General features: G+C 49.9%; 3 protein-coding genes and 1 pseudogene across 3 annotated transcripts; 2 read left to right on the top strand and 2 right to left on the bottom strand.

Moving 5' to 3' along the window:
* The first annotated feature begins 13,601 nt into the window (after window positions 1-13,601).
* On the top strand, window positions 13,602-14,537 carry LOC137846873 (olfactory receptor 14C36-like). Its single transcript, XM_068664981.1, has one exon. It carries the CDS (start codon window positions 13,602-13,604, stop codon window positions 14,535-14,537), a length of 936 nt encoding a protein of 311 aa, XP_068521082.1.
* Window positions 14,538-25,082: 10,545 nt separating this feature from the next.
* Window positions 25,083-25,992, bottom strand: LOC137846874 (olfactory receptor 14J1-like; annotated as a pseudogene).
* A 19,603-nt stretch (window positions 25,993-45,595) lies between these two features.
* Window positions 45,596-46,531, bottom strand: LOC137846875 (olfactory receptor 14A16-like). Its single transcript, XM_068664982.1, has one exon. The coding sequence runs from the start codon at window positions 46,529-46,531 to the stop codon at window positions 45,596-45,598; it is 936 nt and encodes a 311-aa protein (XP_068521083.1).
* A 12,700-nt stretch (window positions 46,532-59,231) lies between these two features.
* On the top strand, window positions 59,232-60,218 carry LOC137846876 (olfactory receptor 14C36-like). The gene has a single exon (XM_068664983.1). It carries the CDS (start codon window positions 59,394-59,396, stop codon window positions 60,216-60,218), a length of 825 nt encoding a protein of 274 aa, XP_068521084.1. The 5' UTR covers window positions 59,232-59,393.
* Window positions 60,219-65,946: the final 5,728 nt, after the last annotated feature.

Genomic DNA, 65,946 nt, shown 5'->3' on the forward strand with positions numbered 1-65,946 from the left:
CTGTATGCCTCTTCTAAATCTGGTGTCAGAAATACACCCAAGGAGATTTTCCCTGGACAGCCCTCTTGTTTTTCTGGGCTTCAGGATGGATCAGAGTCCCATAGTGATCACTGAAGGACAAAGGGCTGGACTGGGATCTGACTTCTCAGAAGCACAAGGCCCAGCAAACAATAATAACTGGGCTTGACTGGCCTGGGCATTTCCTGCAGTTGCTGGGTCTGATGGCAAATGGCATCGTGGAGAGGACTCTGGAGCTGCTCTGTGGCTGGGCCAGGCCTCTTGTGCTGGCCTGGGGAGCGGGGCTGGCCCTGCGGGGCACAGGCACTCTGCTGGGGATCTCCCAGGCAAGAGAAGAGGGCTCCTGCAGCTTCACGGACCTCCATCTCCTGAACTGTGGCTGGCCCCATCTGGGGGCTGCTCGTGAGGCATGAATTGTGAGACTTCTCTGCAGTCACATGGCATTCAAAGATGGATGTGAGGGGCCATGGATCTGATGAGCTTGTCGGCCACAAGGAGGAGATGGGTGGGAATGCTCTGATGAGCTCAGCTCTGCCTCAGGATCTCCTGCCCCAGCAGCAGGAATGTGACTGTGGCATGGACTATGAGGTCACTTCTGTCTGTAGCTGACATGTCAGCCTTGACTTCTCCCTGGGATCTGGACTTTTGGGCTGACATCTGGCAGTGGCCCTGCTAGGCCAGCAGAAGGCACCTGCTTGGCATGCTGACTGGGGGATTCCCTCTGCCTCCAGAGCCAAAAGGACCCAGACAGAAAGAAGGCCCCCAGATGGGTTGTCCTGTCCCTTCTGCTTGAGTCCATGACTGGAGAGCAGGAGGCACAAGGCTTGGCTGTGTCTAGCCAAGAAGCTGCAAGGTCAGCAGCAGACCCATGGCTTGGGAGATGCTGCTGAGTGTCTATGATCGGACCCAGCTTCTTTTTTCAAGGAACAGCTGGTGAGGGTTGATGAGACTTTGGTGAAATGATGGAAATGCTGGGATGAGAGCAGGTGGTGAACAGAGATGGCTGTCTGCAGACTTCCAGGAAGTAGGAAAAGGTGTGGGACAGCATTTTAAATCATGCAGAGGAGAAGGCAGAGTGCTGGCAAGAATGGAAGGCCCCAACAGCCCTGTCCCTTTGGCTAGAGCTTATGAGAAGATGACATATAGTCATTGCAGTGCAGCCTCTTTGCTTCCCTGCAACCCTGTGCAGAGGCAGGGTGGTGTCATACTAGTGTTCTTCTCATGGCATCACACTGCCCATCGCATTCCTCAGACCCCCAACAAAAGTCCTGAGGCAGACAGGGGGATGCAAGATCTCTCCTCGCAGTGGCTGGGGTCAGGCCTTGGCCCTTCTGCATCACCAAAACCAACCAAGACTTTTCTCAGCACAGTGCTTTGTTTGTCTGTAATCATGGCCTCCAATTATCTGCCCTAACAAAGCCCTGGGGAAGCTTTGTTAGTAACAGCCCTCAGTGGGGCCCATTAAGACTCCAAGTCACTTCAGCTTTTCCTTTTGCATTTGCTTTTTCGCACAGTTGCATCATTCTCCGCTCAGTACCCAAGTTTCATTGACTCAGCACCAAAATACTCCATGGAACTCAATAAAACACAGAAACTCCTAAGCAGCCATATCTCTCCCACCATTTTCTTCAAGTCTTCAACACTTGTTCAGCTAATTGTAGAGTTTTCATGTTCTAATTAAGGGGGAAGATTTCAAAGAGCATCTAATAAAAATCTTTCTTCATTTTAAAGGCTGAATTTTGTTGTGTTTCAGTTGAGAGCATCATTCTCCTGTAGGTATTGGTCTAGGGTTTCTCCTCTGAAGCCCTGCATAGGTGGGAAGAACAGGGGTTTTCCTGTTTCAAAACAAGCAACAGGAAATCATGCTGCAATTAAAAAAAAAAGTTCCTTTTTTTGTTGCCTCCAGTGATGTTTACCTTCCCAAAAGGATGACTGTACATGATGTATTTTACAGTGATTAATAGGAAATTTTAAATAATTGTGTTAATATTAATCCATATCATGCTATTTCAATGATAAATGACAAGGGTCTTACTAAGGAAACCATTAGGCAGACTGCTGAGAGATGGGCAAGTTTGAACTCACTGAAACTCAAAGCAGCAACTGGGTTGGTGAGAGCGATCTGAATGGTCAGAGTAAGGGGAGGGCAAACCAGGAGAGCAATGGGAAGTCCAGGTCCAGACAGGCAGGTGGAAAGGGGACATTCAGCATGTTCTGTGTAATCAAGATGGGTTTTGTGTCTGGAAGATGAGGGAGCACACCATGATAGACAAAGTGATGAGGATGCAAGTACAGGAGAACATCACTATTTCTTCTCCTGCCATTAATATAGAGCATGGAAATTAGCATTTCTTCATGAAAGAAATGACACTTCACGTGAGAGGTTTCACAGAAGAGATTGAATCATTTGAGCTGATGAGTAGTCGCTTTATCATTTGAGTAGTAAAGAAATAACTGGGTGTTCAGGCCGAGCGTTGCTGTCTGACCATAAGCATAACCAGGGAAAACCTCCAGTGGCCCCGTTGTGTTTGAGGCACTTCCCTGCACTGGCAGGTGTCAGAAAAGACCTGCAGGAGGCCAGAGCCCTTTGGGAAAATCAGATGGAGCCACGTGGAGTTCCCAGGGCACCTCCACTGCCAGCAGTGGTCTTTGTCCCTGCAACTGCAACCCAGTGCAGCACAGGAAACCCCTTCAAAGACAAACCTCTTCTTCAGTGGGTTCCTTGGACTGACCTAGTTTTGAAATGGCCATTGGAAACCTGAGATACTCTCCCTTATTCCTACTAGACAGGTGAACATCCGTTTACCTTCCTGGGTCATCTTTAGCAAACTCAGGCTGATAAACTCAAGTACAGCATGATTCAAATGGCTGAGGCAGAACCCATCAGCTTGCCCCACTTTGGAAATGGCCCCCATCCAACTAAGGTTTTGAAAGTGAAAAATGTGAAATGACCCATGAGGTCAAAGTGCAGAGTAAGGGAAGGTCTCTCATATTGTGCTCGAGTAGTGTGGTGGTTTTCCGTAATGGGCAGCTAAACACCAGAAACACTCTCTCACTCCCCCTCCTTAGATGAGGAAGGGAAGAAGTAAAGTAAAGAACAACTTACGGGTTGAGATATGGATAATTTAATTAAAGGGAAATAATAATTATAATTATTATTATTAAAGAAAGATTATTATGAACTAAACTATTTATCTAAAGGGAAAAAAGGGGAAAGGGGAAAAGGGAGGGGGAAAGGGAAAGAAGGAAAACAAACAAGACAAATAAAGGCTACGTGGAAGTGCAGAGGAAATAAATTACTCTCTACTTCCCACAAGTGAGCGATGCTTGACCACGTCCTTGAAGCAGGACCTTAACGCACGTAGCCAGTGTTCGGTAGGAGGACCAAAGTTTTCCCAACAAGAGCCCACCCCTCCTCTCTGCTTCCTGTTTCCACCTTTTATTGCTGAACCCAGTGCAAGTAGCAGAAGGCAAAAGCATTGCATTGGGCCTCAGAATAATCAAGGAGACCTAATCCAGTTCATCCATGAGAAAAAGCAGAGTGAAGGACGTTGAGTTGTGTCCTAACATGAAGAAGGATTACATCACTGGTAAAGGAACTCTCTTTTTGTGCCACCATCAAAGCAAATTACACAAGAACTCTATCAAATAAAGGTAACCTGTTCCACAGTGGCGCTGTCACACCACAGGACAGAGGAGGGACATTTTTCAGTTTCAGCCTCTTTTTCAGACAGGCTTTGCCCTCTTCCTGTTCACCATGGCACAGATCCTGGCCCTGGATGCTCCATGAGCACCTTGCAAGTCCTGGCAGGCTGTGGGGAGGGGACAAATGCCCTTGGCCCCCTTCCTGCTCTGCCCAGACCAGCAAAGGACTTGGTGGCTCCCTATACCTCCTTGATGCCACCACTCCTGTCACGATTCAAACCCAGGAAGCTGCTTCTCGACCGGTCAGGGTCTCCAGGGGCACTGGGCATCCACCAGTGGTGACTCAGTGAAGCCCTGACACCCTCACCCTGGGGGGACTCTGTGCCCCCATGCCCCTCTGTCCAGATGGAACCCCAGTACAACACTAAGACCTTGACCCTGATATTCCCTTAGCGTCTTCTGCATTCCAGTTTGGGAAGAAGAGCCCTGAGTACTGTGCAAGTTCCTTTTACTAACAGGATGCCAAAACAGAGACCAGGTGTCATTCAGGAATAAACACATTCCAAGAAAGCCTCTGGGTCACACAGAGGGCTGGTCATCTGGAAAAGAGGAATGAAAGCAGACATCTAACTGGAAATATTTTATTTATTAAATTTTATTAAACATTTGTTCTATTACATTTTAAAGAATGCTCTACCTAATCATCACAAATTGCCTGAGATTAACTTGAGTAAAACCAGAAAAGTGAGATAGCCAATTTATTGCTACGTAAGTATTACCACTTGAATCAGTTTCTTCAGTGTGGCTTTCAGGTCCTGGTTCCTCAAGCTGTAGATGAGGGGGTTCATTTTGGAGGCACCACCGAGTACAGAAATGAAACCACCGTGTCCAAGGATGTGGAGGAAATGGAGGAGGGCTTCAGGTAGGCAAACAGGACAGTGCTGACAAACAGGGAGACCACGGCCAGGTGAGGGAGGCACGTGGAAAAGGCTTTGTGCTAGCCTTACTATAGAGACGAGAGGACTGTCACCTAGATCCACACGGTCTAATCCAAATCGACTGCTCCTCCCTGTGGCAGCTGGGCTCTTGGCCCTGAGCCCCTCCTGGATGCTGGGACTGCTCCCGTAGCTCCAGAGGGGATGGGAAGAGAAGGAAACTGAGACCAATGAATTTCCGCTGACATCTTTATTGTCTTTAACTACCAAGGAATCCTGGTTCTGTATGTACATTAGATGATATAGTAAAAACTAACACAAAACGTAACATTCAGAATGTTAAGAATTAGATTATTAAAAATGAAATAAAATATTGTTCAAATATTAACAGAGAAAAATAATTTTTAAAACGTTGTCTCATTTTCCCAAATACCCTTTGTTTTCTGTTAGGATTGTTATTAATGACAATGTTATGATAACACTAGTAACGATAAAAATGATATGATATAATATGAATCAAAATATTTGCATATTATTTAGAATACATCCTCTGAACACATCACGGATGCTTAAGAAGCATGTATGGAAACAGTTTCCTCACTGCATCCTTGAGCTCCTGGTTCCTCATGCTGTAGATGAGGGGGTTCACTGCTGGAGGCACCACTGAGTAGAGAAGTGAGACCACCAGGTCCAGGGATGGCAAGGAAATGGAGGGGGGCTTCAGGTAGGCAAATATGGCAGTGCTGAGAAAGAGGGAGACCATGGCCAGGTGAGGGAGGCACGTGGAAAAGGCTTTGTGCCAGCCCTGACAAGAGGGCATCCTCAGCACTGCCCTGAAGATCTGCACATATGAGAAAACAATGAAAACAAAACAACCAAAGGCCAAGAAAATACTAAACATGAGTGCCCCAACTTCCCTGAGGTAGGCATCTGAGCAGGAGAGCTTGAGGATCTGGGGGATCTCACAGAAGAACTGGTCCAGAGCATTGCCTTGGCAGAGGGGCAGGGAAAATGTATTGGCCGTGTGCAGGACAGCATTGAGAAAGCCACTGCCCCAGGCAGCTGCTGCCATCTGGGCACAAGCTCTGCTGCCCAGGAGGCTCCCGTAGTGCAGGGGCTTGCAGATGGCAACGTAGCGGTCATAGGCCATGACGGTGAGAAGATAAAATTCTGATACAATCAAGAAGACAAACAGAAAGACCTGTGCAGCACATCCTTGATAGGAGATGGCCCTGGTGTCCCACAGGGCATTGGCCATGGCTTTGGGGACAGTGGTGGAGATGCAGCCCAGGTCGAGGAGGGCGAGGTTGAGGAGGAAGAAGTACATGGGGGTGTGGAGGCGGTGGTGGCAGGCTACGGCACTGAGGATGAGGCCGTTGCCCAGGAGGGCAGCCAGGTAGATGCCCAGGAGGAGTGTGAAGTGCAGGAGCTGCAGCTCGCGTGTGTCTGCGAATGCCAGCAGGAAAAACTCTCTCACAGAGCTGCTGTTGGGCATTTGCTTGTTTTGTGTATGTTGTCCTACTAAAGGAAAAGAAATAGAGTGATAATATGTCAGGATTATCTGAGAAAAAACATTTCCATTTTTCAATTAAACCTCTCAAAGCCTTTGCTGAACTGCACTTAGACAGTTGGCAGATCCCTTTCCTTCATTGGTTTCAGTTGTTCTCTCCAGTACAATCCACACAATTCATTGTCATGAACCCTGCCTCCGCTCCACACCAAGAATCTAAGAGCACAGAATCCAAGAAAGTCTTCTGTTTCAGATAAACCAAGCCTCGGTCTTCCTGTTAAAATGCCCCCTCAAAAATACCATTCTCTAAAACATCTTCTATGCCACATTACAGGTAGAATAAGACCCATCCTGACAGATGCTATCAGCCATCAGATGTGCCAGCTGTAGAAGACCCCTCTAGCAACCCCACCTGCATGGCCCTGCTGCCAGAGCCTCACGGTGCCAAGAGCCTGCAGATGTGTCCTGCCACACGCTGCCCTCTGTTGTTGTGCTCCTCAGTGCCTCCAAGCCCTCTCTCCTTCTCTCCTCTCTGTGTGCCAGCTGCGGTCAGAGCCCCCAGCCCTGCTGCGCTGTGCAGAGGAGCTGCTCCTGGACACAGCTGTCTCTCTGCAGCGCTGCCAGCTTACCAGGAGCTCCCCTTGGGCCCAGGAGCCCGGCCCAGCTCAGCAGCACAGCAGCCGACCATGGCATCGCTTGCTCTGTGCCCTTGGGCTCCCTCGAGGTGTCCCCAAGGCCTCAGGGCTGACAGCTCCCCAAGGCAGCAGGGTCTCTGCTGGGGTGTGGTGTTTGAAGCAGCCTGAAGTCATCACCAACTTCTCTCTGTAGATGTCAGGGAATGATTGTTTAAAGTGTGATTTGTGCTGTTGGACTGTGGTTGTTAAACATGTTGTGCTTGAACTTGTCAGGAACCTCAGCACCACACAGATGTTAGCTCACACCCAACACCCAAAATATAATTGGTTGAAACAAAGGTAGTTAAAAGGACAGAAAATGAAGAGACAGTAATAACAGTAAAAATACTAATAATAAATAATTATAAACCTTATTTTTATTATTGTTATATGTATAAAGCAAGTGATGCACAGTGCAATTGCTCATCACGCACTGACCAATGCCCAATCTTTCCCGACGCAGGGGTCCCACAGAACCTGGACAGCCTGCATGCGGCTCTTTACCTTACCTTGACTTACTTTGTTTTAGGGCAATACAAGATTTCAGAAGGATTTGCAACATTTGCTTCCCTTCTTTGAGCAAGTTTGCTGATGACACCAAACTTGAAGGAGTTGTGGACTCGAATGAGGGTGGAAAGGCCTTGCAGAGGGATCTGGATAGGTTGGAGAGCTGGGCGATCGCCAACCGCATGAAGTTCAATAAGAACAAGTGCCGGGTCCTGCACCTGGGACGGGGAAACCCTGGCTGCACGTACAGACTGGGCGATGAGACGCTGGAGAGCAGCCTAGAAGAGAGGGATCTGGGGGTGGTGGTAGACAGCAAGTTGAATATGAGCCAGCAGTGTGCCCTGGCAGCCAGGAGGGCCAACCGTGTCCTAGGGTGCATCAAGCACGGCATCGCTAGTAGGTCGAGGGAGGTGATTGTCCCGCTCTACTCTGCACTGGTGCAGCCTCACCTCGAGTACTGTGTGCAGTTCTGGGCACCACAGCATAAAAAGGACATGAAACTGTTGGAGAGTGTCCAGAGGAGGGCTACGAAAATGGTGAAAGGCCTGGAGGGGAAGACGTACGAGGAACGGCTGAGGGCACTGGGCCTGTTCAGCCTGGAGAAGAGGAGGCTGAGGGGAGACCTCATCGCAGTCTACAACTTCCTCGTAAGGGGGTGTCGAGAGGCAGGAGACCTTTTCTCCATTAACACCAGCGACAGGACCTGCGGGAACGGGGTTAAGCTGAGGCAGGGGAAATTTAGGCTTGACATCAGGAGGGGGTTCTTCACAGAGAAGGTGGTTGCACACTGGAACAGGCTCCCCAGGGAAGTGGTCACTGCACCGAGCCTGTCTGAATTTCAGAAGAGATTGGACTGTGCACTTAGTCACATGGTCTGAACTTTTGGGTAGACCTGTGCGGTGTCAAGAGTTGGACTTGATGATCCTTAAGGGTCCCTTCCAACTCAGGATATTCTATGATTCTATGATTCTTTGATTATGCTGTGATGACGCTATGATGACTCTCTGATGACGCTGTGATGATGCTGTTATGATGCTGTGATGACGCTCTCATGATGCTGTGATGACACTATGAAGATGCTGTGAAGACGCTGTTATGATGCTTTGATTACGCTGCGATGATGCTGTAATGATGCTCTTGTGACGGTGTTATGATGTTCTGGTGACACTGATTATACTGCAATGATGCCGTGATGATGCTGTCATGATGCTGTGATTACACTACGATGATGTTCTGATGACACTGTGATGATTCTGTTATTATTCTGTGATGACACTCTGATGACGCTGTGATGATGGTGTTTTTACACTGTGATGATGCTGTGATTACGCTGTGATGATGCTCTGATGATGCTGTGATAATGCTGTGATGATGCTATGACGATGCTGTGCTGACACTGTGATGATTCTTTGCTTCCGCTGTGATGATGCTGTGATGACCGTGTGATGAGGCTGTGATGATGCTGTTATGATGATGCGATGACGCTTTGATGACATTGGGATGATGCTGTGATGATGCTGTGATGATGCTGTGATGATGCTGTTATGACGCTGTTATGATGCTGTGTTGATGCTATAATGATGCTGTGATGACACTGATATGACGCTGTTATGATGCTGTGATAATGCTGTGATAACGCTCTGATTGTGCTGTTAGGATGCTGTAATGATGCTGTGATGATGGTATGATGATGCTGTTATAACGCTGTGACGACACTGCAAAGACACTGTGATGATGCTATGAGGATGCCGTGATGACGCTGTGATGACACTGTTATGATGCTGCGATGACGCAGCAAGGAAACCGCAATGAAATAATGATGACACTGTGATGACGCTGTGATGATGCTGCGATCACGCTGTTATGATGCTGTGATAATGCTGTGATGACTCTCTGATTGTGCTCTTAGGACGCTGTAATGATACTGTGATGACGCTATGATGATGCTATAATGACACTATCACGATGCTTTTATGATGCTATGATAACACTGTGATGATGCTGTCATGAGGCTGTTATGGTTCTGTGATGACGCTGTGATGCCGCTGTGATGATGCTGTGATTATACTGTGATGACGCTGTTATGACGCTGTGAGGATGCTGCGGTGATGCTATGATAATGCTGTGATGACACTATGATGATGCTGGGATGACGCTATGATAATGCGGTGATGATGCTGGGATGACGCTGTGATGACGCTGTGATAATGCTGTTATTACGCTGTGATGACACTGTAATGACGCTGTGATGACGCTGCGATGACGCTGTGATCATGCTGTCATGATGCTCTTGTGACGCTGTGATGATGCTTTGATGACGCTGTGATGACGCTGTAATGACGCTGTGATCATGCTGTCATGATGCTCTTGTGATGCTGTGATGATGCTTTGATGATGCTGTGATGATGCTGTGTTGACGCTGTCTTTATGCTGTGATGACGCTGCGATGACGCTGTGATGACACTGTTATGACGCTACTATGATGATATGATGACGCAATGATTATACTGTGATGACGCTGTGATGACGCTATGAAGACGCTATCTGATGATACGATGACACTGTGATGACATTGCGATCCTGCTGTGATGATGCTGTTATGGTGCTGTGATTACGCTATGATGATGTTCTGATGATGCTGTGATGATGCTGTGCTGACTCTGATGACGCTGTGATGACTCCGTGATGATGTATTGATGATGCTCTTATGCACCAGCGATGAAGCTGTGATGATTCTGTGATGACACTGTGATGAGTCCGTGATGATATTGTTATTAAGTGAGATGATGCTGTAATGACGCTGTGATGACGCAGTGATAATGCTGTGAAGATTCTATTTTGACACTGCGATGACGCTGTGATGATGTTGTGATGATACTCTTGTGACGCTGTTATGATGCTGCGATGACGCTGTGATGATGGTGTGATTATGCTGTGATGATGCTGTGATGACGTTATGAAGATGCTGTTATTACACTGTTATGAAGCTTTGATTACGCTGCGATGATGCTGTAATGATGCTCTTGTGATGCTGTTATGACGCTCTGATGACACTGATTATACTGTGATGACGCTGTGATGATTCTGTGATGATGCTGTGTTGATGGTGTTATTACACTGTGATGACGCTGTGATAACGCTGTGATGATTCTGTGATGACTCTGTGATGATGCTGCGATCAAGCTCTTATGATACTTTGATGATGCTCTTGTGATGCTTTGATGACTCTGTCATGACTCTTTGATGATGCTGTGATGATGCTATGAAGATGCTGTGATGACGCTGTGATGACGCTGCGATGACGCTGCGATGACGCTGTGATGATGCTGTGATGACGCTCTGATAATACTGTGATGATGCTCTTGTGACGCTGTGATTATGCTTTGATGATGCTGTGATGATGCTGTGATGACGCTGTGATAACGCTGTGATGATGCTATTATGATGCTGCAATTACGCTGTGATGACACTGCGATGACGCTCTAATGACGCTCTGATGATGGTCTTCTGACACTGTGATGACGCTTTGATGATGCTGTGATGACGCTATGACAATGCTGTGATGACGCTGTGATGAATCTGTGCTGAAGCTGTGCTGACACTATTATGACACTCTGATGATGCTGTTATGACACTGTGATCACGCTGTGATGACGCTGTTATGAAGCTGTGATAATGCTGTGATGATGCTGTGATGACGCTACAATGATGCTGTGATGACGCTGTGATGATGCCATTTGCCGAGGCGATCAAATCCGGGGCAGACGCGTTCTGCAGCGGAGCGGGGGATCGGGACAGGCAGGTCTAATTTTCCGGCATCGAGCCTACTTCAGGGAGCCGCCAGGACCCGGCAGCCCTCGTGAGGGAGGCTGACGAGGCGAAGGCGGAGCCAGCAGCGCCCCCTCCCCGGCCGTTCAAAAGCAGCCCCTAGGGAGCGTGAGCGACCCGGAGCACGGCGAACAGTGCGGGGGAAACAGGGCATGGCGCGTCAGAGGGGAGTAGCGCAGCAGTTAGCGCGGCAGTTAGTGCAGGCAGGGCAAGCAGGAAGGGCGTAGAGCAACCCCCGCCCACACGAACACCTCTTAATGACAGCCGTTAGCTGGGTGATAATGGTCTCCACCAGGAACGGTGCAGTCTCCAGGAAGTCGGTACACACCCAGACCGACTGCCCGTTAAAGAATGCAGTGGTTCAGGTCACCGGATGCAGGGAGTGTCAGAGCCTGCTGCTGCCATCAGCGGGAGGCAGAGACACTGCGTGAGTGAGGTGCGAGCAGGTGGATGACCTGGTCCGCATGGTGGTAGAGCTCAAGGAGGAGGTGGAGAGGTTGAGGGACATCAGGGAGTGTGGACTTGATGATCCTTAAGGGTCCCTTCCAACTCAGGATATTCTATGATGCTATGATTCTATGACATGAATGGATTGATTAAGCTCCAGCTGGGCTTTGGACCTTCTAACATTGTCCTGCACAGCCCCATAACTTTTAGGACACAGCTGCAGAGAAACTGACAGCATGCATGAGAATGAAGAACAGAAAAAGTAGAATCTGGCAGCCTTCCACCCACTACCTTTCTGTGACTGTGTTGCAGTTCCATTGAACTGGTTACTCCTGTATTATCCAAACGCTGGTTTAGTGGAGGACTTGTTAGTGTTAGGTCAGAGGTTGGACTCAATGATCTTGAGGTCTCTTCTAACCAAGAGAATTCTGTGTGGTTCTGTGTGTGATTCTGTGTCCCCTGTACCTCCCAATGCTGCTGTCTTGTCAGAGACAGCACAATCACACAAAGGCTGAACAGTCTGACTGCAGACAGGAACAGCTGACAGAACGGTGCATCAGTGTGGTGGGAGCTTGAGAAACTGCAGGATTTTGTCTAAAGAAACCTCTAGACATTTACAAGGAGAAGAGCACTAGTCCTGAACGAGAGGGAGAGTAACCCCACACATCAGTGGAAACTGGGACACTGCTGAGTACACAGGAGAAGGAGGGCCTGGGCACCACGAGGGATGCCATACGAGCAGTGGTGCCTGCTCACTAGGAACCAGGGCAGGTTCCTACAGAGCTGCCTCATGAGGAGCATGGTCACCAAGAAGATCTGAGTTAGACTCAGCTTAGGTCTGCTGAGATACCACACGGACAAGTGTCTACAACTAACCACTAAAGAGGTACAGGTCTGGGATTCTCTAGGCCATCTTGGTTTGGAGAGGAGCAAGGGCTATGGCAAGGTTCAAAGTCCTAGCAGGACCCAGGTCTTTCTCTCCATGGTTATGGCTGTTGTCTCTGCCACTGAGGCCTATGAGGAGACAGCTGATCGTTAAAGCACCAGGGCCTCATTGCCTCCTCACCCCCACCCATGAACCAGGCAGGGGTCGTACTATTCTCAAGTTCTTGGCCATGCACATCCCCATCTCCTACTGCCCCACAAAGAGCCCTGAGCAACCTATCAAGGGAAGGGATCCCCCTTCCCAGGCACTTGCGTTCAAGGCCTGACCCTTGTGCTTGGTGACACACATCCATTTTGTCCACATATCAGTGTCACCTTCACATTGCCTTTGTCTCTTTGTCCTCGCTGCCTCCAGTGTTCGGCTCTAATGAGCTCCAAGGGAGGCTGTGTCAGTGCTGGCCCTCAGGGGGACACTGCAGGAAACTTGCCTCTGACTTGCACTTCTGGAGAGATGTCTTCAATTGTCTCTGAGTGCCTGAGGTTCGTGGGCTCATCAGCCAAGCCCCCAGAGGGGTGATTGCAGTGCCTTGGGCTGGTGCTGTGCTGCTGAGCTGTGCCAGGCTTGTGAGACAGAGAAAACACATTTCAGAAAGTCCCATGAACCAGAGAGAGAGCTGTGCCCAGGAGCAGCTCCTCTGCACAGCGCAGCAGGGCTGAGGGCTCTGACCACAGCTGGCATGGGGAGAGGAGAGGTGGAGAGAGGGCTTGGAGGCATAAGGGATTGGGAGGATGCTGAGAGCTGCCTGAAGGAGAAATGTGCACAGCCCTTGACAAGGTAAGTGTGAAGGTGAATATTCTGTCCATCTGCACTTCTACTGCAGCTTCAGTGCTCCCAGCTGTCTCAACTTTCTTCTCAGAGAAATCCCTGACCATGTTCATCATGCTAACCATTACAGGGATAACTACTAGATAACAAAAGAAAACTCTACATTGCTCAAGCAAGAAAGAAACCTGGAGGAAGGTCCTCTTCAAAAAGAGAGGGTAAGGCTAGGGCATGTTTTAAGACTTGCAATGGCTTTTCCTGAGAGAAGTCTGTTATAACGTTTCTCTGCCATCTCATCTTCAGCAGACAACTGTGTCCAGAGTCAGCAAATGCCCAACGTCAGCTTCGTGAGTGAGCTCCTCCTGATGCCATTCGCAGACACACGCGAGCTGCAGCTCCTGCACTTCGTGCTCTTCCTGGACATCTACCTGGCTGCCCTCCTGGGCAACGGCCTCATCCTCACTGCCATAGCCTGCCACCACCACCTCCACACCCCCATGTATTTCTTCCTACTCAACCTCGCCCTCCTGGACCTGGGCTGCATCTCCACCACTCTGCCCAAAGCCATGGGCAATGCCCTCTGGGACACCAGGGCCATCTCCTATCAAGGATGTGCTGCACAGGTCTTCTTTTTTGTCTTCTTGGTTGGAGCAGAGTATTCCCTTCTCACCATCATGGCCTATGACCGCTATGTTGCCATCTGCAAACCCCTGCACTACGGGAGCCTCCTGGGCAGCAGAGCTTGTGCCCAGATGGCAGCAGCTGCCTGGGGCAGTGGCTTTCTCAATGCTGCCCTGCACACGTCCAACACATTTTCCCTGCCCCTCTGCCATGGCAATGCTTTGGACCAGTTCTTCTGTGAAATCCCCCAGATCCTCAAGCTTTCCTGTTCAGATGCCTATCTCAGGGAAGTCGGGGCACTTGTGTTTAGCTTTTCTTTGGGCTTTGGTTGTTTTGTTTTCATCATGTTATCCTACGTGCAGATCTTCAGAGCTGTGCTGAGGATGCCCTCCTCTCAGGGCAGGCACAAAGCCTTTTCCACGTGCCTCCCTCACCTGGCTGTGGTTTCCCTGATGGTCAGCACTGGCATGTTTGCCTACCTGAAGCCTCCCTCCATCTCCTCACCACCCCTGGACCTGGTGGTCACACTTCTCTACTCAGTGGTACCTCCAGTAGTGAACCCCCTCATGTACAGCACGAGGAACCAGGAGGTCAAGGATGCAGTGAGGAAACTGTTTCCATACATGCTTCTTAAGCATCCATGACGTGTTCAGAAGGTGTATTCTTAATAATATGCAAATGTTTTGATTCATATTATATCATGTCATTTTATCATTACTAGTGTTATCATAAGTTTGTCATTAATAGTAATCCTAACAGAAATCAAAGGGTATTTGGGAAAATCACAGAATCACACAGAATTTCTAGGTAAGAAGAGACCTCAAGATCATCGAGTCCAACCTCTGACCTAACGCTAACAGTCTCCACTAAACCATATCCCTAAGCTCTACATCTAAACGTCTTTTAAAGACTTCCAGGGATGGTGACTCCACCACTTCCCTGGGCAGCCTGTTCCAATGTCTAACAACCCTTTCGGTAAAGAAGTTCTTCCTAACATCTAACCTAAAACTCCCCTGGTGCAACTTAAGCCCATTCCCCCTCATCCTGTCACCAGGCACGTGGGAGAACAGGCCAACCCCCACCTCGCTACAGCCACCTTTGAGGTATCTGTAAAGAGCAATAAGGTCGCCCCTGAGCCTCCTCTTCTCCACGCTGAACAAACCCAGCTCCCTCAGCCGCTCCTCGTAGGACTTGTTCTCCAGGCCCCTCACCAGCTTCGTCGCCCTTCTCTGGACCCGCTCAAGCACCTCCATGTCCTTCTTGTAGCGAGGGGCCCAAAACTGAACACAGTACTCGAGGTGCGGCCTCACCAGAGCCGAGTACAGGGGGACGATCACCTCCCTAGCCCTGCTGGTCACACTGTTTCTGATACAAGCCAGGATGCCGTTGGCCTTCTTGGCCACCTGAGCACACTGCTGGCTCATATTCAGCCGACTATCAACCATCACTCCCAGGTCCTTCTCTGCCTGGCAGCTCTCCAACCACTCATCTCCCAGCCTGTAGCTCTGCTTGGGGTTATTGCACCCCAGGTGCAGGACCCGGCACTTGGCCTTGTTGAACTTCATGCAGTTTTCCTCAGCCCATCGGTGCAGCCTATCCAGATCCTCCTGCAGAGCTTTCTTACCCTCGAGCAGATCGACACACGCACCTAGCTTGGTGTCATCTGCAAACTTACTGAGGGTGCACTCAATGCCCTCGTCCAGATCATTGATGAAGATATTAAAGAGGACCGGTCCCAGCACCGAGCCCTGGGGAACGCTACTACTGACTGGCCTCCAACTGGTCTTGACTCCATTTACCACGACTCTTTGGGCCCGGCTATCCAGCCAGTTTCTAACCCAACGAAGCGTGCGCCAGTCCAAGCCAAGAGCAGCCAGTTTCTTGAGGAGAATGCTGTGGGAGACGGTGTCAAAAGCCTTGTTGAAGTCAAGGTAGACCACATCCACAGCCTTTCCCTCATCCAGCAAGCGCATCATTTTGTCATAGAAGGAGACACATAACAACATTTCTTAAATTATATTTCTCTGTTAGTATTTGAACAATATTTCATTTTGTTTTTAATAATCTCATACTTAGCATTCTGAATGTTACATCTTTTGTAAGGTAAGCTGGGGAAGCAGCCCCAGCATCCAGGAGGGGCTCAGGTCCAAGAGCCCAGCTGCCACAGGTAGGAGCAGTGTATTTGGATTAGACCTTGTGGATCCAGGTGACAGTCCTGTTTTCTCTATAGCAGGGCCGGCACAAAGCCTTTTCTACGTTCCTTTCTCCCTCACCTCACCATGGTGTCTGTCTCCCTTAGGCCTGTCATGGATGCCTACCTGAAGCACCCTCCATCTCCTCTCCATCCCCGGACCTGGTGGTGGCAGTTTTGTACTCAGTGGTGCCTCCAGCAGAGCACGTCCTCATCTGTAGCAGGAGGAGCCAGGAGCTGAAGCATGTCGTGTGGAAATTGCTGAATATATGTGTTTTGGATGCAAGAAATTTCTGATCTGCTTCTGCAGATGACTTGTAATGTCAACAATTTAAAGAATAGCCAGTATTTTTGTTTTGTTTGTGGCTGTGCATGTATCATTACAGATATTAATTTACCTAATATTGTCAATTAAAATGATATTGTTCTTCACCTTTCCATTTCAGTTTGTACCTTTCAAACATAGCTCATAGGCACTGTGCATGTGAAGCCATGCTCTCTGTGAACATAAAAAAAACTGAAGGAGCCTGCATTGCCTTCTTTGTCTGACATCCTTCCTCTGAGACATGGTCTGGCTCTGCAGGGGCAGTGCCCATGTGCAGGGCTGCAGAGGAAAAGAGTCCCATCCCAGCAGCACGGCCAGGGAGCACCAGCGCTTGGGGCATGCAGAGCTGCTCTCTTGCCACTGCCGCCCTGTCCTGCTGAGCCCTGCTGGTGGGCTCAGGCCCAGCTGCTCCAGGAGCTTGGTGCCAGTGCTTCTGTGGGGCTGTGCTGGGACTGCAGGCAGGGACAGGCAGTGGGCTTTCCTGGGCAGCTCCTTGGCCAAAAAGGGGGTGTTTTGTAGGTGTGGTATTACAAGCTCAGTGGTGCCTCAGAAACACTAAGTCCAGCAGGAAAGGACTGGCTGTTAAATGGCCTGCGAGTTGAGCTCTCTCTGAAGTAGTTGACAGGTCACCCTTGACTCCTGGCTGGGATCTGTGCCTTTAGGCTCACATCTGCCAGTGTCCATGGTAGGGCAGCAGAAGGCACTTGCTGTGCATGTAGTTTCTGAGATCGGCTCTTTCTAAGTACCTGGTAGGCCCCATAGTGGATGAGGTCTGGGATAGGGGTTGTCATGTCAGAGGTGTCAGCTTTTGCCTGAAGTCATCCTTTAGGACTGCTTTCAGTTTTCTACACAGAGTGGGCCACTGCCTCCAAGACGCTTGGGGCAAACTGAACCGTGCATGAGTGTTTGGAAAAAGATACCCTGGGTGCAAAGAAGGCATTCCGTATCCAAAACTTGGAGGCAGGAAACAAAATTTTGGGGTGGTACAAGAACTGCATGACACATTGTGCAGGGTTCACCTACAGCTTTGGGTTATTTTCCATTCTGACTTTGGGGCCGCGTCAGTCTCAAGAAAGGAGTAGCCAATAGAAGTGAGGCAGATACTCTGAGATCATGAAAGCCATCAGAAAGCTGCCCCTAGGAAGATGGCTGATATGGGGAAGTCAGGAGAAGCCTGGCCAGGAGAGATGTGAGATTTGGGGGAGGAAAGAGGAGTTTGGCCAGCAGAAATTGATGATTTCTGTGAGTTTAGAACGTTCAGGCAATGTTGATTCTGCTGTAACGCTGGCTTCAAACAGTCATGTAAAGCCATTCCCCCTTTTTTAACCAGTGACATTAATCTGCAAACCTAAATGCTTCTCCACACCCTGACAGAAATACACTGTTCTTATGCCTGACCACAAAGTATCCCTTCAAGACAAAACACAGCCTATAGCCACTTCCCTTTATCTTTAGTCTCTTGCTCACCCTGATCTGATCAGCTTGTGGCCCACAAGGAGGAGATGGGTGGGGATGCTCTGATGAGCTCAGCTCTGCCTCATCATCTTCTGCTCCAGCATGAGGAATATGACTGTGGCAGTGACTGTGAGATCCCTTCTGTCTCTACACGTGATAGGGCAGCAGCAGGAACGTGTCACAGAAAGGGACTGGGAGGTCACTTGTGTCTGGAGGTGTCAGGTCACCCTTGACATTTGAGAAGTCAAGGCACCAAATTGGCATGCTGACAGTAGGATTCCCTCTGCCTCCAGAGCCAGGAGGACCCAGGCAGAAAGAAGGCCCCAACATGGGTTGTCCTGTCCCTTCTGCTTGAGTCCATGACTGCTCCCAAAATGCTCCCCTAGGCATCTGTATTCAGTAAAAAGTGATCAAGGATGAGAAGAGCATGTAGTGAGAAGAAGGCCGTGAAAAGCCACCGGGACAAGGGCCATTTTCTGCCCCTGCGGGAGACTGACCCTGGACAAGGCCCAACCTGGGAAGCAGCTGTGTTGGACGTTCATGGTGGGCAGTGAGCTGGGCAGGAGGCAGCCCTGTGCCCTGGGATCACAGGAGGGAAGGCTGAGGGGCACCTCACCGCAGCCTGCCAGGAGTTGCAGGGATGTCAGGAAGAGCCCCTGCGGGTCCAGGCTGTGCCCAGTGATGTGCAGGGAGCCCTCCTCTTGCCATGCTGCGTGTGCTGGCTGCAGCAGAGGGGACCCCCAGCCAGCCCCTGCATGGGGCATGGGGCTCTGCCACCCGCCTGGGCCCGGATTTGACTCCTTGTCTCTGCTGGGCTCCACCTTCCACACTCAGATGTGTCCCTTGGCTGTTGGCTCCCTTTCCACTGCCCTGTGGGAATACCAAGCTGGGGCAGACAGGTTACCATTAGGTGCGGTGGTGCTTGTGTAATTCACATGGGTGATGGCACAAACGACGGTTCCTTCACCAGTGATGCACATCCTTCTTCATGCTAGGCCAAACTCAACGTCCTTCTCTCTCTGCTTTTCCTCATGGATGAACTGGACTAGGTCTCCTTGATTATTCTGAGGCACAATGCAATGCTTTTTGCCTTCTGCTACTCCAGGACAATATGTGTGACTTTCCCTTACTCTGCACATTGACCTGCATAGTCATTCCACACTTTTTGTTTTCAAACCTTAATTGGAGCACCATTTCCAAATTGGGGCAAGCTGATGGGTTCTGCCTCAGCCATTTCAAGCATTCTATACTTGAGTTTTTCAGCCTGAGTTTGCTAAAGATGACCCAGGAAGATTAACGGATGTTCACAAGTCTATTAGGAATAAAGGAGAGTATCTCAGGTTTCCAGTAGCCATTTCAAATCCAGGTCAGTACCAGGAACCCACTGAAGAAGAGGTTTGTCTTTGAAGGGCTTTCCTGTACTGGGCTGCAGTTACAGGGACAAAGACCACTGCTGGCAGTGGAGGTGCCCTGGGAACTCCACCTGGCTCCACCTGATTTTCCCAAAGGGCTCCGGCCTCCTGCAGGTCTTTAATGACATCTGCCAGTCCAAGGAAGTGCCTCAAACACAACGGGGCCACTGGAGGTTTTCCCTGGTTGCTTACGGTCAGACAGGTTAATGTCCCCTTTCCCAGCTGCCTGTCTGGACCTTTGCATTTCCCATGGTTCTCCTGGTTTGCCCTCTCTTTTCTCTTTAATCATTCAGACCACTCTCACCAACCCAGTTGATTACAGAATCACAGAATCACAGAATTTCTAGGTTGGAAGAGACCTCAAGATCATCGAGTCCAATGTCTAACCTAACACTAACAGTCCCCACTAAACCATATCCCTAAGCTCTATATCTAAACATCTTTTGAAGACTTCCAGGGATGGTGACTCCACCACCTCCCTGGGCAGCCTGTTCCAATGCCTCACAACCCTTTCAGTAAAGAAGTTCTTCCTAACATCTAACCTAAAACTTCCCTGGCGCAACTTTAGCCCGTTCCCCCTCGTCCTGTCACCAGGCACGTGGGAGAACAGGCCAACCCCCACCTCTCTACAGCCTCCTTTAAGGTATCTGTAGAGAGCGATAAGGTCGCCCCTGAGCCTCCTCTTCTCCAGGATGAACAAGCCCAGCTCCCTCAGCTGCTCCTCGTAGGATTTGTTCTCCAGTCCCCTCACCAGCTTCGTCGCCCTTCTCTGGACCCGCTCAAGCGCCTCAATGTCCTTGTTGTAGCGAGGGGCCCAAAACTGAACACAGTACTCGAGGTGCGGCCTCACCAGAGCCGAGTCCAGGGGGACGATCACCTCCCTAGCCCTGCTGGTCACACTGTTTCTGATACAAGCCAGGATGCCGTTGGCCTTCTTGGCCACCTGAGCACACTGCTGGCTCATATTCAGCCGACTGTCCACCATCACTCCCAGGTCCTTCTCTGCCTGGCAGCTCTCCAACCACTCATCTCCCAGCCTGTAGCTCTGCTTGGGGTTATTGCGCCCCAGGTGCAGGACCCGGCACTTGGCCTTGTTAAACTTCATGCAGTTGACCTCAGCCCATCGGTGTAGCCTATCCAGATCCTCCTGCAGAGCCTTCATACCCTCGAGCAGATCAACACACGCACCTAACTTGGTGTCATCTGCAAACTTACTGAGGGTGCACTCAATGCCCTCGTCCAGATCATTGATGAAGATGTTGAAGAGGACCGGCCCCAGCACCGAGCCCTGAGGGACGCCACTAGTGACTGGCCTCCAATTGGACTTGACTCCATTTACCACAACTCTTTGGTCCCGGCTTTCCAGCCAGTTTTTAACCCAACGAAGCGTGCACCAGTCCAAGCCAAGAGCAGCCAGTTTCTTGAGGAGAATGCTGTGGGAGACGGTGTCAAAAGCCTTGCTGAAGTCAAGGTAGACCACATCCACAGCCTTTCCCTCGTCCACCCAGCGCGTCACTTTGTCATAGAAGGAGATCAGGTTTGTCAAGCAAGGTCGTGATTCTTTGAGTTTCAGTGAGTTCAAGCTCACCCATCTATCAGCAGTCTTTCTAATGGTTTCCTTAGTAAGACCCTCATCATTTATCATTGAATTAGTATGATATGGATTAATATTAACACAATTATCGTAAATTTCCTATTACTCACTGAAGAATACATCATGTAGAGTCATTCTTTTGGGAAGGTAAACATCACTGGAGGCAACAAAATTAGGAACTTGAGTTTTGTTTTGTTTTTTTTTGAAAATTGCAGCATGATTTCCTGTTGTTTGTTTTGAAATAGGAAAACCCCTGTTCTTCCCACCTAAGCAAGGCTTCAAAGGAGAAACCCTAGACCAATATAACCAGGAGAATGATGCTCTAAACTGAAACAGCCTTTGAAATGAGGAAAGATTTTTATTAGATGCTCTTAGAAATCTTCCCCCTTAACTAGAAAATGAAAGCTCTACAATTATCTGAACTTCAGCTTTTTTTTTTTTTTTTTTTTAAATTGCAGAATGATTTCTGTTGTTTATTTTGAAATAGGAAAAACCCTGTTCTTCCCACCTAAACAGGGCTTCGAAAGAGAAACCCTACACCAATATAACCAGGAGAATGATGCTCTAAACTGAAACACAACAAAATTCAGCCTTTAAAATGAAGAAAGACTTTTATTAGATGCTCCTTGAAATCTTCCCCCTTAACTAGAACATGAAAGCTCTACAATTAGCTGAACAAGTCTTGAAGACTTGAAGAAAATGGTGGGAGAGATATGGCTGCTTAGGAGTTTGTGTGTTTTAATGAGTTCCATGGAGTATTTTGGTGCTGAGTCAATGAAACTTGGGTACTGAGCAGAGAATGATGCAACTGTGCGAAAAAGCAAATGCAAAAGGAAAAGCTGAAGTGACTTGGAGTCTTAATGGGCCCCACTGAGGGCTGTTACTAACAAGGCCTCCCCAGGGCCTTGTTAGGACAGATTATTGGAGACCATGATTAGACAGGCAAAGCACTTTGCTGAGAAAAGTCTTGGTTGATTTTGGTGAAGACAAGGCCCAAGGCCTGAACCAGTCACTGCGAGGAGAGATCCTGCACCCCCCTGTCTGCCTCAGGACTTTTCTTGGGGGTCTGAGGAATGTGGTGGGCAGTGTGATGCCACGAGAGGAAAACTGGTATGACACCACCCTGCCTCTGCACAGGGTTGCAGGGAAGCAAAGAGGCTGCATTGCAATGACTATATCTCTTTTTCTCAAAAGCTCTAGCCAAAGCATTAGGACTGTTGGGGCCTTCCCTTTTTACCAGCAACCTCTGTCTTTTCCTCTGCACGCTTAAATATGCTGTCCCATGCTTCGTCCTATTTCCTGGAAGTCTGCAGACAGCCATCTCTGTTCACCACCTTGCTCTCATCCCAGTATTTCCATCATTTCACAAATGTCTCATCAACCCTCACCAGCTGTTCCTTGAAAAATGAAGCTAGGGTCTGATCATAGATACTCACCAGCATCTTCCAAGCCAGGGGCCTGCTGCTGGCCTTGCAGCTTCTTGTGGAGACACAGCCAAGCCTTGTGCCTCCTGCTGTGCACTCATGGACTCAAGCAGAAGGGAAAGGACAACCCATCTGGGGGCCTTCTTTCTGCCTGGGTCCTCCTGGGTGTGGAGGCAGAGGGGATACCCCAGTCAGCATGCCAAGCAGGTGCCTTCTGCTGGCCTAGCAGGGCCACTGCCAGATGTCAGCCCAAAAGTCCACATCCCAGGTCTATGTCAAGACACAGAACTGTAACCTGACACCTCCAGACAGAAGTGACCTCCCAGTCCCTTTGCGTGACACGTTCCTGATGCTGCCCTATCAAGTGCAGAGACAGAAGTGACCTCACAGTCCCTGTCACAGTCACATTCCTCCTGCTGGGGCAGGAGATGCTGAGGCAGAGCTGAGCTCTTTAGAGAATTCCCGTCTATCTCCTCTTTGTGGCCCACAGGCTGATCAGATCCATGGCCCCTCACTATCAGCTTTGTATGCCATGTGACTGCAGAGCAACCTCATGGTTCCTACCCTGCATCATGGGCCAAGCACCTTAAGTGCTTCAGATAAGGGCCAAGCACCTTAAGTGCTTAAGAATAGGGTTAGGAAAAGGGTTGGATGTGAAGAAGTGAATGCAAAGGAATCAGGGCTTTGATTGTTAGCCATCCATGTATGAGGTTAGGGACTAGGGCTCAGCTTTCTGTGATAGAGATTAATCAAATATTTAGTGGAAGGGTTTGGTGTTTGGCTTGTGGTGTCAGGTCTGTGGTTAGGGTACGTGCAAGTTCTTTGGTTTTGTTTAGGTCTGCAAGAAGTCTAAGGCTAAATAGAGTGTGTTAATCATAGTGTTAAGGGCAGGGGTCACGGTGAAGAAGAGAGTAAGGGTGATGTAATGATGCTATGGAGTAGTTTTGGCTTCAAAGGATCTTGTGGTCAAATATTAGAGCAAAGGATTCCTGTCAGGGTGTGAAGTAGCATTTAGCTTTATGGATTAACGTTACAGGTTAAAATAGGACAAGGGCCTCACATGACTGCTTTAAATCAGCTTTATGGTGGGATTAACATTACCTGAACATTCTTACCTCTGCAAAATCATCACCTTCTGCTGTCCACGCTCCTTTGCCCTCCCACAAATCTCACATCTCTGTTGGCCAGGCTTCTCCTGACTTCCCCATATCAATCATCTTCTTAGGGGAAGTTTAGAGAACCAGCATGGAGAAGGAGAGAAACGACTGTAGGAGCACCGTGCACAATGTGCCCAGCAGTTCTGCAACACCACAAAAGCAGGCCTGAAGGATGAGTTTAGGCAAAAGCTGATACCTCTGATATGACAACACCTATTCAAGACCTCTTCCTCTATGGGACCTACCAGCTACCTAGGAAGAGGGGATCTCACAAACTGTGTGCAGAGCAGCTGCATCTGCTGTCCTGTCACGGAGACCAGCAGATGTGGGCCTAAAGGCACAGATCCCAGCCAGGAGTCAAGGGTTGAGCTGTCGGCTACTTCAGAAAGAAGTCAACTCCCAGCCACTTAACAGCCATTAGCTTCCTACTGGGCTTACAGCTTCTGAGGCATCTCTGCCATCATAATACCAGACCTACAAAAAAAAACCCTTTTTGGGCTAGGACCTGCCCAGGTAGAAATGATCTGTTTTTTGTCCTTCGAGCCTGCTGGGCTCCCAGCCTCTCTGACACTCAGGAGCCAGTTCCGTGCCAGTCCTGGGAGGTGCTAGGGCAGGAGGGACCTTGCAGGCAATGTTCCAGCCCTGTGCCTGTTGGCGGTCTCTCAGCTCCCTGTGCACACTGAAGATCATGTTTGTATCCAGAAGCCATGATCCTGAAGCTGGCCTAGCAGACATTCAGGGGAAGCACCCTCCCAGCCCCAGCCTGAACCCCAGCCCCAGCCCCAGCTGGCAGTGTTGCTCTGCAGAGCGAGGGGGCTGTGGTGCCTGGGGCATGGGGGCACTCTGCAGGGCCGTGCTGGGTAGGCTGGGAGGCAGACCCAGCTCTTGGGGTCACTACCATTGCCCCAGGGCTGCAAGGAATCACTCGCCAGGCTCCTCTGCTGGGGCTGCTGCATGCCCTGGGGCTGCAGAGCTCTCCTCTGCCTGCTCACACCAGACTGAGCACTTGAGCTCTGCTCGGTCCACCTCGGAGGAGATCCCCCCCTTAAAAGGGAAGTGCTGCAGTGGAGGCCAGCTGTGCCACTGCCGTGCCCACTGCCTGTCCCTGCCTGCAGTCCCAGCACAGCCCCACAGCAGCACTGGCACCAAGCTCCAGGAACAGCCGGGCCTGACCCCACCAGCAGGGCTCAGCAGGAGAGGGCAGCAGTGGCAAAAGAGCAGCTCTGCATGCCCCAAGCATTGGTGTTCCCTGGCCGTGCTGCTGGGATGGGACTCTTTTCCTCTGCACCCCTGCACACGGGCACTGCCTCTTCACCGCCCCTGCAGAGCCAGACCAGGTCTCAGAGGAAGCACGTCAGACCAGGCAATGCAAGCTGCTTCCTGAAGTACACAGACAGACAGGCTCTTTGTGTACAGTTGCTGAGCTAGACTCGAAAAATACATACCGAAGTGGAGTTCGGATGACCAAAATCATTTTAGTGGGTAACATTAACCGTTCTAAAACTAAGGAAATCCATTAATAAAATGCACACACACAAACACAAAGAAACAGAATATAGGCTTTTCCTATAATAAGTGACATTAAGACTCATCTGCAGAAGCAGACTGGGCACTTATTCTTTTGAAACACGTTAAGTCATCAATCTCCACAGGGCTTCTTTGAGCTCCTGGTTCCTCATACTGTAGATGAGAGGATTCAATACTGGAGGCACCACCGAGTATAGAAATGTTACCACCAGGTCCAGGTATGGGTAAGAGATGGAGGGAGGTTTCAGATAGGCAAACATGGCAGTGCTGACAAACAGAGAGACCACAGCCAGGTGAGGGAGGCACGTGGAAAAGACTTTGTGCTGGCCCTGCTCAGAGGGCATCCTCAGCACTGCCCTGAAGGACATAGGACACCACAATGAAAACAAAACAACCAAAGGCTGAAGAAAAACTAAACACAAGTGCCCCAACTTCCCTGAGGTAGGCATCTGAGCAGGAGAGTTTGAGGATCTGGGGGATTTCACAGAAGAACTGGTCCACAGCATTGCCATGGCAGAGGGGCAGGGAAAATGTGTTGGCCGTTTGCAGGACAGCATTGAGAAAGCCACTGCCCCAGGCAGCTGCTGCCATCTGGGCACAAGCTCTGCTGTCCAGGAGGCTCCCGTAGTGCAGGGGCTTGCAGATGGCAAAGTAGCGGTCATAGGCCATGACAGTGAGGAGGCAATACTCAGCTACTACAAAGAAAGCAAAGAGAAAGAGTTGGGCAGCACATGCTTCATAGGTGATGACCCTGTTGTCCCAGAGGGCATTGGCCATGGCTTTGGGCAGAGTGGTGGAGATGCAGCCCAGGTCGAGGAGGGCGAGGTTGAGGAGGAAGAAGTACATGGGGGTGTGCAGTCGGTGGTGGCAGGCTATGGCGCTGAGGATGAGGCCGTTGCCCAGGAGGGCAGCCAGGTAGATGCCCAGGAAGAGCGCAAAGTGCAGGAGCTGCAGCTCGCGCGTGTCTGCAAATGCCAGGAGCAGGAACTCAGTGACTGAGCTGCTGTTGGACATCTGTTATTTCTGTGAAGCGGTCCTGCACAAAGAGAAAGAATAGTAGTAATGTACAACAGACTTATCGGAGGAAAACTCAGTTTTCTCATTTAAAACCAATTGATTGTCCACTTGCAGGCAGTTATTTTGAAGGTCCCTTTAATGACTTCCACCTGATAATGAGTCTCTCTGGGAGAAGAGTGTTCTTCTGTGAGCAATGGAACAATCTGTCCTGCACTACAGCTCAAGGTAGCAACATGGTAGGAACATGGGGCAGTCTCAGATTCATTTCACTCCTGATATCAGAGATTTCCCTAGTTTTGCTCGAAGTTCCTCACAGAGCAGACGTGTGGAGATTTATTTGTTTATTTGTTTCTTTATTTGATTTTTACTCTTTGTTCAGCTGCTCCACCACACCTGATGAGTCTTTCTAAGGCATAAATCCTGGGCATTCAGCTGCACTCCAAGTGAAACCTTGTACATCTTCAGAGTCACAGATACTGCATTTTTAGAGCAGAATGCTCTTCCGAGAGGAGTCCATCAGTTCTGGGCTCAGCTGCTCTATGTTGGCCGGTCTTTTAGCTACAGTGCAATTCTGCTCCTATGTTCCTAGTGTCATAGAATCATAGAATATCCTGACTTGAAAGTGTTCGACAAGGATCATCAGATCCCACCCCTGAATTTGTACATGACCACCCAAAAATCAGTCTATATGCCTGAGGGAGTTGCCCAAATATATAAATTCTGACAGCATTAGTGCTGTGACCACTTCCCTGTGGTGCCTGTTCCAGTGCCTATAGAACCTGGACACTTCTGAGTTTTTCTAAAACAGAAATCCTGGGCATTCCCCCTGCACTTGAAGGGAAACTTTGTGTCTGCTCAGAGAAAAAGGGACTGTCCCTACAGTGCAGAGTGTCCTTTAGTGAGGACAGACAATCTGTCCATCAGTGCTGGTCTCAGCCGCCCTGTGAGAGCTGCAGGAAAGTTGGACTCAGTTGTTCATCTGAAAGGAACCTGAACACTGCCGAGAGCAGAGGAATCCAGGCTCAAAGTGCCCATCTCCACACCCCTCACCCTGTCCCTCCACTCAAGCACACCGAGGGCTCATGCCATGGGCATGTGAAACCCCCATCCCCAGCCAGCCTGGGAACAAGACCAGCAGCAGCACGGCCAGCTGGAGAAGCCAGGAGGAATGCCAACGTGCTGCTGCCAGGGGAGGCAAGGCCAGGGAGGGACAGACGGACACTCAGCAGACCCTCCTGTGCTGCAGCTCTGCCTGACAGGAGGCAGCTCATGCTAGGGACATTGGGAGCTTGAGGACAGAGGCTGTGCTGGTGGGAGAGGAGAACAGGGGGTGTCCCAGGGAAGGCGCCTGCCCTGCAGAAGGTTGCAGGGAGGTGCCTGAGCCCTCCCTCTCACAGCATTTGTGGCAGCAGCTCCCTCTCACTGCCTGCCCAAGTCCCTGCTGCCTTCCTATTTCTTTGCTGGGAGATGGTTCTATGTCCTCACATCTCCTCCCTGTCCATGCTCACAGATCCCATCCATGCTTCCACTGCACTGCAAGATTTGGAAAGCACATAAACTAAAAAAGCCTTCCTCTTCAGACTAACCAAGCCTCAGATTTCCTCTGGAAATGCACTTTATAAATGCCATTGTGTATAGCACATTATATTCCATATTAAATGTAGATTAAATCCATCCTGACAGATGCTATCAGCCATCAGATGTGTGAGCTGTAGAAGACCCCTCTGGCAACCCCACCTTCATGGCCCTGCTGTCAGAGCCTCACGGTGTCAAGAGCCTGCAGATGTGTCCTGCCACACGCTGCCCTCTGTTGTTGTGCTCTTCAGTGCCTCCAAACCCTCTCTCCTTCTCTCCTCTCTGTGTGCCAGCTGCGGTCAGAGCCCCCAGCCCTGCTGTGCTGTGCAGAGGAGCTGCTCCTGGGCACAGCTGTCTCTCTGCACCAGGGCCCTCTTGCCACGAGCTCTCTCTGTCTCAGGAGCCCGGCCCAGCTCAGCAGCACAGCACCAGCCCAAGGCACTGCAATCACCCCTCTGGGGGCTTTGCTGATGAGCCCACGAACCTCAGGCACTCAGAGACAATTGAAGACATCTCTCCAGAAGTGCAAGTCAGAGGCAAGTTTCCTGCAGTGTCCCCCTGAGAGCCAGCACTCACACAGCCTCCCTTGGAGCTCGTTAGAGCAGAACCCTGGAGGCAGTGAGGACAAGGAGACAAAGGCAATGTGAAGGTGACACTGAGGTGTAGGAAAAGTGGATGTGTGTCACCAAGCACAAGGGCCAGGACTTGACATCTATCCCATTTTAAGGGAGATCCTTTCTCTTGACAGGTTGCTCAGGGCTCTGTGGGGCATTAGGAGATGGGGATGTGCATGGCCAAGTGCAGGAGAATGGTACGACCCCTGCCTGCTTCATGGGTGGGGGCGAGGAGGCAATGAGGCCCTGGTGCTTTAACGATCAGCTGTCTCCTCATAGGCCTCAGTGACACTGACAACAGCCATAGCCATGGACACAAAGACCTGGGTCCTGTTGGGACTTTCAGTCTTGCCATTCTCATTGCTCCTTTCCACATGAGGATGTCCTCGTGACTCCCAGACATGCACCTCTTTACAAGCTAGTTTTTGGCACTTGTTCGTGTGGTGTCTCAGGGGATCTGAGCTGAGTCTGATAACTCAGATCTTCTTGGTGGCCATACTCCTCGTAAGGCAGCTCTGTAGGAAACTGGCCTGGTTCCTGGTTTTAGGAATGTTTTAACAATCCGTGTCAATAAAGAACCCTCCTGTCTGCGTCTGGGCCCTGCACTGGCAATTTAATTCTTGAACCACAGATGCAGTGTGTCCCAGTCTCCCCCTCATTCTAGTCAATTTATCAAGTCTTCAGAAAATACTCTTCAAATTTATGAACCTGTTTGCTTTTGTTATTCCGGACTTCTGTTTCTAACAGTTACAGCCTTTTTTTTGTCTCCTTCGAGATTAATTTAACACTGCTATAGGTGTGACTGTCCCTGTGAATGGCTGGTGAGGAATGTTTTAATTACTTGTGAAGTGTCAATAAGAGAGCTATTTGTGTTTGTATGAAGTCTTTGATGTCTGGGTGTTTTAGAACAACTGATAACAACTAGTGACTATTATGGGATGCTATGCAAGCCTCTGATACCTGGCCAGGTGGCCAAGAGATTAAGAAGAGAAAAAAAAGAAGCTGAAGGACGGCTGGGAGACAAGACCTGCAGGGGATGTTCTATAAACTTGATACGGTGCCAAAGGAGTACAAAGGGGAAGGAGAAGAAAAAAACTTGGAGAGGAAGACTACAAGCCTTCAGCATGAAAGACCCCTAGAGACACCCAGAGGGACCACCGGAGACTGATGCGCATGCTCCAGTAGAAGGGACTGGACCCTGGAAGCTAATTATAATAATCTATTTTTTTAGAAGTAGTAATGAATATGTATTAGTCTAGGAGCATAAAAATCAGCTACTTGATGTAACTGGTGTGTGTCCTGGTGGAGTGGAGACTCCCGGTGCACCCAGCACTGTTTGCTTACCTCTATTCTTTTAATAAATCCTATTTTTTTATTTAATCCTATTTTGAAGACTGAGCCATTTCTAACATGCCCTATCCACTGCAGAGGCAGAAGTGACCTCAGAGTCACTGCCACAGTAACATTCCTCCTGCTGGGCCATGAGATCCTGAGGTAGAGCTGACCTCTCTCTAGGCCCCTACGCACCTGGTTTTCACTTTCTGGGTTAGAGATTAAGCAAAGTTTTAGTGAGAGTGTTTGTTGCTCTGCTTGTGGTGTCAGGTCTGTGGTTAAGTTACGGACAAGCTCTGTGGTTTAGGGTTTTTTTAGGTTTGCCCAGAAGTCTAGGGTTAAATGCAGCATTTTCATTCTAGTGTTAAGGGAAGGCATTAGGATTAGCAAGAGGAAAAAAAGTGATTCCTTTCAGAGTATTTTAGTAGCATTTATGTTTAGAGATTAAAATTACTGGCTCAAGTAAGGTAAGGGCCATACGCGACTGTTTTATATCAAGTCAGTGTTATTGCAGCATCCACGTTACATAATCCCTCTTACTTCTATGAAATCATAAGTTTCTGTTGGCCAAGCTCTTCTTCCCACCCTGTAATCTCACATCTCTCTTGTCCAGGCTGCTCCTGACCTCCCCATATCTTATTGGGATCAGATTTCTGATGACATTCATGATTGCAGAGTATCTGTCTCACCTCTGTTGGCTCCTCCATTCCTGAGAAGGAAGTGGCGTAGCAGTCAGGAGGGAAAAGGACACAAAGGTCTTTAGGATCATCCTGCACGATGTGCCCATCACCTCTGCACCTCCTCAAAGTCACACTTCCTGTCTATAAGTTTTTTTTCACAGATGGCTTTTGTGGATCCAGGGTTATTTTTTTCTCATGCATGTTTCAGTTTTGGATATGTAGAGACGGAATAAGGAAAGCCAAGGCACAGATGGAACTGACCTTCTCAAGGGATGCAAGGAATAATTGGAAGGGATTCTATAGATACATTGCTCAGAAAAGAAAGGCCAAGGAGAGTGTACCCTCTCTGATGGATGAGAAGGGTTAACTGGCAATGAGAGACATGGAGAAGGCTGAGGGACTCAGCACCGTCTTTGCCTCAGTCTTCAGTGCCAGTCAGGCTCCCCAAGTCTTTCACTTCCCTGAACCCATAGATGGAGGCTGGAGAGCAAATTCCCACCTGCTGTGAGTGAAGAGCAGGTCCAAGACCACCTGATGGAACTCAACAAGTACAAGTCTATGTGGCCTGATGACTTGCATCCCAGGATCCTTAGGGAACTGGCTGATATAGTTGCCAAGCCTCTCCCCATCATAATGGGGGCTGTTCATTCTACAAAAGAGAAGGCTCCGGGGTGACCTCTTTGTCGCCTTTGAGTACTTAAAGGAGGCTTATAAAAAAGACAGAGAGTGGTTCTTTGTCAATTAGAGAATTACAGGAAAAGGGAGAAAGGTTTTAAGGTAAAAGAGGGGAGATTTAGATTAGAGGTTAGGAGGTAATTCTTCACTCAGAGGGAGGTGGGGTACTTGAAGGGGCTACTGAGAGACCTTATAGATATGCCATCCCTGGATTTGTTCAAGAGCGGGTTAGATGAGGCCCTGGGCAACCTGATCTCAGGGGGGCATCCCTGTCCAAGGCTGGGGGATTGGAACTAGATGATCTTTAAGGTCTCATTCAACATGAGCTATTCTATGGTTCTATGGTCTTGTCCTGGTTTCAGTTAGCACAGAATTAATTTTCTTCCTAGTAGCTGGTGGAATGCTGTGTTTTGGCTTAGGATGAGAAGAGTGCTGATAACACCCCAATGCTTTAATTGTTGCAGAGCAGTGCTTATACTAAGCCAAGGACATCTCAGCCTTTTGCTCTGTCCTGCCAACGGACAGGCTGGGGGTGCAGTAAGAGCTGGGAGGGGACAGACCCAGGACAGGTGACCCAAACTAGCCAAAGGGGTATTCCATACCATCTGACGTCATGCTAAACAATATATAGGGGTGGCTAGCCGGGGGGAGGGGGCCGGACTGCTCGGGGTTAGGCTGGGCATCGGTCAGCGAGTGGTGAGCAATTGCATTGTGCGTCACTTGTTTGTACATATTATTATTATTTCCCTATTATCACCATATTATTATTATTGTTATTATTGTTATTATTGTTATTATTATTTTTCCTGTCTTATTAAACTGTCTTTATCTCAACTCACGGGCTTCACTTTCCATTTCTCTCCCCCGTCCCAGGGAGGGAGGGGGGAGGGTGAGCGAACGGCTGCGTGGTGTTTAGCTGCCGGCCGGGTTAAACCACGACAGTCCTTTTAGCGCCCAACGTGGGGCACGAAAGGTTGAGATAACGACAGATCTGATCAGAGTGTGTTAAACTAAAATTGGTGTAAGGATTAGACCTGCTTAATAGTCACTTGTCATGATGCTGATTGCTTTAATCTCAACTCTGCTGCGCCTGTTTTCCAAATTGAGTATTATAGTACATTATTTTCCGTATTTGCTCTCTGTAGTATTGTTTATCCTCTCTGGGCCCTGGTTTCAGATCATTATGGTACTGAGTATTATAGCAATGGCTTATGAGACGATAAGATATCTGGTCATGACTCTAACTTGGTATTTATACTCAGTAACATCGTGGACTCTGTACTTTGGAAACAGTATCTTGGGAACTATTAGCAATTATACCTATTGTTTTTCTCCGTTAGAGAGTCAATCTGTGGAGGGGAAAGGGGAAGATATTTTTTCTTACTTGATTACTCTCCCTTTCTCCTTCACCACCCCTGTATCCTCCTGGATCACTCTGCCTTCTCCCTCAAAATTGCCTCTGCCTTCCTCCTTCACCACCCTCTTATCCCCTGAGCTTGTCAAAATAGCTCTCCAAGATATTGAATATTATTGGGATACTCAGAATACCATAGTCTTATTGTTCTGCCTCATGAATGCACTTCAGATTCTGCTTATAGTTAAACAACTATTTGGGAAGCTCATCCGGAGATTTGCCCGGAGGCAGTATAGTTGTGAGTGGCAGGGAGTATGGGTGGATATGGGCAGGCATCTAGAGCAGTTGGCACCCCCAGTGTGTTGGAAATTCACCCCTGAACAATGGCAAAATCCTCAAAAACTGGCAGAATGCTTGAAAAAAAGGTGTCATGATTCTGGCAGTTCCAAAGTAACACAAATCATTGTAACGTGCTGGGGCCTGGCTCATGCCTATCGAGCTGCCATTGATACTGCTATCAACTTAGTGACAGACCCTGCGGCCACTCCAAGCCCTGTGACAGATCCAACGGCCACTGTGACCCCTACGGTGGATTCTGCAGCCGCTCCAGCTCCAGCTCCAGCAGCCACTCCAGTTCCAGCTCCTGCAGCCACTCCAGCCCCAGCTCCTGCAGCCGCTCCAGTCCCAGCTCCTGCCGCTACTCCAGTCCCAGTTCCTGCAACTGTTCCAGCTCCAGCTCCTGCAGCCGCTCCAACTCCTGTGGCTGTGTCAGAGAAACGAGCTGTAGCAGTGCAAGTTGACCCTGCAGAGGGTATTCCAACCCCTGTGGCAAACCCTGTAACACGGTCAGAGAAACGAGCTGTAGCAGTGCAAGTTGACCCTGCAGAGGGTATTCCAATCCCTGTAACGGGGTCAGAGAAACGAGCTGTAGCAGTGCAAGTTGACCCTGCAGAGGGTATTCCAACCTCTGTAGCAGACCCTGTAACAAAGTCAGAGAAACGAGCAGTAGCAGTGCAAGCTGCCCCTGTAGAGAAGGTGAAAAAATGGTATAGAGATTCAGGTTGTTTAGAACGCAGAGAGTCTTCTGCCAATCCAGGTAAGGCTTCTGCCAAAACTAGGTATAGAGATGACGAAGATGACGACGACGCTGGGCCATCAAGGATTCAGGAGGAGGAAGATGAGGATGCCGAAAAAGCAACAGTAACTACCCGAAGCCTAAATGAACGTGAGCTACGAGATGTGCGAAAAGATTTTGGTCGCTGTATAGGTGAGCAGCTTGTCACCTGGCTGCTCCGGTGCTGGGACTCTGGAGCCAATTGTGTGGAATTAGACGGCAGGGAAGCCAAGCGGCTGGGATCCCTTGCTCGAGACGCCGGCATTGACAAAGCAATTGCAGATGGAGCACAATCCACCAGCCTCTGGAGGCGTCTCCTCTCAGCTGTGAGGGAAAGGTATCCCTTCAAGGAAGAACTTTTATGTCTACCAGGCAAGTGGACCACTATGGAGAAGGGAATCCAGTACCTGAGGGAATTAGCCGTACGGGAAGTGATTTATGAGGATCCAGACCAGAGACAAACATCCAAAGATCCAGATGAAGTCAGGTGTACACGACCCATGTGGCGGAAGTTTGTACGGAGTGCACCATCATCATATGTCAGCTCATTGGCAATAATGGCCTGGAAAGAGGATGAGGAACCCACAGTGGATGAAGCGGCTAAACAACTCCGGCAGTACGAAGAAAATCTTTCCTCTTCCTTATAGGCCTGCGTCTCAGCTGTGGAGAAACTTTCTGAAGAGGTCCACCAACTTAAAGAGAATCTATCTTCCCCCCAACCTGAACCAACCAGTGTCCAACGACCAAAAGAGAACACTTGGGAGAAACTTTCTGAAAAGGTTCACCAACTTGAAGAGAGATTATTCTCCTCCGTACCTGTACAAAGCAGTGTCTCAGCTGTCAGGGGTAGGCGTTCACCCACACAAGGAAGACGATATGGTGGGTACTCACCCCGTGCCACCCTGTGGTTTTACTTACGAGACCATGGAGAGGACATGAGAAAATGGGATGGAAAATCTACTGCGACCCTAGAGGCTCGGATACGTGAGTTAAAAAAGAAAACAATCAGGAAAAAGGGATTCTCTGAAAAGTTTGCTGCTCCAACTTCCAGCAGACAGTCCTTCAAACACAGAAACGAGGAAGATTCTGACCAGGATTAGGGGCGCCCTGCCTCCAGCCAGGGGGAGGAAAGGGACAATCGAGTTTATTGGACTGTGTGGATTCGATGGCCTGGCACATCACGCGCACAGAAGTATAAGGCTTTAGTAGACACCGGTGCACAATGTACTCTAATGCCATCGAGCTATAAAGGACCAGAGCCCATCTATATTTGTGGAGTGACAGGGGGATCTCAGCAGTTGACTGTATTGGAGGCTGAAGTGAGTCTGACTGGGAATGAGTGGGAAAAGCACCGTATTGTGACTGGCCCGGATGCTCCATGTATCCTTGGCATAGACTATCTTAGAAGAGGATATTGCAAGGACCCAAAAGGGTTCCGGTGGGCTTTTGGTACAGCTGCCTTAGAGACAGAGGGCATTAAACAATTATCTACCTTGCCTGGTCTCTCAGAGGACCCCTCTGTTGTGGGGTTGCTGAGGGTCGAAGAACAGCAAGTGCCAATCGCTACCACAACTGTGCACCGGCGGCAATATCGCACTAACCAAGACTCCCTGATTCCCATCCATAAGCTAATTCGTCAATTGGAGAGCCAAGGAGTGATCAGCAAGACCCATTCACCTTTCAATAGTCCCATATGGCCAGTGCGAAAGTCTAATGGCGAGTGGAGACTAACAGTGGACTATCGTGGCCTGAACGAAGTCACGCCACCACTGAGTGCTGCAGTGCCGGACATGCTGGAACTTCAGTATGAACTTGAGTCAAAGGCAGCCAAGTGGTACGCCACAATTGATATCGCTAATGCATTTTTCTCCATCCCTCTAGCAGCAGAGTGCAGGCCACAATTTACCTTCACTTGGAGGGGAGTCCAATATACTTGGAATCGGCTGCCCCAGGGGTGGAAACACAGCCCTACCATTTGCCATGGGCTGATCCAGTCTGCGCTAGAGCAGGGGGAAGCTCCTGAACACCTGCAGTACATCGATGACATTATTGTGTGGGGTGACACAGCAGAGGAAGTTTTCGAGAAAGGGAAGAAAATAGTCCAAATCCTTCTGAAAGCCGGTTTTGCCATAAAACAGAATAAAGTCAAAGGACCTGCACGAGAGATCCAGTTTTTAGGAATAAAATGGCAAGATGGACGTCATCAAATCCCAATGGATGTGATCAACAAAATAACAGCTATGTCTCCACCAACTAACAAAAAAGAAACACAGACTTTCCTAGGTGTTGTGGGGTTTTGGAGAATGCACATCCCAAATTACAGTCTAATTGTAAACCCGCTCTACCAAGTAACCCGTAAGAAGAATGAGTTTGAATGGGGCCCTGAACAACAACAAGCCTTTGAACAAATCAAGCAGGAAATAGTCCATGCAGTAGCCCTTGGGCCAGTTCGAACAGGACCAGATGTAAAGAATGTGCTCTACACTGCAGCCGGGGAGAATGGCCCCACCTGGAGCCTCTGGCAGAAAGAACCTGGGGAAACTCGAGGTCGGCCTCTGGGGTTTTGGAGTCGGGGATACAGAGGATCTGAGGCCCGCTATACTCCAACTGAAAAGGAGATATTGGCAGCATATGAAGGAGTTCGATCTGCTTCGGAGGTGGTCGGTACTGAAGCGCAGCTCCTCCTAGCACCCCGATTGCCGGTACTAGGCTGGATGTTCAAGGGAAGGGTCCCCTCTACGCATCATGCAACTGATGCTACATGGAGCAAGTGGGTTGCACTGATTACTCAGCGGGCTCGAATAGGAAACCCCAGTCGCCCAGGAATATTGGAAGTGATCATGGACTGGCCAGAAGGCAAATATTTTGGGATATCATCAGAGGAGGAGGTGGGTCGTGCTGAAGAAGCCCCACTGTACAACCAGTTGCCAGAGAATGAAAAGAAATATGCCCTGTTCACTGATGGGTCCTGTCGTATTGTGGGGAAGCATCGGAGATGGAAGGCTGCTGTATGGAGTCCTACGCGACGAGTTGCAGAAGCTGCTGAGGGAGAAGGTGAATCGAGTCAGTTTGCAGAAGTGAAAGCCATTCAGCTGGCTTTAGACATTGCTGAACGAGAAAAATGGCCAGTTCTCCTTCTCTACACCAAATCATGGATGGTAGCAAATGCCCTGTGGGGATGGTTACAGCAATGGAAGCAAAACAACTGGCAGCGTAGGGGCAAACCCATCTGGGCTGCTGCATTGTGGCAAGATATTGCTGCTCGGGTAGAGAACCTGGCTGTGAAAGTACGCCACGTAGATGCTCATGTGCCCAAGAATCGGGCTACTGAAGAACATCAAAACAACCAGCAGGTGGATCAGGCTGCTAAGATTGAAGTAGCTCAGGTGGACCTGGATTGGCAGCATAAAGGTGAATTATTTATAGCCCGATGGGCCCATGACACCTCAGGCCATCAAGGTAGAGATGCAACATACAGATGGGCTCGTGATCGAGGGGTGGACCTGACCATGGACGCTATAGCACAGGTTATTCATGACTGTGAAACATGTGCTGCAATCAAGCAAGCCAAACGGTCAAAGCCTCTTTGGTATGGAGGACGATGGCTGAAATATAAATATGGAGAGGCCTGGCAGATTGTTTACATCACACTCCCTCAAACTCGCAATGGCAAGCGCCACGTACTTACAATGGTGGAAGCAACCACCGGATGGCTGGAAACATATCCTGTGCCTCATGCCACCGCCCGGAACACCATCCTGGGCCTTGAAAAGCAAGTCCTATGGCGACATGGCACCCCAGAAAGAATAGAGTCAGACAATGGGACTCACTTCCGAAACAACCTTATAGACACTTGGGCCAAAGAACATGGTATTGAGTGGGTGTATCACATCCTCTATCATGCACCAGCCTCCGGGAAAGTTGAACGATACAATGTACTGTTAAAGACTACATTGAAAGCAATGGGCGCTGGGACGTTCAAAAACTGGGATACGCATTTGGCAAAGGCCACCTGGTTAGTCAATACTAGGGGATCTACCAACCGAGCTGGACCTGCCCAATCCAACCTGTTACGTACTGTAGATGGGGATAAAGTTCCTGTAGTGCATGTAAAAAATATGCTGGGTAAAACAGTCTGGGCTACTCAGAATCACACACACAGACACACAGAATTTTCTAGGTTGGAAGAGACCTCAAGATCATCGAGTCCAACCTCTGACCTAAAACTAACAGTCCCCACTAAACCATATCCCTAAGCTCTACATCTAAACGTCTTTTGAAGACTTCCAGGGATGGTGACTCCACCACCTCCCTGGGCAGCCCGTTCCAATGCCTCACAACCCTTTCAGTAAAGAAATTCTTCCTAACATCTAACCTAAAACTCCCCTGGCGTAACTTTAGCCCATTCCCCCTCGTCCTGTCACCAGGCACATGGGAGAACAGGCCAACCCCCACCTCGCTACAGCCTCCTTTAATGTACTTATACAGAGCAATAAGGTCACCCCTGAGCCTCCTCTTCTCTAGGCTGAACAAGCCCAGCTCCTTCAGCCGCTCCTCGTAGGACTTGCTCTCCAGGCCCCTCACCAGCTTCGTCGCCCTTCTTTGGACCCGCTCAAGCACCTCGATGTCCTTCTTGTAGCGAGGGGCCCAAAACTGAACACAGTACTCGAGGTGCGGCCTCACCAGAGCCGAGTACAGGGGGACGATCACCTCCCTAGCCCTGCTGGTCACAGTGTTTCTGATACAAGCCAGGATGCCGTTGGCCTTCTTGGCCACCTGAGCACACTGCTGGCTCATATTCAGCCGACTGTCCACCATCACTCCCAGGTCCTTCTCTGCCTGGCAGCTCTCCAACCATTCCTCTCCCAGCCTGTAGTTCTGCTTGGGGTTATTGCGCCCCAGGTGCAGGACCCGGCACTTGGCCTTGTTGAACTTCATACAGTTGACCTCAGCCCATCGGTGCAGCCTATCCAGATCCTCCTGCAGAGCCTTCCTACCCTCGAGCAGATCGACACACGCACCTAGCTTGGTGTCATCTGCAAACTTAGTGAGGGTGCACTCAATGCCGTCATCCAGATCATTGATGAAGATGTTAAAGAGGACCGGCCCCAGCACCGAGCCCTGGGGGACGCCGCTAGTGACTGGCCTCCAACTGGACTTGGCTCCATTCACCACAACTCTTTGGGCCCGGCTATCCAGCCAGTTTCTAACCCAACGAAGCATGCGTGAGTCCAAGCCAAGAGCAGCCAGTTTCTTGAGGAGAATGCTGTGGGAGACGGTGTCAAAAGCCTTGCTGAAGTCAAGGTAGACCACATCCACAGCCTTTCCCTCGTCCACCCAGCGCGTCACTTTGTCGTAGAAGGAGATCAGGTTCGTCAAGCAGGACCTGCCTTCCATAAACCCATGCTGGCTGGGCCTGATCGCCTGCTTGCCCTTCAAGTGCCGCATGATGACTCCCAAGAGGATCTGCTCCATGAGCTTCCCTGGTACTGAGGTCAAACTGACCGACCTGTAGTTCCCCGGGTCTGCCCTCCGGCCCTTCTTGTAGATGGGCGTCACATTTGCTAGCCGCCAGTCAGCTGGGACCTCCCCCGATAGCCAGGACTGCTGATAAATGATTGATAGGGGCTTGGCCAGCTCCTCTGCCAGTTCTCTCAGTACCCTTGGGTGGATCCCATCCGGCCCCATCGATTTGTGGACATCCAAGTGCCGTAGCAGGTCACCAACCAGTTCTTCGTGGATGGTGAGGGCCACATCCTGCTCCCCGTCCCCTTCCACCAGTTCTGGGTACTGGGTATCCAGAGAGCAACCGGTTTTGCCGCTAAAGACTGAGGCAAAGAAGGCATTGAGCACCTCCGCCTTTTCCTCATCTCTTGTAACTAAGTTTCCCCCTGCATCCAGTAAAGGATGGAGATTCTCCCTAGTCCTCCTTTTTGTGTTGATGTATTTATAAAAGCGTTTTTTATTATCTTTAACGGCAGTAGCCAGATTGAGCTCCAGATGAGCTTTGGCCTTCCTAATCTTGTCCCTGCACAGCCTCGCTACATCCTTATAGTCCTCCTTAGTGGCCTGCCCAATTTTCCAAAGATTATAAACCCTCTTTTTTCTCCTAAGCTCAAGCCACAATTCTCTGTTGAGCCAGGCTGGTCTTCTTCCCCGCTGGCTCATCTTTGGGCGCATGGGAATAGACCGCTCCTGCACCATTAGGATTTGCCTCTTGAAGAGCGCCCAGCCTTCCTGGACCCCTCTGCCCTTCAGAACCGCCTCCCATGGGACTCCACCAACTAGTGTCCTGAGCAGCCCAAAGTCAGCCCTCCGAAAGTCCAATACAGTGGTTTTACTGGTTCCCTTCCTGGCCCCGCCAAGAATAGTGAACTCCACCATTTCGTGGTCACTCTGCCCAAGACTGTTCCTGACAATCACATCCTCCACCAGTCCTTCTCTGTTTGTGAAGAGAAGGTCTAGCAGGGCACCACCCCTGGTAGGTTCACTAATCAGCTGCGTCAGGAAGCTATCTTCCACGCTCTCCAGAAACCTCCTAGACTGCTTCCTCTGGGCTGTGTTGTGCTTCCAGGATATGTCAGGGAAGTTGAAGTCCCCCACGAGTACAAGCGCTGACGATTTCGCAACTTCTGTCAGCTGCCTGTAGAACTCCTCATCCGTCTCCTCATCCTGGTTCGGCGGTCTATAGCAGACCCCGACCAGGACACTAGCCTTGTTGTCCCTGCCGATCCTAACCCAAAGGGACTCGATCTTGTCATTCCTAGCCTCGAGTTCTACAACATCGAAAGACTCTCTAATATAGAGAGCCACACCGCCACCCCTTCCTCAGGAAAAGGCAAACCTATTCATGGAATTGTTACTCCTGCCTCAGGAAAAGGCAAACCTATTCGTGGAATTGTTTTCGCTCAGGGACCTGGATACACTTGGTGGGTGATGCAAAAGAACGGAGAGGTGCGGTGTGTACCTCAAGGAGATTTAATACTGGGTGAGAATAGCCCATAAACTGAATTGTACCATGTTAATTAGTATATTATACTGTATGTTATCACTACCATGATTACTATAGGTGACTAATTAGAATGTATGGAAAAGAGTGTAACCTGAGCATGACATAAATGGTATGGAATAAGGGGTGGATAGATGTCCTGGTTTCAGTTAGAACAGAATTAATTTTCTTCCTAGTAGCTGGTAACACCCCGATGCTTTAATTGTTGCAGAGCAGTGCTTATACTAAGCCAAGGACATCTCAGCCTTTTGCTCTGTCCTGCCAACGGACAGGCTGGGGGTGCAGTAAGAGCTGGGAGGGGACAGACCCAGGACAGGTGACCCAAACTAGCCAAAGGGGTATTCCATACCATCTGACGTCATGCTAAACAATATATAGGGGTGGCTAGCCGGGGGGAGGGGGCCGGACTGCTCGGGGTTAGGCTGGGCATCGGTCAGCGAGTGGTGAGCAATTGCATTGTGCGTCACTTGTTTGTACATATTATTATTATTTCCCTATTATCACCATATTATTATTATTGTTATTATTGTTATTATTGTTATTATTATTTTTCCTGTCTTATTAAACTGTCTTTATCTCAACTCACGGGCTTCACTTTCCATTTCTCTCCCCCGTCCCAGGGAGGGAGGGGGGAGGGTGAGCGAACGGCTGCGTGGTGTTTAGCTGCCGGCCGGGTTAAACCACGACATATGGAATAAAGGGTGGATAGATATCCTGGTTTCAGTTAGGACAGAGGTAATTTTCCTCCTACTAGCTGCTAGGGTGTTATGTTTTGGCTTAGGATGAGAAGAGTGCTGATAAGACGCTGATGTTTAATTGTTGCAGAGCAGTGCTTACACCAAGCCAAGGATGTCTCAGCTTCTCACTCTGTCTTACCAATGGGCAGGCTGGGGGTGCAGCAGGAGCTGGGAGGGGACAGACGCAGGACACCTGACCCAAACTGTCCAAAGGGGTATTCCATACCATCTGATGTCATGCTAAACAATATATAGGGGTAGCTAGCCATGGGGAGGAAGGCTGGACTGCTTGGGGTTAGGCTGGGCATTGGTCAGCGGGTGGTGAGAAATTGCATTGAGAAAGACAATAAAGATATCATCAGAAATTCATTGGTCTCTGTATTTCTCTCTTCCCATCTCTTCTGGTGCTGTGGGAGCAGCCTCAGCAACCAAGAGGGGCTCGGGGCCAAGAGCCCAGCTGCCACTTATTGTATTTGGATTCGACCTTGTGGATCTAGGTGGCAGTCCTGTCGTCTCTATAGCAGGGCCAACACAAAGCATTTTCTACATGCCCCCCTCACCTGGCCATGGTGTCCGTCTTTCTCAGGCCTGTCATGGTTGCCTGCCTGAAGCCCGCTCCATTCCCTCCCCATCCCCGGACCTGGTGGTGGCAATTCTGTACTCGGTGCCTCCAGCAGAGCACGTCCTCATCTGTAGCATGAGGAGCCAGGAGCTCAAGGATGCCCTGTGGAAATTAATGACTAGATGTGTCTTGGATGCAAGAAATGTCTGATCTGCTTCTGCACATGACTTGCAATGTCAATAATTGGAGGAAAAGCCAGTATACCTGTTTGTGTGTTTTGTTTTGTTTTTTGTTTTTTTTTTTTTTTTTTTTTTTTTTGGTGGTTGTGTTTGTGCATATTCTTATTACATTAATTCAGCTAATAAGCACCCATTAAAATGATATGGATGTACCTGTTGAATATACATGTAGCTCATAGACTCTGTGCATGTGAAGCCATGCTCTCTGTGAATTTTACCTTAAGGAAATTAAGATTTTACTGCCCTTTTTGTCTGACATCCTTCCTCTGAGACCTGGCCTGGCTCTGCAGGGGCAGTGCCCATGTGCAGGGGTGCAAAGGAAAAGAGTCCCATCCCAGCAGTATGGCCAGGGAGCACCAGCGCTTGGGGCATGCAGAGCTGCTCTCTTGCCACTGCCGCCTTGTCCTGCTGAGCCCTGCTGGTGGGGTCAGGCCCGGCTGCTCCTGGAGCTTGGTGCCAGTGCTGCTGTGGGGCTGTGCTGGGACTGCAGGCAGGGACAGGCAGTGGGCACGGCAGTGGCACAGCTGGCCTCCACTGCAGCACTTCCCTCCTAAGGGGGGATCTCCTCCAAGGTGGACTGACCAGAGCTGAAGTGCTCAATCTGGTGTGAGCAGGCAGAGGAGAGCTCAGCAGTCCCAGGGCACACAAAAGCCCCAGCAAAGGAGCCTGGCAAGTGATTCCTTGCAGCCCTGAGGCAATGGCAGTGACCCCAGGAGCTGGGTCTGCCTCCCAGCCTACCCAGCACAGCCCTGCAGAGTGCCCCCGTGCCCCAGGCACCAGAGACCCCATGCTCTGCAAAGCAGCATTGCCAGCTGTAGCTGGGGCTGGGGCCGGGGCTGGGGCTGGGAGGGTGCTTCCCCAAAGTGTTTCCTAGGCCAGCTCCAGGCTCATGTCTTCTGGATACAAACATGATTTTCACTGTGCGCAAGGATCTGACAGACTGCCAGCAGGCATGGGCTGGAACATTGCCTGCAAGCTCCCTCCTGCCCTACAACCTCCCAGGACTGTCACGGAACTGGCTCCTGTGTGTCAGAGAGGCTGGGAGCTCAGCAGGTGTGCCATGGGCTTGGAGGATCACAACCAGATCATTTCTACCTGGGCAGGTCCTGGCCCAAAAAGGGGGTGTTTTGTAGGTGTGGTATTATAAGCTCAGTGCTGCGTCAGAAGCACTAAGTCCAGCAGGAAGCAAATGGTTGTTAAATGGCCTGTGAGTTGAGCTCTTTTTGAAGTAGCTGACAGGTCACCCTTGACTCCTGGCTGGGATCTGTGCCTTTAGGCTCACATCTGCCTGTGTCCATGGTAGGGCAGCAGAAGGTACTTGCTGTGCATGTAGTTTCTGAGATCGGCTCTTTCTAAGTACCTGGTAGGCCCCATAGAGGAAGAGGTCTTGGATAGGGGTTGTCACGTCGGAGGTTTCAGCTTTTGACTGAAGTCATCCTTTAGGACTGCTTTCAGTTTTCTACACAGAGTGGGCCACTGCCTCCAAGACGCTTGGGGCAAACTGAACCGTGCATGAGGGTTTGGAAGAAGTTAGCCTGGGTGCACAGAAGCTATTCCATATCCAAAACATGGAGGCAGGAAACAAAATTTTGGGGTGGTACAAGAACTGCTGGGCATATTGTGCAGGGTTCACCTACAGCCTTTGTGTTCTTTTCCATCCTGACTTAGGTGCCACGTCAGTCTCAAGAAAGGAGTAGCCAACAGATATGAGACAGGTACTCTGAGATCATGAAAGCCATCAGAAAGCTGCCCCTAGGAAGATGACTGATATGGGGAAGTCAGGAGAAGCCTGGCCAGGAGAGATGTGAGATTTGGGGGAGGGAAAAGGAGTTTGGCCAGCAGAAATTAATTTCTGTGAGTTCAGAACATTCAGGCAATGTCGGTTCTGCTGTAACGATGCCTTACAAAAGTCATGTAAAGCCCTTCCCCTATGTTAACCAGTGACATTAATCTCCAAACCTAAATTGTACTCCACACCCTGACAGGAATCCACTGTTCTTATGTGTGACATCAAAGTATCCCTTCAAGCCAAAACCCAGCCCATAGACCCTTTCATTTACCTTTACTCTCTTGCTCACCCTGATCTGATCAGCTTGTGGCCCACAAGAAGGAGATGGGTGGGAATGCTCTGAGGAGCTCAGCTCTGCCTCAGGATCTCCTGCCCCAGCAGTAGAAATGTGACTGTGGCAGTGACTGTGAGGCCACTTCTGTCTCTGCACTTGATAGGGCAGCAGCAGGAACGTGTCACAGAAAGGGACCGTGAGGTCACTTGTGTCTGGAGGTGTCAGGTCAGCCTTGACTTCTCCCTGGGAGCTGCACTTTTGGGCTGACATCTGGCAGTGGCCCTGCTAAGCCAGCAGAAGGCACCTGCTTGGCATGCTGACTGTTGGCATTGCTTCCTTGCAGCACTGTGCAGGGCTGCGGAGGTGTCATAATGAAGTTCTTCTAGTAGCATCACATGACCCACCACATCCCATAGACCCCAAGACTAGCCCTGAGCCAGACAGGGGGGTGCAGGGTCTCCTCTCACAGTTCTAGGGGTCAGGCCTTGGCCCTTCAGCTTCACTAAAACCAACCAAGATTTTTCTCAACACAGTGCTTTGTCTGTCTGTAACCATGGCCTCCAATTTTCTGCCCTAACAAGGCCCTGGGGAAGCTTTGTTAGTAACAGCCCTCATTGGGCCCATTAATACTCCAAGTCACTTCAACTTTTCCTTCTGATTTTAGCTTCTCAAGTGATTACATCACTCTCCTCTCAGCACCTGAGCTGAGTACAGGGGGACAATCACCTCCCTAGCCCTGCTGGTCACACTGCTTCTGATACAAGCCAGGATGCTATTGGCCTTCTTGGCCACCTGGGCACACTGCTGGCTCACATTCAGCTGACTATCAACCATCATTCCCAGGTCCTTCTCTGCCTGGCAGCTCTCCAACCACTCATCTCCCAGCCTGTAGCTCTGCTTGGGGTTGTTGAGCCCCAGGTGAAGAACCCGGCACTAGAACCCCAGAAAACTGAAGAGCAGGGAGCAACCCCTTGGCTGTATTCCTGGCAGCAGCTTTGGGGAGGCGTTCAGGCTTCTGGGTTTGCCCTGAGCAAGACCTGTTACTGTGGTGCTAGCAGGGAGGCAGCTGTGACCCAAGGCTGCACAGTGCCTGCTGCTGCCTGCAGCCACAGGGATGCCACTGCAGAGACAACAGGACTGTCACCAAGGCATATGAGATCTGACAGTTTATCCGAATAAAAGAGCACAGGAGAACACACTGAAAGCCAAAAGAGAGCAGCAGTGACAAGGCCACGTCCTGCTGCTGGCCATGGCCATGGCTCCAGAGAAGCAGCAGTCCCGACCCAAACTCCATGTAGCAGATGGGCTCTTGACCCAGAGCCCCTCCTGTGTGCTGGGGCTGCTCCCCCAGCTCCAGAGAGGATGGGAATATATTGCAGCAGATAACAATGTAATTCAGATGTTTTTTTGTTTTGTTTTGTTTTTGTTTTTTTTAATTATTCTGTTTCTCTGCATAACCTGCTTCTTTCAACAATTGGATGACTGGGTCACTATAAATGAAAAAATATAAATAGTAAAATCAGGTAGCAGGTCAAGGATAACATAATTTAAATCAAAAGAAAAAAATTGTAGAATATATTTATAGAGAAATATAGTAACAAAAATTTTCCTCACATTTCGTGAAATAATCAGGGAACTCACAAACATTATTGATTGCAAAGAAGCATGCATCCAAAGAGTTTCCTTACTGCATCCTTGAACTCCTGGTTCCTCATGCTGTAGATGAGGGGGTTCACTGATGAAGGAACAACTGAGTAGAGAACTGACACAATAAGATCCATGGATGTGGAAGACATGGAGGGGGGCTTCAGGTAGGCAAACATGCCAGTGCTGATAAAGAGGGAGACCACAGCCAGGTGGGGGAGGCACGTGGAAAAGGCTTTGTTCCAGCCCTGCTCAGAAGGCATCCTCAGCACGGTCCTGAAGATCTGCACATAGGATAAAATGATGAAAACAAAGCAAAGAAAGGCTAAAGAAACACTAAGCATAAGTGCCCCAACTTCCCTGAGGTAGGCATCTGAGCAGGAGAGCTTGAGGATCTGGGGGATTTCACAGAAGAACTGGTCCACAGCATTGCCTTGGCAGAGGGGCAGGGAAAATGTAATGGTCGTGTGCAGAACAGCATTGAGAAAGCCACTGCCCCAGGCAGCTGCTGCCATCTGGGCACAAGCTCTGCTGCCCAGGAGGCTCCCGTAGTGCAGGGGCTTGCAGATGGCAACGTAGCGGTCATAGGCCATGATGGTGAGAAGGGGAAACTCTGCTCCAGCCAAGAAAGCAAAGAGAAAGAGTTGGGCAGTACATCCTTGATAGGAGATGGCCCTGGTGTCCCAGAGGGCATTGGCCATGGCTTTGGGCAGAGTGATGGAGATGCAGCCCAGGTCAAGGAGGGCGAGGTTGAGCAGGAAGAAGTACATGGGGGTGTGGAGGCTGTGGTGGCAGGCTACGGCGCTGAGGATGAGGCCGTTGCCCAGGAGGGCAGCCAGGTAGATGCCCAGGAAGAGCGCGAAGTGCAGGAGCTGCAGCTCACGCTTGTTTGAGAATGCCAGCAGGAGGAACTCACTCACAGAGCTGCTGTTCGGCATTTGCTGACTTTGGACATAGAACCTGCGAAATGAAAGAAAATATACATGTATAGACTGTTATGAGTAAATCTCTGACTAAAATTCCCAGTGAAAGACTTACCTTCCCCGTTTCCAAGAGGACCTTTGTCTATCTCCTTGTCTGAAGCCCTGCTTCATGCTTGCTGAGTGTCCTGTACACAGCAGCCACCTCTGCCCTTCAGCCCCCCGTGGGAAACCTCTGCTCCACTGCAATGGTTAATGTCGCTGTGGAGGCACATCTTAACCAGAGGTCACATCCAGGAGGGCTGTTCTGTCCATCCCCTCGTTCCCAGCTGCTGGCAGCTTGCAGCACTCAGCTGGGGGATGGATGCACACAGAGGTTGTGCTGAAAAACCACATCCCCTGCCTGCACATCCTAAAGAACAGCTCAGAAAAGCCCTGGTGCAGTCTGTAAGCAGAGAGAGTAGAAGGGTCTGAGGTTCATCACTAACCTGTTTGTGTCTCAGTTCAATGCAATAGGAAACTCAGTCACCCATGCAATTCCAACTACCCTATTAACATAGAGTCTGCCCCACAATCAGAGCAGGAAGAGGCAAGCAGAGAGTGCAGAAAGTGCCTTCTATTTGCAGGCAGCCCCTGCACTGCTCTTCCTTTGCCCAAGCACCTGGGCTCCCTGGGCAGGATGAGTGCAGGGATCGTGCTCAGCACCACAACCCTGGGAAGCCCTTCATGCACCCCCGGCTTCTCATTACTCCATGACCAAAAGCTACAATGCCCTCCAGCCAGAGACTTACCGGGTTCAGGGCTGGGAAGTGTTCTCCCCCAGTGAGCTCTGTGCATCCTGCCACTTCTGCCTGCCTTTAAGCACTCTGTCTCTGCAGGCAGTGCCCCCAGCCCTGCTGCGCTGTGCAGAGGAGCTGCTCCTGGGCACAGCTGGCTCTCTGCACCACGGCCCTCTTGCCACGAGCTCTCTCTGTCCCACAAGCCTGGCCCAACTCAGCAGCACAGCACCAGCCCAAGGCACTGCAGTCACCCCTCTGGGGGTTTTGCTGATGAGCCCACAAACCTAGGGCACTCAGAGACAATGGAAGACATCTCTCCAGAAGTGCAAGTCAGAGGCAAGTTTCCTGCAGTGTCCCCCTGAGGGCCAGCACTGACACAGCCTCCCTTGGAGCTCGTTAGAGCAGAACACTGGAGGCAGTGAGGACAAGGAGACAAAGGCAATGTGAAGGTGACACTGAGGTGTAGGAAAACTGGATGTGTGTCACCAAGCACAAGGGCCAGGCCTTGACCCCTGGTCTCTAGGAAGGGAGATCCTTTCCTTCACACATTGCTCAGGGCTCTTTGTGGGGCAGTAGGAGATGGGGATGTGCATGGCGAAGTGCAGGAGAATGGTACGACCCCTGCATGCTTCATGGGTGGGGGCGAGGGGGCAATGAGGCCCTGGTTCTTCAATGATCAGCTGTCTCCTCATAGGCCTCAGTGACAGAGATAACAGCCATAACCATGGACACAAAGACGTGGTCCTGTTGGGACTTTTCAGCCTTGATACTCTCCACACCAGGCTGTCCTAGGGACTCCTAGACCTGTATGTCATTTCCTGCTGGCTGCAGGCCCTCTTCTGTGTAGTGTTACCCCGGATCTGAGCTGTGTCTGATAACTAGGATTCTGTTGGTGGCCATACCAACAGCTGCTTAAGGCAGCTCCGTAGGAAGCTGGCCTAGCTCCTGGTGAGCAAGTAACACTGCTCATATGGCATCCCTTATGGTGTCCCAGCCCTCCACCTCCTGGGCACTGCTCACTCAGCAGTGTCCCAGTCTGCCCTGATGTGTGGGGTTCCTCTTCCTCTGGTTCAGGACTGGGTTCTTCTCCTTGTAAATGTCAAGAGGTTTCTGTAGGCAAAATCCTGCAGTTTCTCAAGGTTGCCCCACACTGATGCTCCACTCTGTCAGCTCTTCATGTCTGAAGGCAGACAGTTCAAACTTTGTGTGTGATTGTGCTCTCTCTGAGAAGACAGCATCATCAGGACTTGCAGGAAAGTTTGGATAATTCAGGAGTAACCAGTTAATTGCAATTGCAGCACAGTCACAGAAGAGTAGGGAATGGAAGGCTGTCAGGTTCCACCTTTTCTGTGCTTTCTTCTCATGCATGCTGTCAGTTTGTCTGGAGCTGTGTCCTGAATGTTAAGGGGCTGCGCAGGTCAAAATTAGAAGGGCCAAAGCCCAGCTGGAGCTCAATCAGTCTGTGACTCTCAAAGACAATGAAAAACTCTATAAATATACTATAAATAAAGAAGAATTAAGGAGAACCATCATCCTTTATTAGATATGCAGGAAATCTTTTGATGATCATGAGATAAGGTAAAGGCTGAGGTACTTAATGCCTTCTTTGAATCTGACAATAGCAGTGAGACCAGTTGTTCCCCTGGACATTTCTTCCTCCTCATGGCCAGTGCCAACATTCCAGGGCACATTTTGTGGCAAGTTTTTCTCTCCTGATCTTTCCTACTATGAAAGGAAGCTCCATCAGGGTGGAAACCCCTCCTGAAGTAGGCAGCCCAACCCAGCAGGCTCCTTGCGGCCTCTCAGCCAAGCAGACACAAGTCACCTCAGCAGCAGCTTCCAAGCCAGGGGCCTGCTGCTGGCCTTGCAGCTTCTTGTGGAGACATAGCCAAGCCTTGTGCCTGCTGCTGTGCAGTCATGGACTCAAGCAGAAGGGACAGGACAACCCATCTGGGGGCCTTCTTCCTGCCTGGGTCCTCCTGGCTCTGGAGGCAGAGGGGATCCCCCAGTCAGCATGCCAAGCAGGTGCCTTCTGCTGGCCTAGCAGGGCCACTGCCAGATATCAGCCCAAAAGTGCAGCTCCCAGGGAGAAGTCAAGGGTGACCTGCCACCTCCAGACACAAGTGACCTCCCAGTCCCTTTCTGTGACACATTCCTGCTGCTGCCCTATCAAGTGCAGAGACAGAAGTGACCTCACAGTCCCTGCCACTGTCACATTCCTCCTGCTGGGGCTGGAGATCTTGAGGCAGAGCTGAGCTCATCACCCTTCTCCTCCTTGTGGCCCACAAGCTGATCAGATCCATGGCCCCTCACTTTTGTTTGGAGTTACAGTTTGTTTAGGTCTCTTAAGCATTTTTCTAGTGTTAAATAGACCATTTTTATGCTAGTGTTAAGGGCAGAGATGAGAGTGATTAAGAGAGTAAGAGCTAGGGGAAGCGGCTATGGGCCGAGTTTTGTCTTCAAGGGATACTTTCAGGTCAGTCTTAACCTTAACCTAACCCTGCGTAGTGGATTCCTGTCAGGGTGCTGAGTAGCATTTAGGTGTAGGAATTAAGTTTACAGGTTGAAGACAGGGAATAGCCTCATATAACTGTTTTATGTCAAGGTTACAACAGTATCAGCAGAACCTGAACCAACTTACCTCTACAAAATCCTTAATGTCTGCAGGCCAAGCCCCTATCCCCTCCCCAAATCTAACATCTCTGCTGTCCATTCTTCTCCTGATCCCTCCATCTCAGTTATCTCATTGGGATCAGCTTTCAGATGGCTTTCATGATCTCAGAGTATCCATCACACCTCTGTTGGCTACTCTGTATCTGAGAAAAGTGGCGCTTAAGACATGATGGAAAAGGACACAAATGTCCATCAGGGCACCCTGCACAATGTGCCCAGCAGCTCGGCACCATCACAAAAGTGCGATTCCTGCCTACAAGTTTTCTTTCCAGAATGGCTCCTATGGCTCCAGGGTAACTTTTCCCAGGCACTCACTTCCCCAGGCCACACCACTCTTGCCCGCAGGCCCCATGTGTCTCTCCAACCCTCCCCTCTTCCCCTGCAGTAGTGGCACCTCACTGCAGCAGGTTGGTGCATCTCCAGGCTCAGGGGTGTTTCCTGAGGGCCTGCCCCGTGTGGGGAGTGGTGGGGAGGAAGAGAGCAAGGTCATCTCCTGGGGCATGGCTGAGCACAGCCCAGCCATTCCGCACTGCGGGCAGGCCCCTGCTCCCAGGCTGAGGCACACATGCAGGATGGATACTTCTCCATCAGCCCAGCTTCACGCAGGGACCTTCAGCCCTCTCCCCCACCTGGGACTCACCACTTCCTTCTCGTCAACCCACAGACATAGATTGCTTTCCATTTGGGGACTCAGGCAGGACTTTAAGGATCTGCTAAAGCCATGGATTTCCTTGTTTCTCACAGCCTTCTCACAAGTCTTTCTCCTGGCCCTCCCCACTGCCCAGCACTGCCTCTCAGGTGGCACTCAGTGACCCTTCAGAAGGGCCTTTGGGTTTCCTCAATTTTCCTGGTGCTTATTAGCACCTTCCTGGCTCCTTCCAGGGCCTTCTTGTCCCTCATGAGGACACTGGCTCTGGCTGGGATGGAGTTGCTCTCTGCAGAACAGTCCCTGCAGCGCTGTGTTTTTGATGTGACCAGAGCAGTGTTGGTCACCCACGGCTGTGGTCGCTGTCCCTGAGCAGTGTTTGCACAACATCGAGGCCTTCTCTGCTTCTCACTCTGACCCATCACTGACTCGACTGCGGGTGGGCACTAGGTCTGGAGGGCTGTGACTGCTGACCCAGCCTGACGAAGGGGATATTCCATGGCACATAACGCAGTGTTCATCAATGACACCTGGGGCAGGCGCTCCAATGCAACAGTTTTTCAAAGGCTTATTGAGCATCAGTCTGCTGGTAGGAGATGATGAGATATTGCCTTTTCACCCATTATTTGGTCTTCATTGTGTTTATCTGCATGTGAAGCCACATTCTCAAATAATAAAGTAACTAACAGATAGAAGGACAAGAATAATATTATATAAACAAAAATTAAAACTGCCACTAATATTTGCAGTCGATTGCCCTAACGGTTTCTCAGAATACCTGGGTGTCCTATTAGTATTACAAGTACACTAATGATGCTGAAGAAGCAGGTATTCTGTCATGGTTTAACCCGGCCGGCAGCTAAACACCATGCAGCCGTTCGCTCACCCTCCCCCCTCCCTCTCTGGGACGGGGGAGAGAAATGGAAAGTGAAGCCCATGAGTTGAGATAAAGACAGTTTAATAAGACAGGAAAATAATAATAACAAAAATAATAATAACAATAATAATAATAATGATACAATGGTGATAATACGAAAGTAATAATAGTATGTACAAACAAGTGATGCACAATGCAATTGCTCACCACTCGCTGACCGATGCCCAGCCTCACCCTGAGCAGTCCGGCCCCCTCCCCCCGGCTAGCCACCCCTATATATTGTTTAGCATGACGTCAGATGGGATGGAATACCCCTTTGGCTAGTTTGGGTCACCTGTCCTGGGTCTGTCCCCTCCCAGCTCTTACTGCACCCCCAGCCTACCCGTTGGCAGGACAGAGCAAAAGGCTGAGATGTCCTTGGCTTAGTATAAGCACTGCTCTGCAACAATTAAAGCATCGGGGTGTTATCAGCACTCTTCTCATCCTAAGCCAAAACACAGCATTCCACCAGCTACTAGGAAGAAAATTAATTCTGTGCTAACTGAAACCAGGACATATTCAAACAATTTCCTCACTACAGCCTGGAGCTCCTGGTTCCTCATGCTGTAGATGAGGGGGTTCACTGCTGGAGGCAACACTGAGTACAGAAATGACACCACCAGGTCCAGGAAAGGGAAGGAGATGGAGGGGGACTTCAGGTAGGAACACATGCCAGTGCATACCATCAGGGAGACCACGGCCAGGTGAGGGAGGCACGTGGAAAAGGCTTTGTGCCGGCTCTGCTCAGAAGGCATCCTCAGCACTGCCCTGAAGATCTGAACATAGGACAGCACAATGAAAAAAAAAAAACAAAGAGTAAAGAAACACTAAACACAAGTGCCCCGAATTGCCTGAGGTAGGCATCTGAGCAGGAGAGCTTGAGGATCTGGGGGATCTCACAGAAGAACTGCTCCACAGCATTGCCATGGCAGAGGGGAAGGGAAAATGTATTGGCCGTGTGCAGGACAGCATTGAGAAAGCCACTGCCCCAGGCAGCTGCTGCCATCTGGGCACAAGCTCTGCTGCCCAGGAGGCTCCCGTAGTGCAGGGGCTTGCAGATGGCAACATAGCGGTCGTAGGCCATGATGGTGAGAAGGGAATACTCTGCTCCAACCAAGAAGACAAAAAAGAAGACCTGTGCAGCACATCCTTGATAGGAGATGGCCCTGGTGTCCCAGAGGGCATTGGCCATTGCTTTGGGCAGAGTGATGGAGATGCAGCCCAGGTCGAGGAGGGCGAGGTTGAGGAGGAAGAAGTACATGGGGGTGTGCAGGCGGTGGTGGCAGGCTACGGCGCTGAGGATGAGGCCGTTGCCCAGGAGGGCAGCCAGGTAGATGCCCAGGAAGAGCGCGAAGTGCAGGAGCTGCAGCTCGCGTGTGTCTGCGAATGGCAGCAGGAGGAACTCGCTCACAGAGCTGATGTTGGGCATGTCCTGCTTCTGGGCATGGGGTCCTGCCCAAGGAACAGAAAAACACTGAGAGTTTATCAGAGTTATCTTAACAGAGTTATCTTACAAAATATATATATATTTTTTTTTAAAAAAAAGAAACAAACAAAAATAAAAACAACTATTTTTCTTTTATGCCTTCATTTCTCATTTCAGAGGAAAAATCATTCAGTTTTCCATTTAATCCCTCCCAAATGATTCTCCACTTCCATTCAGACTTTTGGCAGGTCCCTTTCATGAGTTCTGGCTGGTGCTGCTAGAGGGTGTCACTGAGAGCAGGGGACTTGCTGTGGGCAATGTGGGAGTGAGTCCTTCCCAAAGTAAGTGGTAAAGAACATGTAGTGATTTGTCTTTTGTCTCTTTTGTGCTAGCAGCCCCACTGTACTCAAAGTAAATCCTTGTTTGTCATCAACGTGGCGATGTCTTCATTGCAGTGTCCTTGAGAGAGCACATCAAGTCTGTGTGTTAGTCCTAGTGTCAACTGCCCTGTGCTGATGTCTCTCTGACCTACAGGACAATTGCATTCCTATGTTTGCCTGAAAAAAAAAACAGGACACTGCTGAGAGCAGAGATATCCAGGTACAAAGTGCCCATCTCCAGACCCCTACACCAGTCCCCGTACTCCCCTTCCTCCAAGCTCACCAAGGGCTCACTCCATGGGCATGTGAAACCCCCATCCCCAGCCAGCCTGGGAACAAGACCAGCAGCAGAACGGCCAGCTGGAGAAGCCAGGAGGAATGCCAGCGTGCTGCTGCCAGGGGAGGCAAGGCCAGGGAGGGACAGATGGACACTCAGCAGACCCTCCTGTGCTGCAGCTCTGCCTGCAGAGGAGGCAGCTCATGCTCAGTGCAGGTGATCTGTGCTCACCTCAAGCCGGCAGAGACCTCCAAAAGACAGGGCACTGGGCACTGGAGGGTTTGCAGCTCCTAAAGATCAGCTAGGATAAAACCTGAGAGGACCACCATGATGATGTTAGTGCAGTCTGTGGGCTGAGGTGTTGGAAGAGACTTCAAGAAGTTCATTGATGAAATATTGATCCCTCATTGCAATGCTCTAGCAGTCTCAGTCTGCAGTACAAACCTGACCACCTATTACCATGAAACCAGCCTCCACTCTACCACAGGAATCTGCAAGCACAGGCTACAGAAAAAGTCTTGCCTTTCAGGTAGCCCCTGCCTTGGTCTTCCTTTTCAAAAATCCAATCATAAATGCCATTCTCTAAAGCATTTTCTACTCGTTTCTGGAGAAACAAAGAAACTCACCCTGCCAGATGCTATCAGCCATCAGATGTGCCAGCTGTAGAAGACCCCTCTGGCAACCCCACCTGCATTGTCCTGCTGCCAGAGACTCATGGTGTCAAGAGCCTGCAGATGTGTCCTGCCACACGCTGCCCTCTGTTGTTGCGCTCCTCAGTGCCTCCAAGACCTCTCTCCTTCTTTCTGTTGTAGGAAATCCCAGTCCTGTACCTTTTTCCCCGTTCCTGTAGACCATTGTTTTTGTGGTGTCTCACTGGATCTGAGCTGAGTCTGATAACTCCAATTCTCCTGGTGGCCATGGTCCTTGTAAGGCAGCTCTGTAGGATGCTGGCCTGGTTCCTGGTGAGCAGGCACCACTGCTCGTACGGCATCCCTCATGGAGGGTGTTCACAAGTCTATGGAGCTGGATGGGATATAGACGAGGGTGCAGAGGGAGCTAGCAGAAGTGCTCACCAAGCTGCCTTCCATCATTTATCAGCAGTCCTGGCTATCAGTCAACTGGTGACTAGCAAATGTGATGCTCACCTACAAAATGGCTTGTTGGAGGCCTGTCCTTAGTGTCCCCCAGGGCCCAGTACTGCGGCCAGTTCTCTTCAATATCTCCATCAATGATGTGGATGAGGGGATCGAGTGCACCCTCAGTAAGTTTGCAGATGACACCAAGTTTGGAGTGAATGTTGATCTGTTAGGAGGGCTTGTGAGGCCACAACTGGAGTACTGTGCTCAGCTCTGGGGCCCCAATAAGAATGTGTATCTACTAGAAGGAGTCCAGAGGAGGGCCATGGGGATGATCAATGGGCTGCATCACTTTTCCTAGGAACATGCTGAGGAAGATGGGTTTGTTCAGCCTGGACAAGAGAAGGCTCTGGGGAGACCTTAAAGAGCCCTTCCAGTACCAATAGGGGGCCTACAGGACAGCTGGGGAGGGACTCTTCATCAGAGTGTCATGATAGGAGTAGCGGTAATGGTTTTAAACTGAAAGAGGGTAGATTTAGATTAGCTATTAGAAAGAAGTTCTTGACTTAGAGGGTGGTAAGGCAGCGGAACAGGCTGCCCAAGGAAGCTGTGGATGCCCTGTCCCTGGAAGTATTCAAGGCTAGTTTGGATGGGGCTTTGAGCAGCCTGGGCTAGTGGAAGCCGACTCGATGGTGGGGCAGAGTGAGAAGCAGAGAAGGCCTTGATGTTTTGCAAACACTGCACAGGAACAACGACTACATCCGTGGGTGACCAACATTTCTCTGGTCACATATCAAAAACACAGTACCGCAGGGGCTGCTCTGGAGAGGAACTCTGTCCCAGCCAGAATCAGTGTCCCCACAATGGACAAGAAGCTCTGGAAGGAGCCAGGAAGGTGTTAATAAGCACCAGGACAACTGACGAAGCCCAAAGGCCCTTCTGAAGGGTCACTGAGTGCCACCCGAGAGGCAGTGCTGGGCAGTGGGGAGGGCCAGGACAAAGACTTGGGTGAAGGTTTTGAGGAATAGGAAATTCAGGGTTTTAGCAGCTGTCTAGGGGTGGAGTAGGAGGACGAGGTCACTCCTGTTACTAGGACAGCGCTGAAGGTCCCTGAGTGAATCTGGTCTGATAGAGAACTGTTCACCTTGCATACTGCCTCAGCCTGGGAGCAGGGGCCTGCCCACGGTGCGGGATGGCTGGGCTGTGCTCAGCCATGCCCCAGGAGATGACCTTGCTCTCTTCCTCCCCACCACTCCCCACACGGGGCAGGCCCTCAGGAAACACCCCTGAGCCTGGAGATGCACCAACCTGCTGCAGTGAGGTGCCACTACTGCAGGGGAAGAGGGGAGGGTTGGAGAGACACATGGGGCCTGCGGGCAAGAGTGGTGTGGCCTGGGGAAGTGAGTGCCTGGGAAAAGTTACCCTGGAGCCATAGGAGCCATTCTGGAAAGAAAACTTGTAGGCAGGAATCGCACTTTTGTGATGGTGCCGAGCTGCTGGGCACATTGTGCAGGGTGCTCTGATGGACTTTTGTGTCCTTTTCCATCGTGTCTTAAGTGACGCTTTTCTCAGGAATAGAGTAGCCAACAGAACACCGACAGTCTAAGATCATGCAAGGCATCATAAACATGCCCCTAAAAAGGTAACTGATATGGGAAATCAGGAGAAGCCTGGCCAGGAGAAATGTGAGACTGAGAGGAGGGAATAGGGGCTTGGCCAGCCAAAATTAAGGATTTTGTAGAGGTAAGAGGGTTCAGGTTATGCTGATGTTGCTGTAACTGTGACTTTAAATAGTCATACAAGGCTATTCCCCAGCTTCAACCTGTAAAGTTAATTCCTAAACATAAATGCTACTCAGCACCCTGAAAGGAATCCACCACTCTAATGACTGACCTCAACGTATCCTAGCTCTTACTCTCCTAATCACTGTGATCTCAGTCCTTAATAGTAGCACTAAAATGCCCTATTTAACACTAGAAAAATTCTTAAGAGAACTAAAAAAAAAAAAATAACCTCAAATGAATTTGAGGGGCCATGGATTTGATCAGCTTGTGGGCCACAAGGAGGAGATGGGTGGGAATGCTCTGAGGAGCTCAGCTCTGCCTTATCATCTCCTACCCCAGCAGGAGCAATGTGACTGTGGCAGGGACTGTGAGGTCACTTCTGTCTGTAGCTGACAGGTCACCCTTGACTTCTCCCTGGGAGCTGCACTTTTGGGCTGACATCTGGCAGTGGCCCTGCTAGGCCAGCAGAAGGCACCTGCTTGGCATGCTGACTGGGGGATCCCCTCTGCCTCCAGAGCCAGGAGGACCCAGACACAAAGAAGGCCCCCAGATGGGTTGTCCTGTCCCTTCTGCTTGAGTCCATGACTGGACAGTAGGAGGCACAAGGCTTGGCTGTGTCTAGCCAAGAAGCTGCAAGGCCAGCAGCAGGCCCCTGGCTTGGAAGCTGCTGCTGAGGTGACTTGTGTGTGGTTGGCTGAGAGGCCGCAAGGAGCCTGCTGGGTTGGGCTGCCTACTTCAGGAGTGGTTTCCTACCAGATGGAGCTTCCTTTGGTAGTAGGAAAGAGCAGGAGAGAAAAAACTACCACAAAGTGCACCATGGATAATTGACACTGGCTACAAGGAAGAAGAAATATCTAGGGGAACAACTGCTCTTACTGCTAGAGTCTGAGGCAAAGAAGGCATTAAGTAACTCAGCCTTTACCTTTTCTCTAGATCATTACCAGATTTCCCCCATGTCCAATGAAGGATGATGATTCTCCTCAATACTCCTTTATTTAAAATATTTCTGTAAGAAATCTTTATTGTCTTTGAGAGTCATAGACAGATGGAGCTGCAGCTGGGCTTTGGCCCTTCTAATTTTGACCTGCACAGCCATATAACATTCAGGACCCAGCTCCAGACAAACCGACAACATAAATGAGAATGACGAACAGAAAAAGTAGAATCTGGAAGCCTTCCACCCACTGTTTTTCTGTGACTCTGTGTTGCAGTTCCATTCAATTGTTACTCCTGTATTATCCAAACGTTCCCAGAGCTCGTAATGCTACTATCTTGTCAGAGACAGCACAGTCACACAAAGGGTGAAGCATCTGCCTGCAGACATGAATGGCTGACAGAAAGGAGCATGAGTGTGGGGGAATGTTGAGAAACTGCAGGATTTTGCCTAAAGAATATTCTTGATGTTTACAAGGAGAAGGACCCAGTCTTGCACCAGAGGAAGAGTAACCCCACGCATAAGGGCAGACTGGGATCCTGCTGAGTGAGCACTGGCGAGGTGGAGGAGGGCCTGGGCACCACGAGGGATGCCATACGAGCAGTGGTGCCTGCTCACCAGGAATCAGGCCAGCTTCCTATAGAGCTGCCTTACGAGGAGCATGGCCACCAAGAAGATTTGTTATCACTCAGCTCAGATCCCCTGAGACACCACACGAACAAGTGCCAACAACAAGCCAGTAAAGAGGTGCAGCTCTGGGAGTCACTAGGACATCCTCACGTGGAGAGGAACAATGAGAATGGCAATGATAATGGCTCAAAGTCCCAACAGGACCCAGGTCTATGGCTATGGCTGTTGTCTCTGTCACTGAGGCCTATGAGGAGACAGCTTCACATTAAAGCACCAGGGCCTCATTGCCTCCTCGCCCCCACCCATGAACCAGGCAGGGGTCGTACCATTCTCCTGCACTTGGCCATGCACATCCCCATCTCCTACTGCCCCATGAAGAGCCCTGAGAAGGGTGTGGAAGAAAACGATCACCCTTCCCAGGGGCTGGAGGTCAAGGCCTGGCCTTTGTGCTTGGTGACACACATCCAGTTTTCCTCCACATCAGTGTCATCTTCACATTGCCTTTGTCTCCTTGTCCTCACTGCCTCCAGGGTTCTGCTCTAACGAGCTCCAAGGGAGGCTGTGTCATTGCTGGCCCTCAGGCGGACACTGCAGGAAACTTGCCTCTGACTTGCAATTCTGGAGAGATGTCTTCAATTGTCTCTGAGTGCCTGAGGTTCGTGGGCTCATCAGCCAAGCCCCCAGAGGGGTGATTGCAGTGCCTTGTGCTGGTGCTGTGCTGCTGAGCTGGGCCAGGCTTGTGGGGCAGAGAAAACACATTTCAAAAGTGATCCTGGTGCAGAGAGACAGCTGTGCCCAGGAGTAGCTCCTCTGCACAGCTCAGCAGGGCTGGGGGCTGTGACCACAGCTGGCACAGGGAGAGAAGAGAAGGAGAGAGGGCTTGGAGGCAGCTGGCAGTGGGAGGATGCTGAGAGCTGCCTGCAGGAGAAACCTGCACAGCCCTTGACAAGGTAAGGGTCTGGCTGCAGGGCCATGCAACTGCAGCTCCTGGAAGGGTCTGCTGCTGGGTCTTGTTTCTGGGAGGGCAGTGGGCAATGCAGTAGGCTTTGAGACTCTTTGAGGTTCTGCTGCAAAAACAGGGGCTTGGGGTGGGGGTACTCTGAGACTGTAATAGGTTTTAGTTTAAGTAGTCTGTTCTAATTTTGCTCTGCCTTCTCTTCTTCAACAGACAGGCATTTTCTGGGTCAGAGAGTCATGAACAGCAGCTCTGTGAGCGAGTTCCTCCTCCTGGCATTTTCAGACACGCGTGAGCTGCAGCTCCTGCACTTCGCGCTCTTCCTGGGCATCTACCTGGCTGCCCTCCTGGGCAACAGCCTCATCCTCAGCACCGTAGCCTGCCACCACCACCTCCACACCCCCATGTACTTCTTCCTCCTCAACCTCTCCCTCCTCGACCTGGGCTGCATCTCCACCACTCTGCCCAAAGCCATGGCCAATGCCCTCTGGGACAACAGGGTCATCTCCTATCAAGGGTGTGCTGCACAAGTCCTCTTTTTTGTCTTCTTCTTTGGTTCAGAGTTTTCAATTCTCACTATCATGGCCTACGACCGCTACGTTGCCATCTGCAAGCCCCTGCACTACGGGAGCCTCCTAGGTAGCAGAGCTTGTGCCCAGATGGCAGCAGCTGCCTGGGGCAGTGGCTTTCTCCATGCTGTCCTGCACACGGCCAACACATTTTCCTTGCCCCTCTGTCGAGGCAATGCTGTGGAGCAGTTCTTCTGTGAAATCCCCCACATCCTCAAGCTCTCCTGCTCAGATGCCTACCTCAGGGAAGCTGGGGCACTTGTGTTTAGTGTTTCTTTAGTTTTTAATTGTTTTGTTTTCATTGTGGTGTCCTATGTGCAGATCTTCAGGGCAGTACTGAGGATGCCCTCTGAGCAGGGCCGGCACAAAGCCTTTTCCACGTGCCTCCCTCACCTGGCTGTGGTCTCCCTCTTTATCAGCACTGCCATATTTGCTTACCTGAAGCCCCCCTCCATCTCTTCCCCATCCGTGGACCTGATGGTGGCTGTTCTATACTCAGTGCTGCCTCCAGCAGTGAATCCCCTCATTTACAGCATGAGGAATCAGGAGCTCAAACATGCAGTGTGGAAACTATTTTATAACTCTTTCTTCAGCATTAATAATGTGCATAAAATACTAATAGGATTTCTGCAAACAAACACTCTTAGTGCAAATTCTTGAAAGTAATTTTCTTTATTATTATTTCCTATAACTTGTGACTTTGATTTAATGTTATTCTAAGCCTCCTAATTATTATTTTATTATTATTATTATTATTATGAAGTCGATAATTTCAAATATATTTACATTCAATATTCTTGTTTAAATAAAGAAACTGGGACAATTTCATTAGTTTCAACTGCAATCTCTTCCCATCACCAGTGCCTCCAGCAGTGAATGTACTTATCTAAAACATGAAGAACATGGAACTAAGGGATGCAGTGAGGACACAGCTTGAATACATCTGCTTCTGTTCCTTTGACCATAACACTGAGCTTATAATCAGAAACACCTATTTTTTCAGAAAACTTCAAGATACATTTTTTTTTTCTTTATATTTGCCTGTGTTGTTATTTTCACTAACTCTTGTTTCATATATAAATAATATTAATCTTAGCCTCCTACTTGTGAAAGATTTACCTATAGAACCAGGCTTCCTCTGTAGATAAAGGCAATAAAGAATCCAACAGAAACGCATTGGTCTGAGCTGCCGTCTCTCTCTATCTCCTCTGGAGCTGGGGGAGCAGCCCCAGCATGCAGGAGGGGCTCAGGACCAAGAGCCCAGCTGCCACATGCAGGAGCAACCCTGGTGGCCCTCAGGGCTGCCCCTCTCTGCCCGCTGGGCTCTGCCTCTCTGCTGCCTTCGGGTCAGGGCTGCTGCTTCCCTGGAGCCATGGCCATGGCCAGCATCAGGACGTGGCCTTTTCACTGCTGTTCTCTTTCGGCTTCCACATTGTGCTTCTTTTTTTTCTGGGTAAGCCCTGATATCTCGTGTACCTTGGTGACAGTCCTGTTGTCTCTGCAGTGGCATCCCTGTGGCTGCAGGCAGCAGCAGACACTGTGCAGGCCTGGGTCACAACTGCCTCCCTGCTAGCACCACAGTAACAGGAGGGTCTTGCTCAGGGCTAACCCAGAAGCCTGGACACCTCTTCTAAATGTGCTATCAGGAATGGAGCCAAGGGGTTGCTCCCTGCTCCTCTGTTTCCTGGGGTTCTTCATGGAGTGAAGGACACAGGATGAAAGTCCCAGGGTGGTTTGTGCAAAAACAAGGGCAGGACTAAGTACTCATGTGCATGGGCTGCTCAGACTGCTCAGGCTGGGTCAGCTGTCACTGCAGGTTCCCCTCCCAGCCTCTTGCCCACCTGCAGCCAACTGAGTCCTGGGGCAGAGTGAGAAGCAGAGAAGGCCTTGATGCTGTGAAAGCACTGCTCAGAAACAGCGATCAGAACCACGGGTGACCAACACTGTTCCGGTCACATATCAAAAACAGCACCACACGGCCTGATCTACAGAGAGAAACACCGTCCCAGCCAGTCTTTGTCCCCACAATGGATGAGACGCTCTGGAAGGAGCCAGGAAGGTGCTAATAAGCACCAGGACAGCTGAGGAAGCCCAAAGGCCCTTCTGAAGGGTCACTGAGTGCCACCTGAGAGGCAGTGCTGGGCAGTGGGGAGGGCCAGGAGAAAGACTTGTGAGAAGGCTGTGAGAAACAAGGAAATCCAGGGCTTTTTCAGATCCCTGAAGTCCTGCCTGAGTCCCCAAATGGAAAGCAATCTATGTCTGTGGGTTGACGAGAAGGAAGTCGTGAGTCCCAGGTGGGGGACAGGGCTGAAGGGCCCTGCGTGAAGCTGGGCTGATGGAGAAGTGTCCACCTTGCATGTGTGCCTCAGCCTGGGAGCAGGGGCCTGCCAACAGTGCGGGATGGCTGGGCTGTGCTCAGCCATGCCCCAGGAGATGACCTTGCTCTCTTCCTCCCCACCACTCCCCACACGGGGCAGGCCTTCAGGAAACACCCCTGAGCCTGGAGATGCACCAACCTGCTGCAGTGAGGTTCCACTACAGCAGGGTGAGAGGGGAGGGTTGGAGAGACACATGGGGCCTGCGGGCAAGAGTGGTGTGGCCTGGGGAACTGAGTGCCTGGGAAAAGTTACCCTGGGGCCATAGGAGCCATTCTGGAAAGAAAACTTGTAGGCAGAAACCACACTTTTGTGATGGTGCCAAGCTGCTGGACACATTGTGTATGGTGCTCTGATGGACTTTTGTGTCCTTTTCCATTGTGTATTAAGTGTCAATTTTCTCAGGAATATAGAGTAGCCAACAGAGCACTGACAGATAGTCTAAGATCATGAAAGACATCATAAGCATGTCCCTAAACTGATAACTGATATGGGGAAATCAGGAGAAGCCTGGCCAGGAGGAATGTGAGACTGAGAGGAGGGAATAGGGGTTTGGCCAGCAGAAATTAAGGATTTTGTAGAGGTAAGAGGGTTCAGGTTATGCTGATACGGCTGTAACTGTGACTTAAAATAGTCATACAAGGCTATTCCCCAGCTTCAACCTGTAAACTTGCTTCCTAAACCTAAATGCTACTCAGCACCCTGACAGGAATCCACTACTCTAATGACTAACCTCAACGTATCACTTGAAGACAAAAGTCAGCCCATAGCTGCTTCCCCTAACTCTTACTCTCTTAATCACTCTGATCTGTGCCCTTAATACTAGCATTAAAATGGTCCACTTAACACTAGACAACTGCTTAAGAGACCTAAACAAAACCCTAACACCAAATGAATTCTAGGGGCCATGGATCTGATCAGCTTGTGGGCCACAAGGAGGAGAAGGGTGGGAATGCTGTGAGGAGCTCAGCTCTGCCTCATCATCTCCTGCCCCAGCAGGAGCAATGTGACTGTGGCAGGGACTGTGAGGTCATTTCTGTCTCTGCACTTGATAGGGCAGCAGCAGGAACGTGTCACAGAAAGGGACTGTGAGGTCACTTGTGTCTGGAGGTGGCAGGTCAGCCCTGACTTCTCCCTGGGATCTGCACTTTTGGGCTGACATCTGGCAGTGGCCCTGCTAGGCCAGCAGAAGGCACCTGCTTGGCATGCTGGCTGGGGGATCCCCTCTGCCTACACACCCAGGAGCACCCAGGCAGAAAAAGGCCCCCAGATGGGTTGTCCTGTCCCTTCTGCTTTAGTCCATGAGTGGGCAGCAGCAGGCACAAGGCTTGGCTGTGTCTAGCCAAGAAGCTGCAAGGCCAGCAGCAGGCCCCTGGCTTGGAAGTTGCTGGTGAGGTGACATGTGTCTGCTTGGCTGACAGGCTGCAAGGAGCCTGCTGTGTTGGGATGCCTACTTCAGGAGGGGTTTCCACTCTGAGGGAGCTTCCTTTGGTATTACGGAAGAGCAGGAGAGAAAAACTTGTCAGGAAGGGTGCCCTGGAGGTTGGCGCTGGCCTTGAGGAGGAAGAAATGTCCCTCAAAGGGTCGTGCTGTAGTGCCACAGGTCACCCTCTGATCAGACCATGGCTTTATCTTTCAAGGAACAGCTGGTGAGGGTTGACGAGATATGGGTTAAAGCAAGGGATGAGAGCCAAGTGGTGAACAGAGATGGGTGTATGAAGACTTCAAGGAAATAGGACAAATTGTGGGACAGCGTAGGAAAAGCTACAGAGGAGAAGGCAGAACGTGCTGGCAAGAATGGCAGGTCCCAACAGCCCTGAAGGTTTTGTCGCCTTGGCTAGAGCTTATGAGGAGAGATGTTATACTCGTTGCAATGGGGCCTCATTTATTCCTTTCAACCCTGTGCAGCACCTCAGAGGTGTCACACCACTGTTCTTCTCATGGCATCACACTGCCCACCACAGCCCACAGACCCCAGCAAGAGCCCAGAGCAAGACATGAGGGTGCAGGATCTCCCCTTCCAGTTTCTGGGGCCAACCCTTGACCCTTCTGCATCACCAAGACCAACCAAAACTTTTCTCAGCACAGTGCTTTTCCTGTCCGTAACCGTGGCCTCCAATTATCTGCCCTAACAAGTCCCTGGGGAAGCTTTGTTAGTAACAGTCCTCAGTGGGGCCCATTAATACTCCAACTCACTTCAACTTTTCCTTCTGACTTTACTTTCTCTAGTAGTTGCATCATTCACCTCTCAGTACCTGAACTTCACAGACTCAGCATGAAAACACACCATGGAACTCATTAAAATGCAGAAACTCCTAACATCTCTTTGATAGTTTTCTTCAAACCTTCACTCCTTGTGCAGCTAATTGCAGAGCTTGCAAGATGTAGTTAAGGAAGAAGATTTCAAAGAGCAACCACTAAAAATATTTTCTTGTTTCAAAGTCTGAATTTTGCTGCATTTCAGTTTTGAACCTCATTCTCCTATTGCTATTGATCCAGGGTGACTTCTTTGGAGACCTTCATTGGGAGGAAGAGCAGAGTGTGCTGGTCTGCAACCTCCACTGCCAGCAGTGGTCTTTGTCCCTGTAACTGCAGCCCAGCCCAGCACATGAAACCCTTTCTAAGACATGTCAGGGACTCCTTAAGAAAAAAAAATATATATACATATATATATATAAATAAAAATAAAATAAAATATAATATAAAATAAAATAAAATAAAATAAAATAAAATAAAATAAAATAAAATAAAATAAAATAAAATAAAATAAAATAAAATAAAATAAAATAAAATAAAATTTGAAATGATCATTGGGATCTGAGAAATTCTAAATGAATTTTAGTAGACAAGTGGACATCCATAGTCTCTCTTGGGTCTTCCATGGAAAACTGAGGAAGAAAATTAAAGGAAATATATGTTCATTGGCGGTAGCTGTACCCATGAGCTTGGCCGCTTTTGGGAAATTGTCCCCTTCCAGACACAGAAACCGAAACTGAGTAATGTGAAAAGACCTGCCCAGTCAATAGAGCAGGGCAAAGTCCTACTTCCTGTGCTATAGATGAAGAAGGTAAAAAAAATTGCATTGTGCCTGACACTACTCTGGGGCGTGTAACCCAGGTCAGGCAACTTTACCTTAGTGCTGACAAGTCCATCCCTAAAGCACGCTCCCAAGCTCTACATCTACACCTTGGCTCTCCAGTCGATGACCCAGCTCATGGATGGCAATCAGGGAGTCTCTGTAAGTGTGACGCTGCCTCAGGTGCGCCACCATGGAAGCCATTGGCACCTGCTGCTCTTCAACCCTCAGCAAACCCTCAACAGAAGGATTCTGTGGAAGGCCAAGCAAGGTAGACAGCTGTTTCATGTCCTTTGTCTCCAAGGCTGCTATGCAAATGCCCCACCAGTGGTGCCCTCTTCGAACTTTGAAGTTCCCTCTCCTGAAGCAGTCTATGCCGAGGATGCACATAGGCTCTGGGCCAGTCCCAGTTGCGTGTGTGATATATGGAATAATAATTTGTGTCAAAAAGATGGTTGATATAAAGAAGGGGTAGATATGAGAGTGTGGCCATGGGGGTCGGCAAGCTCCATGGTTGATGATACCATCAGACTCTTAAGGATGAGGCCATCAGGAATGTAAAAGGGTTCAGTGGGAACAAAGAAGTGTGAAATGTGTTCATCTGATTCGTGTCAAATGGAACAATGTTTGGGCCGCATAGTATGAGGAATGTGACCTTCTGTTTTACATACCCTTGTATAACCACAAGTCTAAGAAAAACAGAATGGTTAATGTATATAGTTCTTGTACCTTGCAAAGGAATGTTTTAGCAGTTCATGTCAATAGAGATCTTGAAGGTGTTACATATGGAGTGGTAATTCTTGTTGAGAAAATGGTTGATATTAATAAAGAAGGGGGAGATTTGGGAATGTGGCCATGGGGATTGGAAAGCCCCATGGTTGAGATAACATTAGACTCTTAATGACGAGGCCATCAGGAATATAAAAGAGTTTAGAGG

Source organism: Anas acuta, chromosome W, assembly GCF_963932015.1.
Source record: "Anas acuta chromosome W, bAnaAcu1.1, whole genome shotgun sequence".
Classification (NCBI taxonomy): Eukaryota; Metazoa; Chordata; class Aves; order Anseriformes; family Anatidae; genus Anas; species Anas acuta.

Bases quoted from the DNA above. Each gene is read 5' to 3' on its own strand.
- LOC137846876 (XM_068664983.1), top strand. From the start codon at position 59,394: ATGTACTTCTTCCTCCTCAACCTCTCCCTCCTCGACCTGGGCTGCATC.
- LOC137846873 (XM_068664981.1), top strand. From the start codon at position 13,602: ATGCCCAACGTCAGCTTCGTGAGTGAGCTCCTCCTGATGCCATTCGCA.
- LOC137846875 (XM_068664982.1), bottom strand. From the start codon at position 46,531: ATGCCGAACAGCAGCTCTGTGAGTGAGTTCCTCCTGCTGGCATTCTCA.